Source organism: Antedon bifida, chromosome 1 (assembly GCF_963402885.1).
Source record: "Antedon bifida chromosome 1, ecAntBifi1.1, whole genome shotgun sequence".
NCBI classification, from domain to species: domain Eukaryota; kingdom Metazoa; phylum Echinodermata; class Crinoidea; order Comatulida; family Antedonidae; genus Antedon; species Antedon bifida.
In genome coordinates, this window is record NC_136226.1 from 16,710,718 (window position 1) to 16,771,665 (window position 60,948).

Below are 60,948 nucleotides of genomic sequence, written 5' to 3' on the forward strand. Positions count from 1 at the left end.
TGCATATGTATGTTTCACTTCACGAAGCAGTTGAGATCGTTTTGATGTTAAGCTTTCATGAATAAAATAAGGTGAATCTTTGAAACGTTTCTTTGCCCTGAAGATTGCATTTCTCATTTTGTAGCTGGCAAATTTAATGATAATCGGCCTAGTTTTGGACTTGTTAGTGTTTGCCGCCATGTTTCATCCAAGGCGATGAGACCTGTCAATGTCGATAGAATCTACAGAGACATTTAATTTTTCTTTAAAGATCTTTATCACTTCTTTATCCGTATTTTCTTCTTGTTTTTCTTGTATTCCGTGAATTACTAGACAGTTTCTTCTAGAATACTGTTCAGCTAGATCTAATTCATTTTCAAGTGCAGAGATTTTGTTTTCTAGACTACATAATTTGTCATTCATAACGTTTGTATCGAATTTTAGAGACTCTTTGATAAGGTCAGTTAGTTTCCCGGTTAATTGATCATGTACCACTTTTGATACGGCCTCGGCAATCTTTAGCGTAAAATTTGAGTCAGAAGCTAGACACTTTTGTAACTCAAAGTCAATTAGTTCTTTTACTTCAGCTATGTTAATTTCGTTACCTTGTTTTTTATGATGCAATGCCTCGTCCATATCTGACAAATCGCCATTACTCAAGTAATCCATGCTTTCCTGCAATTTGTGAAATATGCCATAGATACGGGACAATTAAAAACAACAATGTACTAGCCTTAGGAATGTGGTAGTAAATACTGACTCATACACAATTTAAACCCAGACCCTTGGATTGTAAAGTGAACCCAAAGTTAGCTATATTTAAAATTATCTTATTTGGATTTTAACAGAATATCAAAATAAAACTCTTTTGTTTTCTTAAATGTAGTAGGCCATCATCTGAAGAGGAACCACTAACCAGTTCACCCGCAGCCAATCCTGAAGCATCACCACCAGTTTATCGTCTGCCACCACTACCACCAGCAGAAACAAGTTTTATGTAAGAGCAGACTATGTACATGTTTGTGCTTATTAACATTGTGTTGCCTTGTGTGCACGCTCAATCGGCATAATTTGTCGGTGGCATCACAAAGACAAAAGTATTGCAAAAGATTAACACTAAAAAGTTACAAAAACGTGTGTACCTCTTTGTGATGAATTTAAACACCATTCTTCAATCTATGTACCACAAACAGCAAAAAGTGTTATGGCAATGAAATAGTTCATATTATATAACACCTACATAAATTCCTGTCATTTGATTGGACGATTGTGGGTCACATGGCATGCAATAGTACATACTATTTAACTATTGTGTAATAGTACTTGAAAAAAAGTTTTGTGTATGAAAAAAAAAAAATCTTGTGTAAGAAAAAAAATCTGCATGAAATTCAATAGCGGCACCGTCTGTTCTGCAAACGTTGATGCTATTGGATTTCACGCAGATTTTGATGCAATCTCACAACAAGATCAGAGCAATGACAAGAATCTACTTATAAATGTATGAATGAAATAAACTTATGAATGTTTTTATATTCGTGTGATGGGTAGAAATTATTTCATGAGGTGAAATATGAAATCTTTCAACTCATGAAATTATTTGTACTGCACTCATAAACATTTATTATCTCTATATCGGCATTTCATTTACTATTTTAACTATATTTCAAAATCTTCAATAAGCCACTTACTAATGAGAAAGACCTGTATTTTACAAGTTAGTTTTATGCTACTTAAACCCTTACAGTTAGTTTATGTTGACAGTTCTATAACTTCTCATGTTACGCTCTAATATTTCACAAACCAATACCAAATGTTTTTTGTTTCTTACTACATTTGTAACTAATTGTAGAAATTCAAAAGGGAATAAGAACAAGGAATAGATGAATAATGAGGAAATAACCAATGGCAGCGTTCATTCAAAGAATGCCATTATATTAGTATCGGTTTCAAACAGAATACAGAGTTTAAATAGCATTGTTGACAAGTTACATTCATCCAGCATTTCCACTGGAGAATTGTTAGTTAATAATTATGATCCCTTTCCGGAGCATCATTAGCAAATTGCTATTCAAAATTGAATAGTCAATGCTGAATCTAGTTGCTGAAAACTAAATATCTCAATGACCATTTTTACCGGAGATCATAGCAATTGCTAGACTGGATTAACGTAAAAAATTGTATAAAGATTGCTAGACAAATAGTTAATATATGATAATATCTACCATAGCAAATTGGTACACAAAATAGTTTTAACTATTCAAAATATTAAAGAGGTTATGAACCCTCTATCTAGTTGTTGGAATATATTGGTAACCATTCTCACCAGAGTATAGCGTACCAAATTACTACAGGGGAAAAAATCACTACAAGCTAGTCTAGTTAGGCCTGTACAGTATATACCATTACTTCAGCTTGAAACCTCAACAAGTTGCCTTGCCCTTTACCTCTAAAGCTGATTGGTACAATGTATTTTCCAAATCAAAAGAAATGAATAGTATTTAGTTGGTTATAATATAAAGATTTGAGTTTTTAAATCATTAAATTGGATACAAAAAATACATGAAATATACACTTTTTCTGCGGATGTCAAGTACAATGTGTAAATTCCATTTTATTTCTATAAAACCAAGGCAGAGCTTTTACATCGTTTTTACGATATTAAACTCAATGGCTGTACTACAAGTAAAGCAATTTTCTAAATCTGAAACGACAGAATTCATGCATTTATGCTGATTAATTTTGACTTTAATTGATCAAACCTTTAGTTTGCTGAGTTGTTAGCTCAATAAATAATTAGATACGGCTCCAGAATGACTTCAGGCTTATCTACTGTATTTGTCTTGCCGCATAGAAATAATATAAAAACTGTGATTAACTTTGACCAAAACCGTTAAAATGCTTTTTATTGTTATGTTTTCCTAGTGTTAAATGTATCAATTCTAAAGTCTTCCTGATTTGATCTTTGTATGACAGTTTACCAATAACTGTAATTTTCAAGAATTTATCATGTGTAAGACAACCCTAGTACAAACAGTAGGCCAACGATTCAATATTAACATCATTGTTGCTTTTCTAAATATATTAAGTCTTCTTTTTATGTAGCACCACCAGCAGGCATTTTTTTAAAACTACATTCCAGTTTAAATATAGTTAGGGTACATGCCATGTGTACAAAAATATTTTACCTTTTATTAAATAATATTATGCTAAATCGCTGTCTAGAACCTAGACTAAATATACTATAATAAAAATTCCATGACTTGATCTCAATAGAAAGATACAAAATCTATCTCCTCATAAACCACATGATTAAAACGTGCAATCATTCAGTCATTAGTCTGGATATTTTTGGATGTATTGTATATTTTAGACAAATTTGAAAATCAAGTGGCAGAGAGAGCTAGGCATCATAAATTCACTAATTAAACAGTGCCTATCGGGAAACTGCTAGTAATACTAACTTCCACTCATTGTTGCATTTATTCATTTCATTAAAACAAAACAAAATTTAATCAAGATGTGCTATACGCCTACTGTATCACACCTACACTCTCAACAAATACAATTCATTACACCATTTTTAATTTATAAGAGCACTTTTTAGATGGCTGTATACGACTTCCTAAAGCTACATTCACACCTGTTGTTATATTTATATATTATATTCCAACTTCCATACAGTAGCTAGCTTAGACAGTTTCATAAGCAATTTGACCAATCAGAAAGAAACTGTTGTGTTTCGTCCTAGTGGGAACCACGCTTAAAGGCCAATTTACATAGACGAGCATGCTTGTCCCACATAGAATCTGTATCCATCCTAAGGTGGTTTCTGCTCAACCGCCCGTTTTTTCGGAAATGGTCATAAGAAATAACATAGACTCTATATTTTTGTTTACCGCTTACTGTTACCACTCATCTGTGTAAATTGGCCATAAAACTACGAAATACAAATACGAATTTAATACTATTTTATTTTCTTTAAAGTCATTACAATGCTTTATAATAAATTCATTATGCTACTCAGTTAATCATAATGCAAATGTTGTTTGCTTTTCTTGAACATGTTTGTTTTTATGTAGTGAACCGGGGATGACTGCACAACCTTCTGAGCCAGTTTTAAAACCTGGTAAAGTTTAATTTTCATGTTTTCTAAACATATTCTATAGATCTTTTCTATTTCAAACCATTAAATCCATCATTCCCATTTCATATTATAATAATAACTAATTTCATTGCTTCATTCATGTTGCTTTATTAATACTTTATACTAATTCATATATGGTGCAAATAATTTTGCCATTATAGTATAATTAATGTAATGTGTACATTCTTTTTATTTGTTGATTCAATACAAGAAAAAAAAGTATAAAAATATAGTTTTTAATTTTTTACCTCAAAATCGTAGATTTTTTTTTCCAACAGGCATATCTAGAAAGATTTCATCTCCATCAGCTTTCCATAGGAGCCGGGAATCTACAGCTTAAAACCGATGTGTATGAAATGTTTTGAATTAACCCTAATGAATGAAGGGGGAAATCTACAATGTAAATACCAACAATTGTGCCAACTGATTCCAAGAAAACCGGAAATCTACAGCAACACCAACAAGTGTACGAACTGATTCCTGAAACTCAAAGAATAAAACCAGGAATCTATGGCATAATGCCAACAACTGATTCCAAGAAAACCAGAAATCTACAGCAGTACCACTACCAACTCAAACTAGCTTGTCGGTTATAAATATACAGTTTGGTGTGTGGAGCCATCTTCTTGATCACGCCCAAAAAGTACCAAATCCACCCCCACCTTGTATGCTAGATAGTCAGTGGAATGTATAAGTTTTAAAATTGATTGATAGTTATTTTAGATGTATTATTATTTATTGTATTGGTGAACTTTGCTTGAATTTTACAGCAAAAAATATTCAAACCTTGTTTTCCTGTGCAATGGAAGGATTTTAGTATAGCATTTTATAAATATTAGTAAAATTAAAATGGTTAGGTGTCAGTGGTGTAATGGCTATGAGCGCTAAACCCAGGGGCCCCAGTGCATGAGCAGTCCAAATACAACTACCAGTGTTGGAGGGCCCTTAGGAGTATTAGACCAGGGGCCTTTGCCCCATGCATTATGCCACTGTAAGTTGTATCACTACAAACCTATCATCAGGGAGCCATACCATACCATAATACAGAATAAACACATAAGAAAGAATTGAAAGTGTAATATAATATATTTTGATCAAGCTTTTTGAGCAAAATGTAAGTGGTAGCCTAAAAAACAAAACAACTATGTAAATACTGCTCACAAACTGAACAATTTAAACTTGTATTACTGTACTTTAATATCTACTGGTATAGTCATTTTTGTCTTCTTTTTTTATGTGCAGAAGGCTATTAATATGCCTACTGAAAATCAGAGGAAATTAGCAGTAATTTTATAGGTGGCTGATTTCGTGCTACCTCGATATTCTCATGGGACAATGAATAAGCTAATTTTAATTACTTTGTGGTTTGGATAGCACATGTAGATTGATCGAAGGGTATGCTTGCCCTTCAAACTAACCCCAAACTCAACAGCCTATCTAGAGAAGTTGCTGTAGGCCTACTTTATCTATAATACAATGTCACATTTTATGTTATGTATCCATGGACCTATAAATTCATTTATAGGTCCATGATGTATCCATAGCCATAAGCCTAGTAAACATAAATTATAATATTCATTGCTATCCATATAAACAAAGCAAATAAACAAAGCACACAAATAAATAAAGGAAAAAAAAAAGGTGTGACACTGTATTACTAGACAAATGCCATTTAAATGTGAAGATGCAGTACAGAGAATTATGTGAATTTTAAATTAACCTTTTATTTATTATTCCTAACTAAGCACCTTGTACTGTAAGTAGAAATAGGTTTTTGTAATATTTATCACTTTGTGCAATAAAACCGCAAATGGATAGTACGAATTCAGTCTTAACTTTATTTTGAATTACAGTATATATACTAAAAGCACTAGCAAACTTTAGTTTGCACACATGAGCGAACTCCCAGCTTCCTAGTGTAGGCTAGACTTTATCAGACCGTGATGCACTGCAATGTGGCATCATAGCTATTTTGCATGTAACCTACCGTATTTATTCGAATAAAGGCTTTTGGTTGGTGCAATATGGTAAAATGTATAATCAAACTAGATTTGAACTCGTCACTATGGACGCCACAAACGTGACGTGCACGTCATACGTTAGAATATTGCGCACAGTCTACTTGTGTCTAAGTATACAGTATACACTATTATTATACTGTACAGATACTACATACAGTGCACAATAGGTGAAAATAACGGGACCCACCTTTTATTCCAATTTTTAACATGACGTCATCAAAATGAAGCACGTAGATAGCAATTTTGGAAGGGAATTATCTGAGCAACAACATACGTGTCATGAACTATGACGAAAAATATGAAAATATGACGTTTATAATTCAACTGGCCATATGACAACGTCACATCTGATGCGCAAAATTTGTACATGAATTCGTATCTACAATTCAACAGCTTCCAGAAAATATTTTAATCATGAGTATTTCTTTTCATTCCGAGGAGCTATAACATATTGAAATTTATTGGAATGATGAAAATAAGTGACCCAAGTTATTCACGCTTTTGCGCATGATGACGTCATCCAAATTTTACAAATGGTAAATCATGCGAAAGTGGAACACGAATAAGTGGAGCTTTGACGAAAGAGACAAAAATCCTATATTTTATATTCGGTTGGCCATACGATGACGTCACAATATCCGGTTATATGTTATAAAAATAAACTTGACTGTTTAAAAAAAGGCATAATTTTGACAATTTTTTTTACTTTTTCATCAAAAACTCCAGGAATTGTCGACATGCTCGTATGACGTGATTTTAAGTCGAAATTACTTAAAAGTTGGTAAAAATACTAGAAAAGGCTAGAAAATCACACAAAAAAAAGTTTTTAACGTAAAAAAATGAGCACACGTGGAAATTTGTACATGCTTAAAATGAAACCCGTAGAAAGTTGATTAGAAATTGATTTTTCACATTATTAATTTTTAAATGCTCGTAACTTTCTCTGAAACATGCCATTTTTATTAAACAGAAAGTTAGCGCATGATATAAATTACACTTCTGCTAATTTAAAATGTTATTTTGTTCACGAAATTCATAAAATCGTGCCCAAGTCACATTGCGCAATTTTAAACGGTGTGAAAATGTTATACGCGAGACACAACAATTCAACAACGAAAACCCAAAAAATAAAAAATCAGATGATCTTTGACAATCACAAGGGTTATCAGCAACAACTTTGTTGCGGATAACCAGGTTATCAGCAACAACTTTGTTGCGGATAACCAGGTTATCAGCAACAACTTTGTTGCGGATAACCAATAAATACCCTCTGGATATGAAAAAATACAACACAATTAATATCGAGAAGTGATAAAATACAGTAAAAATTCTATCAAAGTGCTTGGTAAATTGTAGATAACTAGATGGCACGCTCGCTTCGCTCGCGTGCCATCTAGGTCGTGCCCACAGATACCTGTAGTAATTTCAGCAGAAAAAAAACTGGCGATTTCAAATGTACGTACCGCATGACTATAAAACATTGTCGTTTACAGAAACAAATAAATAGACACAATGATTTATGTAGTCAACCAAAATTAGCACCCTGGGAATTACTTCCGAAAGAGAAACTTGTCACAAAATGAGAATCTAAAAGTAGGGGCTACCCACACTCACAGTAATAAAGTTTATTAGTATATTTGTTTATATTATATATAACAGTACCAACACACACAATAAGAAATTTGCGATTCAAATGGCGATTAAAAGTGGTTAATATCTATTTACAGTATTGTATAGCATTACAATACTATTTATGTTTATTCTCCAAGGGCCAATAAATTTACCTACTTGTGTTAAACCATGGAGGTATGCAAGCATGGTTAAACCAAATAATTTGGACGTATATTAAATCTATCAAAATAGTATTTTTTAAAGAAAATTGGCCTGTCTTCAACATTATGATGCTGTACTCGAGCTGTTCAACCAGTTTTCATCCATTAAAAACAATTATCGTAGGAGGAGATAGGAAAATGCGAATCATCCTCGTATCATTGTAAGATGGACATGCATTAGACAGTGTATACCACGATCGGAAAACACCCCTATTTGGGGCAAATCGTTGAACCTAAATTCGTTTTAATTGTCAATAACTAATTATAGAACTCAATTTAATTAGTAAACATGGTTACATCAGGTGGTTAAAATCAGTATCGAAAGTACGAACCAACTTTATATACCATCGAGTAAACATTCTAGAAATAACGCGCGATTTACCGAATTTTGCCCTTACGTAAATTTATATATAGATGTCAATCAATGAATTCTACTACAAATAGAAATGTGTTGTAATGCAATATTGTGTAGAGAAAGCATGCAACGGGGCTTTTTATTTAAGCAAATAAATAAATGCCCCAGGGCTATTATTCGAGGGGGGTTTATTCAAAATGATGTTTTTTGAGGGGCGTTTTTTTCAAAGTGGGGTGTTTATTCGAAAAAATAAAACACCTTTATACGTTACAAACTAGGGGATGGGAGAGGGAGTGTGGTCTCTGTTCTATTATGGCTTGCATAACATTAAGACGCGTGAAAAGTCTTGCTCTAGAGTACATACCTTTTATTTTTACTGAAGGCAATACAGTTCTTGTGTGGCCGTGTTGCCTCGACACTCCGTAACAGTATGAGCATGAACATACGAACACTTTCAACAATAGACGTGTTTTAATTGAGTTGTGATGAGTAGACTACAAAATCAATGAATTTCAATTTTAGACTGGTGTACACTAAAGTTTTGCTTTTATTTGTAAGTGTTTTATACAGAATGTCCACAATGATCTAAACATACCTTCACCCCAACATTTTGTTGCGATATCAAACTTCTTTTCAGTTTTTTTGAAAATATACTTTTTTTATATTTTCCCACTATTAGTTGTAAAATATAAATTTATTACCTTTGTAAAATTGATTTTAAAAGAACATTTGTTACGATAATACGTACACTTAAAAACCATTTTAAAATGCGTTTTCTATTGAAATCATTTTTATCTTTTAAAGATATTTAGAACAACTAAATACATTTTCTGTTTCTATATTTAAATTAATTCAAATGCAGTTTTATAATATAAACCAAAATAATTTAAAAAATTAATTCAATTAATGGCTTCTGTAGTATTTTATAGCAAAATTGTTGTAGGAATAAATAAAAAAGTTTGATCTACAACCAAAACTTCACTGTGAACTGTTATCCCAACCACATGCACACTCTAAAAGCAGCGAGTATAGTAGTGAGCCCAACAATTTGGAAGTACAGTACATCCAACTACACAGCTGGGATTCAGGCTAGGCCAAGATGAGGACTGGTTAGCTGGTTACTAGTGTTTCTTCAGCCTTTTAACTCTGTACTAGTTCAGGTGGTTCTGGGTCTTCAGCAGCTTCAGCAGCTTTACTAGCAGCCTAAACAAAAACACAAATATTTTACATATTATTAAGGCAGGCTTATATAGACGCGGAACTCGGCTCAACTGAAAGGAACTTTTTGCGTGAGAGCGCTTATATCAACTGAACGGAACCAGTGTATGAGCTTCTACACTGGTAATGACTGCAACTTGTCATGGCGCATGATGCAATTCATGGTTTTATAGGAACCGGTATGTGCTCAAAGTAGAACATGGGCAACTGAAAGGAAATAAGCTTATAGCAAAATTGTTTGTACACCTATGTCGACACAAAGTTGAGTTCCGTGTCAACATAACCTTTTAGGTTACACAAATTATTTTATGGCTGTTTAAAATTTAGCTTTTAGCTTATTTTATTTGCATCTCCATTGAGATCCAGCCACTGATACAGCATTGTCATTTTTTCAGTAATTTGCCTTTTAAATAATTTATAAAATAGTAATTTATAAAAATCAATTATGGACGTTTTCATGCAAAAAAAAAGTATTTTTTTCGTGATCTTGCATACCTTTTTTTTCTTTTTCTTTGCAGCTTTACGACTGGTTGAGGCTGAAAGAATATTCTGTAAAAAAACAATGGCATTGAAATTATTTAATGTAAATCAAAATGTACAAAGGATTGTGGTACTTTTTTTTTCAATTCCTAGATCTCAAGTTGAAATTTTGGAGCTTTAAGAAGTTTTTATTTTGTTGGACTAAGGACCCATTTACACTATGGCGATAACGATTGATGATAAATAGATAAACACACATTTTTCTTATATAAAACAAAAGAAATTACAAAAAGAAGAAATTTTTTTAAAAAGAGCAAAAATTGATCGGTTTTGTGCTGGAGTTATAAAAGTTCAGCTAAAATGGTTTATTTTCCGTTTTGTTATATTGCATGTTTGAATTTTTAAATAGTCCACAGTTTCTCCTGTAATAAATACATTAATTTCCAAAAATGGACTTAAATTTACTTTTCATTGGCAGTAGAAACAAAATAAGCTATAACTTACTTTTACTTCTTCATCTTTAATGGCATATTCGGAGTTGTACAAATCTAGATTCAGCTTGTCCTCTGTTATACGATGAGGCCCATTTGGCATCAAAAGTGTAGTGAATTTAAACTGTGCAACGAATTCCCCTGTCGGCCAAAACAATGAATATTTTTAAAACTTGATATACTACCTACGCTCACAGTAGTTGGTCTATTTCAACATTAATTAATTTTGTGCTATTTACATTTTGATTTTGTTGATTGTTTAAAGGCGCCTTGTATTTTGCGCTACATAAATTGAAAATTATTGTTATTTCTTCTTCTTCTAATGGGAGACCACTTCAGTACATCACACGACCAACACCCTTGTATACAAATATGAGAAGAGTCTTACCTGGTTTTTCATAAAGTACTGGGTATGGCTGCAACAGATTATGTCGTACACATTCTGATACTCCTAGCCTGGCTTTTGCTTCCTCATAATCTCTGTAATTGAAGAAAAACACTCGTTTTTATCCTATACAAATTCAATTTTTCTTTATTCTCTTACGCCAGGTGTATATGTACATGGAGGAGGCATATTTTAAGATCTTTAAGCTAATATGCACCCATGAAAAAATATTAACAATTAAAAAAAGCAAACCTGGAGGCATTGAACACAAATCTTTGCATAGAAACAAAGGCATGTTATTGTCACACGTCACACTGTACCGTAACTTAAATTGTCATAAACTCTGACCTGCCAGTTAAATCACAGAAAAGTGACTTTCACCAGTCTAGCTGACAGAGCCATATCATACAACACTCTTTGCATTTCTAACCACTACACTGAAAAGAAGCCATTTATATTCATTATCACTAGTGGCCTTACCTTAAGCATGCAGGCATGTGTTTGTCATACTTGGCATACAGCTGCCTGGCTGCTGTGCTTTTCAGTGAGTATTGTTCGCCAGTGGCCTTGTAGATGGAGGTCTTAACGTCTCCCTCTCTAGTCTTGCCTTCACCAGTGCTTATTAAGACGTCAACAGCGTAAACTTCATGTACTTGAAATTCGCACACTTTGTGATCTTTTCTGGAAAAGAAAATAAACATTTTAAATAGAGATGATGTATTAATTAACCAAGAAAAACCATACAGATTTTTTATTTTACGGGAGCTGAAGTAATTCCAAACTTAAATGTATTATTTATGTTTATGTATATTTATATTATGTAAAGTGTACTTATAACCTTTAGGCATACAGACAGTACAGTACCGTACAACACAGCCAGACATCTTGGCTTGTCACGTAGTACAATATTAAACATTATTTATAATTATTATTTATTGACATAAATATTGTCAACCGAAAGAGTATAGTCACCAAGGTGGTCACACAGAGTTTACCTGATGTTTTGAGCCACTTCAGGTTGCTGTCAGGTTACAATGCTGTCCAAGTTGGACTTTTAGCTCAACACAAATACAAAAATACACTAGTACCCCTTTTACACCGGCAGTAAAAATGCGGAGTTGATCCGGAATTGCATAACCTGTGTCGTACCCGGGAAGCAAAAATGCAGAAATGTAGGTCGGTGCAAACGACGTAAAAAGTTACCCCGGTCGCTGAACCACCCGGGTAAGCGATGCGGAATGTATTCAGCGTCAAGTCAACCCGGGATGAACCCGAGTTTGCAGTGTCAAATGCTCAGCGCATTTTTACCCATTTGTTTACTATCCTCGTTCACTGTATTTAATTTACATACAATTAAGCTACTTAAGATTAATTTTGTCTATTCGCTTATTTAATGAATAAAACTTGCGGTTATTTGTTATTCATTTTTATTTCAAGATACTATTCTTCACGAGTAAACTCAATTTTTGTGTGTATTGCCATAAAACAAAATTGTAGGAGGTATAATGAGCACACCGTTACTAGGGTGAGAGGGCGATATTTTGATTGATCTATTTATACTCATAAATGATTACATTTACACAGGTTGGTATTTTGCAGTGTAAATACAAGCAACCTGTGTCATTCCCAGGTTAATGAATCAGGTGTGAAAAGGAAATTTATCCGGACACGACACAGGTTTGTTATAAGCTCAGCGGTGAAAAAGGGGTATAGTTTGATGTTTATGGGCAGTTATTGAATTACAGGGCTTATTCACTTGGATAGTTCAGGTATGGACAGTACCTCCACATCTGAGAAATAATTTATAGATTAATGACAATTTCCAACGTATACCCTGGCAATTTTTCCCGCATTTACTGAAAGTCATCTAGTACCATGTTATTGTTAAAAAATACTCACTTCTGTTGATCAGTAGGGTTAATGATGATGGATTTCTCTCCGTCAATGACGTTCTGCCTTAGCTGATGAGAAAGCATTCCTTCCACTGGCTTGCAGTTAAACTCCTTTGCCACAGTATCAACTATACGAGTAATATCGTTGTTCTACAGAAATAAATCAATTATGAATTCATATGAAAATTGTATTCACATTTTTTTAGTGGGCCTCCAATCACAAGCCCCTGGGGTTACCTGAAGGTTCCTTTCCTCTTCTTTAAAGCTTACAATCTTTTCATTTAGCCTATTTCATAAATAAATTGTGCCCTCACAATTGGCTTCAATGCCTTTGAAAATGAAAAACAACCACGGCCACTACTGCCCTAGAATTTTCACCACAATAAAAACCACCGAATGGCAAAAATATAAATTTTCAACAATATATTTGAGGCATGATGTTCCACCGGCGAACTAGCTACAGTTCTAATAAATAAAGTAAAAACTAGACTGTTGATCGTCTAATAAAAACCGTGTATTTCGCTCTCGACTACACAGTACAGTATCGGCCATTTCCACAGCAGCACTATTTTCTGTGTAAACTCGTGTATTTTTTGCGCTTCCTAGCAGTTTTTTGGGCGTTTCACAGCCCTGTCTTGGGAAGCGCATCATTATTATTTTCTGATCTCGTTTTTGGTACGTTATCATGAAATAGTGGTTATTAAAAATATGTTGTTTAAGGGCTGTGCTGCCGTTGGGCCTATGGATGGAGGGAATCCCCAAAATTTACTATCACACTCGACTTCGTCGGCTGTTTTAACAATGTTGTTTAAAAAACAGAAATACCCTCGATTTCCAAAACATAGCCTACTGTGTATCACATGTATTTCGTTCTCAACCACAGCTCCCGTATGGGAGCAGGGGAATCCCCAAGTTAGCCTGCAAGAAATCGCGTGTAGTGATCAATTGCATTTTATTTTTCCGTAATTCTACACTATTATAATTAGGCTACTACTAGGCCTAGGCTTGACCTATTTTTTTTTTCGGTAATTTTCTTTTAAATAATGGCCTTGGTGCCTTACAAGTTGGCCTTGCTGCTCCTCAAGTTAACGAAAAACCGGAGGCCAACTGGCCTTGCCCCTAAAATCCCCAAATTTGAGGCCTGTTAATTTGTAGGGATTGTACAATTTTGCAAACATTTAAATGTAATATGGACAAACTAATTGCATTTATTTAAACTGCATACCTTATTCCCTGGCTTGACTAAACGTTGAGCTACTTCTGAGCAGTAATACGCCGCTTTGATAACGTCTGCTTTTCGACCGGTTACCTTATTTTCTGCCGATGCGCCGACTACTAATGTGTGCGCTGCGGTGGCAATCATTCCATCTACATGGGCACCTAAATCACTATCAAGTAAAAAAGACATAAAATTACAAGCATTGGAAGCATGTAGAAACAAGGAGGGTATGTCACTTTACATAAACCTACCTTTTTCTGAAGTACCCTTTTCAAAACAGACAAGCAGAGGCCCCGATGCTAGTAAATAGGCCTGGCTAATAACAATCCTGGCTTGATGTTTATCTGCAACAAGAGTACTTGGGTGGTTTTTAAAGGATGTGTTTTAATATCACATTATCAAAGATTTACCTCACAAACAATAATGAATCAATTAACAATAAATTCTTACATTTTGACAACATCGCCATTCTTTAGTGACACAGACCCTTCACTTTTGCTGAGATAGCTCAGCTGTAGGGTTCTGCTTTAACACTGGTTCGAACTGCAATGTTTTTTTTTATTTTTTAACTCATGAACAATGAAGCAATTAACAATAAATTCTTACATTTTGACAACATCGCCATTCTTTAGTGACACAGACCCTTCACTTTTCAGAGGTGAATAATGACAAATGCAGTTATTGACGGACAAACAAACTGGAAATGCTATACCTGCAAAGAAACCAACAAATAAAACATCACTTTATTCCATATTCTTTGAAAATTATTTGTACCAAAATAATTGCTTAAACGCCCGCCACATGGATTTATACACAATATTGTATTACAACACACTTTTTATTTGATAAATCTTATACCATGTTATTACACCCAGAACTAAATTACCTTAGTGGCACTATACATACCTTTCTTCATTTCTTTGTCTTTTTTATAAACTTTGGAGGTTTCACTGAGAAGCATTTTATCCCCTTCTTGGCAGAGTTCTAGAACAATGGCGCCGTCAACACATTTTTCTGTTATGCTTTTAAGAACAACTGAAATGGAAAAAAAACCATAGTTTACATTTTCTTATGCCACTTAAAGAAATACCCGTCCCAGAGGGTGTACCTCTCTAGCCCCACCCTACACCAGTAGTTTAAAACCTTCCAGTATAATTTAGGTCATGTTGATACCACAACCAACATCCTTTCCCCTGCCATGATTTTATAGTTAAATGTGTAGCAAAGTTTAAGATACTGTCCATATCTTCTTTTTTTTATACTACACTTCATTTCATTACATTTAAATACATGTCTCAAATGAGATTTTGATACTTAAAAATAGTAGTTGTACATGTTTTTTTTATGTTAAATTGTTAATAGCTTATGGAGGTTTCATAACACTCTGTAAACTTACCAGCTCTCCTCTCATTTACATAAATAATGATTAATGAATGATACAAACAAAAACATATGGAGCAGTACAGTTAGTAACATTTTTTTCAATTTCGGAAACAAGACCGACAACTGATGTCCTATTAGTATAGATATGAAAGTGGGAGTCAGTTTAAAATTAAATTAAACATTGGACAAAAAAAATGATTAAGTTAAGGTCAGCACAGTTTCATTTTACAATTTTAAATTTAAGACAATGAATTAACAATTACTTTTTCAAAATCATCAATCTGAAATTGTGCAAGATTCAGAGTTTTAGCTTTCAGATTGTTGTGCAATCTGCATATTCATTTATACTTATAGTATTTTAGTATGTCTGGTTTTCTTAGCATTCGCCTAGCCCTAAATTTTAAATTAATGTAATGCGTTTTTAATAGTAGGCCTAGGCCTACTACTATTTTTATTGGTTTCAAATAAATCTACAAAAACACAAACAAATAATGGAATGGTCCACCCTAGGCCTAGACCAAAGAAAGTACTAAAATAGCTCACATATTATCATCAATCAGGCAATGCAGCCTTTGATACGGCGACCCCTGCTCTACTATACCCTGGGTGGGTAGAATTCCTATCTTTTAATTTTATAGCCTAGATTTTGGACGTTAAATTAATGCAAGAGTAACTTGAGATATCCACTATTTCAATAAAACAGAACAACCATATTGGTTTTTTTTAAATATAATTATATTCATTTACATGCTTAGGCTAGTTTTACAATGTGCAACACAGAAGAATACCTTCTTTCTAATGAAAAGCAAACATCGCGAACACGCGGTTTCTGAACAACTTGCATGACAGCAGCTGGCGAAGAAAAGTGACAAGTTAACAGTTTTATGATAATTTTATTTGACCGAAATTTAATATAATTTGTTAGCTTACCCTTCACCATTCCAGCAGCTAAATTATATTTGGTAACAACCAAATCTTCAGCAATTGTGTTCTCCTCTTCTCCACTGCTATCCATTGTTTCTGGGTCCGCCATCTTCGTACTTCGGCGATGAAATGGTAGATTTTGGTTCCCACGTGCTTCCCATAATGCAATGTGCTTAAATAACGCGCGAACCAGTTTGTTTACAAAAATGGGGTTTAAACTGTTCAAAATCAAATCGTAAACGAGTGGCGAGTAGAAAGAAAGAAAGCGATCATGCTCATAAACAGTATTATATAAATAATTTCTTCTTTTTTTTTGTTGAGTAATTCTATTTTAATCCAAAAATTGGATCGAGAAAAAAAATCAGTGTAGTCATTCACCAATGGTGCCGAGACCGATTTTTTAAATTAATTTTTCATGTTTTTGGGGACAATAATTTCATATTAATTGAATACAATAACTGCCCATTTCTTATTTGCAAAAGTAATCACGTAAGAAGTTTGTTTTTTGAAGACAAACCATGGGTTTCCCCTTCCAAACCATGGGTCTTATACAGACTATAGTGTCTTTAACAAACTTGTATTTTACAAACCATTTTGTCTTTTATAAACACCAAAGTGTTTGTATTTTGATGATGAAAAGACAACCCGTCGTTTATTTTTATGCTCTGTGTACACTATCAAACTAGTTTGACAAAAAAAGTGAGATCTGCGTTATTTTAACTCTTCTCAAAATCCAATTCGATATTATTAGTAGGACAAGTTGAGTAACTTTTTGAAATTGTAACAATGTTTAAACATTTAATTTGCGTCTTTTACAAACCATAGTTTTCGATAAAAAGTTAGCCATCCGATACACTTATACCTATTCTGTATTACACACCATAATAAATAAAATGACAAACTGTGGCTTTTTGTAGTCATACCATAAATGACTGTGGTTTGTCTTTTTACGGATAAAATGGTTCAGTGTAAAAAGACAAACCAATGTTGTATGTACAGTATACCACGGCAACAAATTAAACAACCATGGTTAAGGTTTGTCTTAAACTATAGTTTGTCTTTTACACCATGGTTTGTAAGACAAAACGAGTAGTGTGTGGAATGCCAACATAAGGACGGATTAAGTTTTTAACGGGGGTGCGGTAAAATAAATATGAAAGACTCATCATGTAGAATTCAATAAATCAAAGCTCAGTTGTTAAATAACTGACTAAAATTGATAGTAGTGTTTAGCGTACCGAATAATTTAGATGGAGCTGACTACTGACACGTCTGTTCACTCACTCGACATACTTAATTGAAATCGTCTATTTTCCTTTTCCTATTTTTGACATCAGAGGCTAGGTAGAGATGCCCAGTACCGCAACCAGCCTAGGATATGTGTATGCACAGACAGGTTTGCCTACACAGAAGTTTGGTTTGTTAATAATAGCATGATAGAAGTGGAAACTCATGAATATTTATGATTATTTGTTTACCCTAAGTTTTACCCTTAAATTAAGTGTTTTCCTTAGTTAAGCAAGTACGTACTGAATGTGAATGCCCCCCTAGATAGAGTGTTTCCCTAAGTGTGATTTTTTAATACGGCCACAGGATCCACCACCTACGTCGGTCTCAACTTGGACTTTTTAACCATAGTCTGATTTGACGAAGCTAGTCGTAAGATTTTTTAAAAGAATGCGATTTCCATTTCCAGACACCTACTGTAGCTAGAGGTACTGTTATATTGAAACCTTCTCGCCTGAAAACGCATATTTTCAATATTAATCCGCAGCGTGTCATCAAATGGGAATTCTGGGATTGACTAGGCCTACGCGCCGCGTACGTGCGTTTCACTGTTTTTAATTCGAGCATTTTAAAGTGTTACGCCCAAGTTCACCCAGAGCCAGAGAAAAAGCAAACATTTTCTTTTTTAAATAGTTATTTTGATTAAAGCCTGGTTTCCATAAAATCGCTACACCGTGTGGCCGACTGCTGTCGCCGACTGCTGTCGCCGACTGCTGTCGCCGACTGCTGTCGCCGACTGCTGTCGCCGACTGCTGTCGCCGACTGCTGTCGCCGACTGCTGTCGCCGACTGCTGTCGCCGACTGCTGTCGCCGACTGCTGTCGCCGACTGCTGTCGCCGACTGCTGTCGCCGACTGCTGTCGCCGACTGCTGTCGCCGACTGCTGTCGCCGACTGCTGTCGCCGACTGCTGTCGCCGACTGCTGTCGCCGACTGCTGTCGCCGACTGCTGTCGCCGACTGCTGTCGCCGACTGCTGTCGCCGACAGAGCGTAGCGATTCTATGGAAACGCTAGAATTTATCGGGGATCTAGTACGCGAGCGCTAAATATTCTTTGGTACACGCGTATACGATTCATCGCCGACAAAATCGGCAAAGTTGAACATGGTTGAACTTTGCCGATTTGTCTGCGATGAATCGGGGAGACCTCCCCGATGCGCGTCGGCGACATCTGCGCGTGTAGCGATTTCAATGGAAACGGTGTAGCGATTTTATGGAAACCAGGCTTAACTCAACAAAAACGAGAAATGTTTCCCAAATCAATCAAGACAAGATTTCCTTGCGGCATATACATTCAAGGGCGGTGGTTCATTGCGTGCGCGCGCCAAGTGCGTGTTCTATCTACGCATAATAGAAACTTTGTTGTAGCGACGGCGGCGCCATGGAGTTCATACGCTTCATGAACTTCAAAAGGTAAGCATCGTTAATTTGCAACATTTAGGGAGGGGCGGGGCCGACTTGAATTGGTAGGGAGGGGATGGGCGGGTTCGAAGGTGCAAATAACCCCCTTTTCTTGAAGTTCCCAAACAAACCCAAACTAGCCTATATGCCAGCTGCAGTTGATGGCAAATAGACCTAGTCTAGCCCATGAAAATTTTTCCCATTTTGTGGAAAAATACCCGTTTATATTTACATTTTATATTATTTATATTGATTACAGACATTTAAAGTTCAATAAGTTACCAGAAAATTGATTTTGTTAAGAAATTCATTTAATTAAATGTTATTATTTATTTTAACTTTCATATTTATTATCAACCAATATGTTATTCGCCGTGGTTAGGATTCCGGCACCGGAACTCAACTGCCCACCGTTAGGGAATCCGACACGCTATTGCGCATGCCCAGAGCTCTGGGAAGTGAATTATAGCTTGCACTAATAGTGCCACACCACACCATGGAGAGTCGGAGTGTTATAGGGATTTACTGTAGCCTAGATAGTCGTTGCGCGGGGGAGAGAGCGATGGGATGAAACTTGGCCTATGTCATACATGAATTAATAATAATTATAATGATATTAATAAGTATCAGTATCTATCTAAGATTTAAGAATCGTAATGCTGTTTTTAGCGTTGCGACCCTGACTTCCCGAACAGTTTTTTCACATCCACGCGGTGGCTGCCGTCAACAAATCAACTTGTGATTGCATTTTGTTATGTACAGTATAATGCGTTATGAAAAATCATAAAACTAGTCATGTAATTATATAATTCATAATGATATGAAGTTTATATATGAATGAAGCAACCACTTTTTAATTACAAAATAAATACTATAGGCCCACTGGTCACGTCTAACTGGTAGCCCTAGCCTAGATTAGTGGATCCCATATTAGTAGGCATCTAGGCTAGTTAATCATTAATTAATAAAAAAGGGACAGAAATTACAGATCAAGACATGATTTTTATGAGGATTGAAGAATTTTATGAAGAACTCTATCAAAGCAGCCAGTCAGTGGACCTTCAAGTATCCATATACTCGGAAGAAATTCCAGACATCACATATTGGGAGGTGCAGCATGCAGTCAAAAACATGAAACGAGGGAAAGCACCAGGACCAGATAACATTTCAATTGACACAATCAAAGAGGGGGAGGACGTCATTGCTAAGGAGCTGGCGAAGCTATACACAGCTTGCTTACATCAGGGGAAAGTGCCAGAGAAGTGGAAAGAATCTAACATGATCATCCTTTTTAAGAAAGGGGACAAGAGGGATCTCAAAAACTACAGACCTATTAGTCTTCTTTCAAACATATACAAGTTGTTTACAAGAATCCTGACAAATCGAATGGAAAATTTACTTGATAGCCACCAACCCAGAGAACAAGCAGGGTTTAGGAGTGGTTTTTCTACCATGGATCATATTCATACACTGAACCAGCTCAAAGAAAAATGCCAAGAATACAACAAACCACTTTGTATGGCCTTCATAGACTATGAAAAGGCATTTGATTCGGTGGAGACACAGTCAGTTCTAAAAGCTCTGCAAGATCAGGGAATTCATTATAAGTACATTAACCTACTCAAAGACATCTACACCAACTGCACTACCACAGCTACGATGCACAAACCAAGCGAGAAAATCCACATAAAGAAGGGTGTCCGACAAGGCGATACAATTTCACCTAAACTGTTTACAGCTTGTTTGGAAGGCATATTTCGCTCACTGGAATGGGAGGATAAAGGAGTGAATATCAATGGAGAAAAATTTAATCATTTGAGGTTTGCAGATGACATTGTTGTCCTAGGAGAGCAAATCAGTGAAGTGGAGGATATGCTTAAAGACCTTGCAAATGCCAGCAAATGCTGTGGATTGAAAATGAATATGAAGAAAACAAAAGTTATGGCAAATTCCATGGTACCTCATGGTTCTATGACTGTTAATGGCAATAAAATTGATGAAGTAAATGAATATATCTATCTGGGGCAGAGATTTAGCCTGAGAGAAAAGAATCAAGAACAGGAGATAAAGAGGAGAATCAGATTGGGCTGGTGCCAATATGGTAAACTGAGCAACATCATGAGAGGGGAAATACCGTTAAGCCTAAAAAGAAAGGTCTTTAATCAATGCGTGTTACCAACCATGACATATGGAGCTGCGACCTGGGCACTGTCAAATAAAATGGAAAAGTAAATAGCAGCAGCACAGCACAACATGGAAAGAAATATGCTCGGAATCACATATAAAGACAGAAAAACAAATGAATGGGTGAGAAAACAAACACAAGTTCAAGACATTATAAGAACTATCAAATTAAGTAAGTGGAAGTGGGCTGGACATATCAGTAGGAGAAGAGACAATAGATGGACTTCGCTAATGACATCATGGAGACCGATGGATGGGAGTAGAAATAGAGGAAGACAAAGAGTGAGATGGCGAGATGAAATAGACAAGTATTGGGGTACAGTGCAGTGGCAGGGAGAAGCTAGAGATCGTGCACTGTGGCAGAAACATGCTGAGGCTTTCGTCCAGCAGTGGACTGACAACGGCTGATGATGAGGCTAGTTCGCCGTGTGGCGCAGCTATGAAATGATCCATCGCTGTTGATAAGTATAGAGTCGCCGATTACCTCGCTCTGGGCATGCGCAATAGCGTGTCGGATTCCCTAACGCTGGGCAGTTGAGTTCCGGTGCCGGAATCCTAACCACATATCATTTTATGTATCATTTATAAATAATAGATCAAGTATATACATTGTTCTTATAGATTATGCCCGGACGACTAAGAAATAATATATTTAAAAGGAGTGGTAAAAAAAGGTAAATATACTAGTTATTACAAACATAAAGTTATAGCATCTGAACTGAAATTAAAATAAAAGAAACATTTCGTTTTCGTTTCGTTTATTTTTCCACTCACTTATATATATAATTTAAACAAACATGAGTATACATATATTAAATGTGGGTGGATGGAGGTCACAGTAAGTTCACTGAACTTTACGTCGTGACCCCCGTAGGTCTATAAGTATAGTAACAATGCTACGGAGTAGACTAAAATATATATATAAAAGTGAAGGTACAAAATAAAATAAAATTATAGAGGTTATGATAAACCAGGCAGTTATATAATATAATGGTAAAAGGGATAATGATAACAATTAGAGTAAAATATGAAATATAATTAAATATAACAAGTATAACGATACAATGTAGCGGAGATTATTGAATACCAGACACCATTTTGTGTTTGAAATTAGATTTAAAACTAGAAAAGGAAGATTTCTGTTTAAATTCATTTGAGAGTGAAGTCCAAAGTTTGGAACCAAAATAATAAATAGAAGATCGTCGAGCCTTAACATTTAAATTATCAAAGATATAATTGTTTACAGAGGATCGGGTTTTATAGGAATGGCGTTCGTCAATTCTTGTAAATAAAGCACTAAAATGTGAAGGCAGTAAATTGTTAGATAAACGGTACATAAATGAGGCAACTTGTAATTTATTTAAATCATAAATGTTTAAAACGTTAAATCTTTTAAAAAGTAATTTTGTATGGGCTCTAAATGATTCTCCCGCACAAATTTGTAGTTTAAAGAGGCGGTCTATATGAGTTTTCTCTAGACTTGTCCAGGGGCATAACGTATCAAATTGATCTAGAGTAATTGCCCAACATAAATTGGCATAAGAAAGGTAAGGCAAAACTAAAGTATTATAAAGGGTTAATAAGGTTTTTTGAGGGAAGATATGTTTTAATTTGTTCAATATTCCAACATTTCTGGAAACTAGATTACTGATTTTATTTATGTGTAGTTTCCAAGTCAAAGAGGGATCAATATACATTGTTCTTATAGATTATGCCCGGACGACTAAGAAATAATATTTCGAAGAAAACCTGAACGTGTCATCAGTACTGAACCATTCCACTATGGTTGCTTCAGTTTAGATACCAGGTCACACAAGGTACGTACCTGCATGTGGCATTATAATATTAACATTATAAAACATGTATATGTATGTATGTATACATACATTTTTTTTTTTTTTTTAAATAACAGCCTCGTTTTATTTGAATCTCTTTATTACAGCACATGAATACGACACCGTTGGAAAATATGGATAATTCCCTAAATCTAGATTGTCGCCATCGATACTGATAGCACTAAGACCAAAGCATGAACAAGTAAACTTTAAGGTAATGTTCAAAACCACGTCTAATGAAACTTCTCTTTCAAACAATCAATTAATGAACTAACTAGCTTAATTATCTTGCTATAAACATTTGTGTTCTTCCTTTTTATAGGCACTTTATTTATTAGATCAACCATCACTTGACTTTGGAAGCCAATACTATGAACCTCCATGCTATGAATTATGTTATCGATCGTTGTTCCTGCCATCCAGACCCGATACCACTCGTCCATCATACACACCGGCCATCTACTACAACAACAAGCTGGTTATAAGCTTCTTTTTTAATCACTTGCAGTCTTCAGTGCATATCATCTTCGAAAGTGATGCATCTCGTTATTCCCAGCATGAGCCAGCAAACTGCGGTAATGCCTCTCCTAGGTGAAGAGAGTGACACCTCACGAGCTTTGTGCCTATCATATTCCGTCAGACCCCATCATTACGTCATTAGCTTTCAAAATGATGTATATGCCCCAGTTGAATCACATTCTGAATTCACCACCTTACACCTCTTCTTGAAATAGGCAAGCAGTGCACTCATCGTGATGCAGACCGCCGCCCTGCCATTAATGATATCGTTGGCATGTTGAAAAACAAGATCAACACTTTGTAATTCACTCAGCTGTCCCATAAAGAAATTACATTATTTTAATAAAATGCAATCATAATGTAATCTAATAATAATTTTCAATTCAATAATCGTTTTTACGAAATATCACATTCAAATGTATATTATCAGAAATTGGTTAAAGCAAATAAATATATTATTTTTATAACTTCTAATTACATGAATTTAATTTGGCTTCTTCTTTTGTTGATCTCCTACAAGCAATGCTAATCATCTTACTTTATAATTGAAAAAAAGAAAATGGTTAAACAAATAAATAAAAATGTATATTCTAATGATTAAAAACCAAACATGAGCGTTATATAATATTATCTAATAATCTTAAACAGACTAATCCCTTTTTTTCTTTTTTCATGTACTGTAATAAATACAGTTGATTTGATGAAATATATCAATAGGTAAATAATGACAATTAAGTTTTCATGTTGATAGGCCAAACTTTTGCTGAATTTTGTATACATTTTGTGTACATCAATATTGTCCAATTTGTCCCTCTTTAGTTTGCAAAAATAATCTTGAAAGGAAGCCCATCTCGAAAAGAAACTGACCCAAGAGTCTTAAAATAAAAAGCCCATGGGCTTCTTTAAAGGTTTTACGGAATTATGTCTATACCAAAAAATGTAGGTTCTCCTTGGACTTAAAAGTGATTAAAATAAATAATATTATGATTGAATTATGTTATCGAGGTAACATTTCATCCAAAACAGTCCACACGGCTACACACAAGTCCATTTCATACGAACTCTGTACAGACATTGTGTCACCTGTGAAATATATAGATAAAACATATTGTATTAGGTAAAAATATTACAATTAATAACAGGACAAATTTGTGGTAACCGGTTAAAAGGCAGCGCAAAATAACCGGTTAAAAACACCCATTAAATTCGGTGTCAGAATGCCATTTAACCGGTTATCGCTGGGCAACTTTTAGCTGCAACACAAAATAACGGTTATTTGATTGATAGCTGCTGACCCCGAGTCAACTACACGGCAGTAACGTTTGAATTAACCGCCAGGACCAATTGCTTTTTGGGTAATTCTAACTTTCTAAATTTTTGTCAACGACCACCCATTGATTTAACCGGTTATTTCGGAGCACAAATTGAGCAGAAACGTGGTATTGTTATTTTTAATCCATTTTAAAATAAACGGTTAATTTGCGTTATGCAGCAAAAACAGACCCGAATTCTACTACAAATAAAAATGTGTTGTAATATAATATTGTGTATATGCATGTGGCGGGGCGTTTATTCGAAGAAATAAATAAGGCCCTTGGGGCGTTTATTCAAAATGATGTTTCTTCAAAGCGGGGCATTGATTCTATTAAATATGGTAAGTGATAGACTAGATTTAAAAAGAGAAATTCAATATCATACCATCAGAATGATGAAACCAAAAGTATCGTTGATTTTCATTTAAAAGGCTGCCACCTGGGACACCATTTTGAATCCAGAATGATACATCACCACCCTCAGGATCGTCACTTAGCGTTGTTGCATTTATCGATGATAACAAGCTTACAACTTCCTTCATAACTGCTGTTGCATCTTGTGAACCTGTGTTAAAAAGACAACAAAGCCTGATTCAAACTAAGTGAATATGTTAGCGCAAATGCAACGGTTTTGTTTGCAACGAAAAAAACAATGCAAATTTATTCACATGATTTGGAGCATTATTTGAAAACACACATGCATATTTGTGTAGCGGAAAAGCAAAAATAATAAAACTGTCATCTTGTGATGTGCTTAACCAGCCCATGTTAAGACATTGTAATTATACAAATAGAAAATACATAGAAAAATAATATGCTGTTTATAAAATGTCAGTAAAAATATTAAAATCTGAAAAATACAATGCTGAGTGCAGCAATAAAACTGACTTGGTGACAAAAATATATAAAATATGATTTATTTATTTAACCTTGTTTATAGAGGGTGACCCTAAACAGCATATGCTGACAATCAAGGGGCCCTCATGTTAAGTTATGATAATAATAATTATGTGTGTGATATGGAGATCTAACCTTTAAACTGAATGCCATAAGGCTTAAATGTTCCCATATCCGATTCCATTACAAAATCATAGTTGCTTATGTTAACCTACAAGACAAATCAATGCATTCATTAAGATTTAATTTCCTTACAGAGTAATAGCAAAAATGAAAACCTCATTATGGGCTTATGTCAAAAATTATTCTCCTGCAGTTACTGCAGTATTTACAATAACTCGTTTATGCAATTATTTAGCATACTGTTTTATTCATCTGTTATTTTTTTAATCTGGGATTATTGTTTGTTAGGTTGGGGTGGGCATATAACCAAGGGAGATAAGGGCTGTATATGCAAGGTGTTGGAAAGGGAAATAAGAGTGATTGGCTCATTGGCGCCCTAAGTCTACGTTTGCCACTACCGTGAACGATTGAAGAAAAGTGCCACCCCTTCATCCTGATCTTCCTCACTGCCACATTGGTAGAAGCAGTGAGTGCGGACGGGTCGATACTCAAATTCGTTTCTCCCAGCTGGGAGTAAATTTAACGATGACTGCTTATTCAAAACAGAATTTTTTCGAATAAATAAGGTATTTAATTTATTTTAAAGTGCTTTATAAAAATTGATACATGCTCAAACCTCAGTTTTGTTACCTTGTGCCTCTGATAATATTGTTGTGAACCAACTAAGCCAACTTCTTCAGCTGTCCACAGCACTGCTCTTACAGTACGCTTTGGGCGTAAACCAAGCTGCTGCATAATAGACAACGCCTAGCAAACACAAATACATAAGTAAACACATTATTTTATCCCAATGCTTTGCTTAAAATGTCTTTGAAACCTGTTATGAATGAATGTACAAGTATATAGCTAGGTCAAAGTTTTTACAGCGCCTTAAGCTCGGTCTACACTTTAGTCGTAGTTCAACTTCAAAAAGTACTAGTTCGAGCTATTACTTCAAATTCGATTCATAAAAGAAGTAGTCCAAGTTTGCAGTTCGAATTAATGAAGTCAAGCTTTTAGTCGAGTTTCACACGTCTGGATAACAAAGGCTATTAATTGGCCAATGATAAGAGAGTATTTGAAGAGCAGACGAAATTTTGTACATTAATATCACTTTCCATTTTTTGTTACAACAAAACGTTTTACGCATCAGGACTATAAATATTGTTAATCAGTATTAATTTAAAAGTAGAGTATTTTTGATTAACAACAAACAAAAACTTCAAAATGTGTGTAGGAACCATGGCGGTACGGTAACTTTCATATTTTCTAGGCCTCCAAAAAAGTATGATCGCGACGAACCACGTACTTCATAGCATGACAAGAACGCGCTAAGCCCCTAAACATTCTATCGCGTGGTGAATTTCTGTATCTCCCATTATCACTATGGCGTGACGTAGTTCAAGTCGGACTTGCGCAAAGAAAATAATGTAATTTGTATACGGTTGTAAATAAACATGATTTGCATTATTATAACATATACCAATGTGTATTTAATTAAGCTAATATAAAAATAGATATTTCATTCTTCAATATCAGGCCAATATAACAACTCAATGACTGTTACATTTTTTATAAACCTTGTTTAAATGCCATTTAGTCAGCGATTTAGCCTTCCCTTTCGAGGACAAAAAAATAAATCAAAATTTGATTTAGTCGAGGTTGGCCTGATTTAGTCGCCAATTTAGTTGAAGTTCGGTTTATGAATTAAAATAACGTCATTCATCAAGTTTTAGCTCGAACTACGACTAAAGTCCGGTTTAAGAATACGGGCGTTAGTGTCCATATATGGGCAGATCACATTATTTTGTCACATAAAGTTTGATGGTGTAGAGCTTTAACCGAGTTAACAATAGGGAGCATTCGATTTGCGACAACCGAGGACCAACATAGGTCAGGTCAATCGATATGTAGTCTGGACCTAGAAACCATCAAAGCTTTGTTGAGGTGAGGAGTGAGGACACACATCCCAATATCTACGCATGCTTTGTTAAGGTGAGGAGTGAGGACACACGTCCAAATATCTATGCATGCTTTGTTGAGGTGAGGAGTGAGGACACACGTCCCAATATCTACGCATGCTTTGTTGAGGTGAGGAGTGAGGACACACGTCCAAATATCTATGCATGCTTTGTTGAGGTGAGGAGTGAGGACACACGTCCAAATATCTATGCATGCTTTGTTGAGGTGAGGAGTGAGGACACACGTCCCAATATCTATGCATGCTTTGTTGAGGTGAGGAGTGAGGACACACGTCCCAATATCTACGCATGCTTTGTTGAGGTGAGGAGTGAGGACACACGTCCCAATATCTACGCATGTGTTGTTGAGGTGAGGAGTGAGGACACACGTCCCAATATCTACGCATGCTTTGTTGAGGTGAGGAGTGAGGACACACGTCCCAATATCTACGCATGCTTTGTTGAGGTGAGGAGTGAGGACACACGTCCCAATATCTACGCATGCTTTGTTGAGGTGAGGAGTGAGGACACACGTCCCAATATCTACGCATGCTTTGTTGAGGTGAGGAGTGAGGACACACGTCCCAATATCTACGCATGTTTTGTTGAGGTGAAGAGTGAGGACACACGTCCCAATATCTACGCATGTTTTGTTGAGGTGAGGAGTGAGGACACACGTCCCAATATCTACGCATGTTTTGTTGAGGTGAAGAGTGAGGACACACGTCCCAATATCTACGCATGTTTTGTTGAGGTGAGGAGTGAGGACACACGTCCCAATATCTATGCATGCTTTGTTGAGGTGAGGAGTGAGGACACACGTCCCAATATCTACGCATGCTTTGTTGAGGTGAGGAGTGAGGACACACGTCCCAATATCTACGCATGCTTTGTTGAGGTGAAGAGTGAGGACACACGTCCCAATATCTACGCATGCTTTGTTGAGGTGAGGAGTGAGGACACACGTCCCAATATCTACGCATGCTTTGTTGAGGTGAAGAGTGAGGACACACGTCCCAATATCTACGCATGCTTTGTTGAGGTGAGGAGTGAGGACACACATCCCAATATCTACGCATGTTTTGTTGAGGTGAGGAGTGAGGACACACGTCCCAATATCTACGCATGCTTTGTTGAGGTGAGGAGTGAGGACACACGTCCCAATATCTACGCATGCTTTGTTGAGGTGAGGAGTGAGGACACACGTCCCAATATCTACGCATGCTTTGTTGAGGTGAGGAGTGAGGACACACGTCCCAATATCTACGCATGCTTTGTTGAGGTGAAGAGTGAGGACACACGTCGTAATATCTACGCATGCTTTGTTGAGGTGAAGAGTGAGGACACACGTCCCAATATCTACGCATGCTTTGTTGAGGTGAAGAGTGAGGACACACGTCCCAATATCTACGCATGCTTTGTTGAGGTGAGGAGTGAGGACACACATCCCAATATCTACGCATGCTTTGTTGAGGTGAAGAGTGAGGACACACGTCCCAATATCTACGCATGCTTTGTTGAGGTGAGGAGTGAGGACACACGTCCCAATATCTACGCATGTTTTGTTGAGGTGAGGAGTGAGGACACACATCCCAATATCTACGCATGTTTTGTTGAGGTGAGGAGTGAGGACACACGTCCCAATATCTACGCATGCTTTGTTGAGGTGAGGAGTGAGGACACACGCCCCAATATCTACGCATGCTTTGTTGAGGTGAGGAGTGAGGACACACGTCCCAATATCTACGCATGCTTTGTTGAGGTGAGGAGTGAGGACACACGTCCCAATATCTACGCATGCTTTGTTGAGGTGAGGAGTGAGGACACACGTCCCAATATCTACGCATGCTTTGTTGAGGTGAGGAGTGAGGACACACGTCCCAATATCTACGCATGCTCATAATGAAGTGACATGACATAGTTTAGTCGTTGCAAATTGAAAGCTCCGTAAGTATTATAAATTATTAATTCAAATAAACGTGTAAGAAAGAAAAAACGCTCTCTTATAGGTAATGATTTATTAAACCTGCTGGTAAAATTATGAAAAAATATGATTGTGAAGAATTATTAATATTATTTGCAATTTTACATAAGGTTAAATAAATAAATTAAAACCCGAATAACATCACTGTTGATGTTAAATTGAGAAGTAACAAGTTTGTATTGTGAATTTAAATAAAGGTAGTGCAAGCCACAAAAAAAAAAATTTTCTTAAAAAAAACCCAAAAAAACTGAAAATACGAATTCTGAAAAATAATTACCTGCCATGATATGAAAGCGCCACCACCGTCATCCATTGCACCCTGACCCACATCCCAGCTATCAAGATGACCTGATATTAACACAATCTAATTTAAATAAAACAAAACAAATGATTTTGACACTTTGCTGAACTGGATTGATAGGTTTGTTTCACATCTTGCAAGTCAGGTTCTTGCTACTGTGTTTAACGGAAAAAAAAAATAGTACCTCGTCAGGATATTTGCTTCCTCTGATTTCAGCCACTGTGTTCCGAGACGTAACTGGAGGTAGATTTTTAGCATCCATTTTTAAACGAATTACAATCTTTGTTCCTAGAGACAAAAGTTGCACAAGAAAAAACAGAACAAATAAATTATAGGTGATATTTCAAATCAAATTTGTAACATGTATATTAAAGCATACATTTTGATCCAAGATGTATTGGCCTATTTGGTGTTTGGTCTCTAATTAGAGGGAGTCTATCATTAGAGGGAGAAGCTAATGTTAAAAGATAGACGATAACCCAGGGCCGCAGTACAATGGTCTTTAATTGCAGGGAGACCTGTAATTTAATATTACCTTTATTTGCCATTCTATCCAACATCTCAGCATCTTCAACAGTTATACATGCAGTAGGGATCTTTTTGATATTATCATCATAATCCTGTAAAGACCAATGTTACTGCTACATATACAGTACAGTGTGTGAGGAATAAGGAGAATATTATTTATGAAAATATTAAACTTTAATAACCCTTTTCACATAAATTGGCATAAATTGTTAAAAAGTAACAAGTTGTTACTTTTTGCTGATGTGAAAAGGGTATTAATTGGATAAATTTAGATTTGATGCATTGTAATTTTTTACTGTTATATTTTTTATTGTTTAGTTGTATGTACTGTTTAGGCATTCTGAATTATTGTAAACTCTTCATTTCATTTAAGTATTTTGGAATTGATTCTGCCAATCTTTTTTTCACAACCTTTTCTCTGCAATTTACAGGCTGCAAAATAAATACATCTATTTAATTTTTTCTGAAACTGAACCTTCAGAAATACTTAAAACTTTATAAAAAAAAATGTTGCTACATGTTAGCATTGTTCCTCATATTACTGAAAATATGCTGATATCAAGTTTGCAGTACACCACATATATAGTTCTGAAAAGAACTGTTGCGTGTCCTCACTCCTAACAACATATTGATTTCAACAAACATTCAAGCAATACTAATGCTGAAAATCTGCTAAAAAAACTATGTTTACTAATAAAATCTCTTTCTTTAAGTATATCTTACCTGCCAACCTGTGTGAGGACTGTGAATAGAGAAGGATGCAACAGATCGTATTAGGCTTGCTACTCCGCCAACTTTCGCTGTTTCTTTCGCACTATAATCTCGATATGCAACACTAGTCGGGTATCCGTCGTATCCCTGATTAAAAACCACTATTTTGCCTTTAGCCTGTATCAACAGAGATGATCAAGTGAAGTAAAACTAGATTTGAACTCGTCACTACGGACGAGTTAGGTTATCCGCAGCGCAAACGCCACGTGCACGTCATACGTTAGAATATTGCACACAGTATAACGATTATGCCATTGAAAAAATGTTAGTGTGCTCTCTATTTTGTGTCACGTCTAAGTATATACAGTATACACTATATACTGTAAACGTACTACATACAGTGCAGAATAGGTGAAAATAAGTGACCAAAGTTATACAATATATAAAAATGGGGGAAAATGGAATACGGATACGTAGAGATGCGCTCTTTAAAATGTGATGCGCTATGACGAAAGGGACAAAAATCCTATATTTTATATTCGAGTGGCCATACGATGACGTCACAATGTTCGGTTAGCCATATTGATTCATGACCCGATATCTACAACTCATCAACTTCCAGAATATGTAATTTTAAAAAAAGTTCACCACGTAGTTTAGAAATTATGACTGTTTAAAAAAAGGCATAATTTTGATGAATTTTTGAACTTTTTCATCAAAAACGTGCGCGAATTGTCCAATTCGACGTGCTCGTATGACGTGATTTTAAGTTAAAATTGTTTGAAAATTGGAAAAAATTAGTAGAAAAGGCTGGAAAAACATAAATCACGCAAAAAAAGATGTTTTTAGCGCTACGTGCACACGGGCGCATACAAAATTGCGAGCACGTGGGAATTTTTTTAATGCTCAAAATGACATGAAACGCGTAGAAAGTTAATTATAAATTGATTTTTCGCATTCTTAAATTTTAAACGCGTGTGCGCGCGTAACTTTCTTTGAAACATGCCATTTTTTGATCCATAGAAAGTTTGCCCTTGATATGACTTAAATTTTCACCAAGTGTCAATACAAAATGACTTTTGCTTTTTAATCTATGATCAATCATTGAAATTCATAAAATCGCGTGTAAGTCACGTTGCGCAACTCTAAAATCATAAATACAGCTACAGGTCAATCTTATGACAAAGTTATACAATCTTATGCTGGCCAGAATTAGAGATACGCTGCGAACATAAAAAAAAAAAAAGATTGTGACAATAACAACAAATGTTTAGCTTTTTTACTATTACATTGCATTTCAAATTTAAGTTTGGGCACCTTAAAAACATAATACAACAATAATAATATGAAAACAAAATTAAATGTAGCTAAGTAGAACAATCAGTTTGAATAGAATAGACTACTATTCTTTAAATATTATAAATTTGATTAAGTGGTTTATGTCAGCTGCTGCATTTATGTTTTTCCAACTTCCGTATTTTTTTTGATTGACTGATTAACACCGCAAAGTGTTTAAGGTGACAAAATAGTAGAATATGGTAATAAACTTTATGACAAAATGTGCAAACATGTTTTGTTGTTGCATCGACCACGCACCCTAAGCTTTTTGACCCACACGATCGGTTCCATGCACCCTAAACTTTTTGAATGATTTTCTATTGGCTAATTGGCTTCATTAAATGTTTGGTTAATAGACACATATTACAGTACTGTTGGTGTTTGTCACAGCCAAACATAAGGTCAAAGGACTGTTACTAGTTGCTATCTTGGCAAGCGTCCTGTTGTTAGATTGGCATGCTATGTATAAATTTGCTCACCTGGTCTGCTTTCTTTGTTAGCTCATCAAAAGAATGAACAACTAAAACCTCAGCTGTGAGACCTGTTGATATATATTTAATAAAATACGTTTTGTATTACAATCACACTGATTTTAAAATGTTTTGTTCATAACATCCAAAATATATCGTAAAAAAAAAAATGGTAATATGGCCCTCTAGGTCACAGAAAATTGTAAAGCAAATTCATCATAGCCCGGTGTCTCTCCATTATAACGCACACGACATCATGTCACGGTGTCGTGTCAGTCCACTGTAGGATTTTACATTATACATCGCAATAGTGATGCATGTATTGCTTTCAGCCCATCCACATCGTTGACCAAGTTGACTATAACAAGGCGGTTGAAATACTTTTGTTATACTATGTTGTTGTACGTAGGTTTATACACTATATATGACTATGTATACATACATTGTGCCGCTAATGTGGCCGGCAGAAAAAATAATCTGCATATTTATTTTTTAAACAAATTTCTCAAGCAGTCTCACAGCCCACATTTTTGCAGAATGTCGGTATACCCAACAATAAAACAAACTGATTTTTGTTGTCTCTTATGATTTCATTTTGAATGAACGCCCTGGGGCGTTTATTGTTCAGGAGGGTTTTTAGGGGTGTATGTAATGCCGGTGTAATATTATATGGTAACATGCTTGTGTTGTTTAATCAAGGAAATAAATAAACGTGTTTATTCGAGGGGACGTTATTAGAGGCTTATTTATTCGAATAAATACGGTTACCTTGCTCTGGAGTACCAATACTGCTTCCAAGACCCATCATTGCAATTTTGTAATGTCTTGGTTCTAACATAGTTGCTGATTCATTTCCTCTCACCCAATGAGGTACCTGTTTAAATCAAACCCAATAAGCAAACATAAATAAAGTAATCAAAAAAAGAAAGTACATGGATTTATACTGATTTTGATTTTAAAAAAGTTATTGCAAAGTATGAATAAATGGAATACCCAATAAATGATATCACTTTTATTCACACGTTTCTTGTATATAAACTATAAAGTACAATAATGTTAAACTAGGTTAATTATGTTTCTCTATTAGATCATGTTAGGGTATTAAGCTGATCACATATTTGTTCATTTTAGGTACACATAAAATGGCTTGATCATGATCACGATCAGTGCCCAATCATTATCAATGGTGAATGGTCAATTTTTTGAAAGATATTACTCTTTTTCTACTCTACAACAAGTGATATGCAAACAGGGACATTATTAGTATACTGGGAGATAAAAATGGGGTATTTGCTATTAATAATAAATCCTGTTTAAAGCATTCTTACTGTCACATTTTCTCCATGTACATTCTCTAATCCTGCTTTTTTCAATGTGTTTAACATGTAATCTGAAATAAATGTAGTTAACTGCAATATAATTTAAATTATATTTCAAGACATCTGATTAGTTAATAGCTCTGTTGTTTATTTATTGCCAAGCCATCAAACTATACCCAAACAAAAACTCAGTAATAACAGCAATTGGATGTATACATGCGCAACAGTGAGGTTTACGATCCTTGTTGTATAATTCAGTTGACGAATTATCAAATACAGGCTTTGATAATGAAGCACAAAATGATAAAACTGTGTCTCCAACCAGTAGTTTTAAAACAGTAGACTCACCAATAGCATTTTCAAGGTTTTTGGAGCCAGCAATTCTGCTCCCAAACGTATCTACAAAGTCTGCCAGTCGAGTGTACACTTGACCTTTGCCTTTTCCAATTGTTGTAAAATTTATTATTTTGTTGGCAATATCTACAATACAAAGACAATTACTAAATTAAATCTGACAGGCAATTTGACTATTTTGTGGTTTCAATTATAGTTTTTTCAGGTAAACCAATTTTTTTTCTCAATCTAAATTTTGGTCAAAGTGAATTTGTGACTATATATTACTATTATGTGACATTGAAATGGCATATTTATAAAAGTTATACAAAATAATTTTGAAGTTATTGCTTCAGGATGACAATATATCCTAAATATTGCACTTTTTTGTTTACATTTAAATTTTGATTGAACTATCCAGTGGTTTGTTTTTAAAATACTTATACCTCTGGCATGTTAATATACAGGGTTAACATAATTTTGAATAATGATTTTTAAATAACTAATAAAAATTAATACAAATTATGGATATTACCTTGATATTCATAAACTTGTTTGATTTGTTTATTTATTGCAGAAGTATCTTTACAAATTACACCATTCAAAACTAGGTACAAATCTACATAGAAATTTAAAAATACTTTAATTAAATTATTAAAAATGTATTAATATCTATTTATTTATAAATTCAGTAGATAAAACATCATAGTGAGTATAGTGTACTTACAAATAACTGCTGTATTGAATAAAAGACTGCAAAGTGGTGCCATGACTACACAAATCAGATCGAATGAAGATCTCTAAAATATAAAAGCACATTAGAAATTAAATTCTAAAAAATGTAGTTTTTTAATGTCTGCAAAACAAAGCTGGTGAAATGTATTTCTGAGGGTTGTTGAATCATTCATTAATCTAAAAGATACCCTACACAATGCCTAGTTAAAAATAATAAAAAAAAATTTTAAAAACACTTGGGGATGTTGTAGACAACCTGTTGTGAGTGTGAGTATGTTGAATGAAGTACTGAAACAATTAAGAGTAATTTTAAGCGGGTGGGTACGAAACTATCCATGTTACTAGTTAGTCCATGGTTACTCCATGGTTAGTCCAATGGTCCAAATACAACAACACAAAGTTATTCATCTAGAACTGGGCATTGGACCTCACGGTTTAACCATCACCGCCGCGCAGAGTTTGAATGTTTTTAAATTGGGTGAGCTCGAGAGATTGTTTTGCGAAAGTGCAGTAGCACTGTTATTATTTATATATATGTTATAAAAAGCAAAATGCAATTTAGACAATATTATTAAATGGGTCGAATCGTCCACGTCCCGTCCCGTGCCGAAACGTTCCACCAGCGGCAAATCGAATACTACTATTCTAGGCCGAATACAGGTCAACCCGTACCCATGCCAACTCGTACCCAAATTTTGGCTTACTTGTACCCAAAATTTTGGCTGAACCGTACCCATCATTGGCTGACCCATACCCATCATTGGCTGGCCCGTACCCAAGTTTAATGCTATTTAAAGTATATTTATATTACATTTAAACCCAGTTTTATTAAATTTTTAGATACCAATCATATGTTCGATATTATAATGGCAAAAACTATAGACCTAAAAAGTATAATAATATGTACAGACTCGTACGAAAAAAGCACAGCTTTCATCGTATTTGGGTACGTCGTATTTGGTCAAGTTAATACTTGAGGGCGCTGTTTTACATGGAAGATGTCAGTGGTCGGCTGTGCTGCATTCTATTTTTTTCATTTATAAATAGTTATTATTAATCTATTATTTACTACGAATAGTAGTACACGAAAATTGAAATACTCACTAGTTTGTAATGATGAAAACTTGAATTATTAAAAGTAAACATGAATATCTTTTATACATAATTTGTATTTTCATTTTATTTTACAGATAATGAAGTAATGTGCTTTTTGAAAATCGTTTTAAAACTAATGGTTTTTGTTGTTTTGTTTTGCAAGTTTTGGAAAATATTAAACTGTTTTAACATTTCGAAAATATTTAATACATTTTTAAGTAGTCACTCGTATTTTAAAATCACGAAACTATTTAAGTGGATACCAGCCTCATTGCTGCTATGAGCATTTAGTAGTAGATTATCTTTTGCCGTTTATCTAGTATACAATGACGGATGTGAGAATAATAATAAAAGGTAACCTCCAATAATTTAACATTTAATTACAAACGACGACATTTGCTGTTATTACGTTTTCATTTTATAATGATTATTACTGTATTATTATGACTAAAAACCAAAATAAATACTACAAAAACTTTAAAAAAATCATCTTATCGCTGACAGATACGTAAGTACTCAGACACGTGTAGGTAGGCCTTCAGAACGTTTATATTATTTTAGTAAATAAGACGACATCCGTTGCCATGGAAAAACGATCGTAGTTCATTTATTTGTCTTACTTGACACATTATAGAATGCGTATTTTTTTTTAAAAAAGGGAATCCCTCGTCAGCAAAAACACGTAGCTGTAAGTTATTGAGGAAACATCTACCAAAACTGTTTAATTACCGTAAACAAACAGATAATTTTACTGAATTATTTAAGAAAAAAAATAAATAGAAAACGATCATACGCCACATTGCGTTGTCTATTTTTTGACACACTACAAATGGACCCGTACAAAGTTTTTTTTTTATATTAAAGAGGAATCCCCATTCAGCAAAAACACGTAGCTGTTATAGAAGAAAATCTGCCAAAATGTTTAATTGCCTTACAGTACGACAGTACGTGTATATGATCATTTCACTGAATTATTAATAAATAAAATATATGGAAAACGATCATACGTCATTACTGAGTCGTCTCTTTGACGCCCTATAAATGCGTGTTTTTTATAATAAAAGGTTAATCCCGGTCAGCAAAAACATGTAACACGAAATCTACGAGTAATTCGACCCCATATAGCCCTGCAGGCTTTTTGCTTAAAACAGGGCGTTGTTAATTCAACCAATTTTAAATATACGAATACAATAGAAATAATAATTACTTGATCGAATCAGGGAAGATAATTAGAATAAAATAAAAGAATAAAAATTGATAAGTATAAAAGTATACGTTGGTGGTACTTTACCTGGGCTTAATTGAATTGTAATACTAACTATACAACAGTTAAAATATTTTTTTATTAATTAATGTTCTCTTACGTAAATAATAAAGACACATCAAACATACGTTTATAAAACTATAATACTACATTTTAAATAAATGTTACAAATATATGCCTAATTAAACGAAGTTTACAATCAAATCAATGGTCATTTTTATTAAATATAAAAATATTCATACGGCAAAAGCATACCACTAGTTTTGCGCCGATCAAATCATTACAAGTAATTATTCAAATTGGGTACGAGTAGGCCAAATAATGGGTACGAGTAAGATAAAAATGGGTACGGGTAAGCCAAATAATGGGTACGAGTAAGCCAAATACTTGGGTTGGGTACGAGTAAGCCAAATATTTAGTAACAAGTTGGCATGGGTACGGGTTGGTTTGGGTACGGGTTAGCCAAAGTGTGTACGAGTTGACCAATTATTTGGGTACGGTTTAGCCAAGTTGGGTACGAGTTGGCATGGGTACGGGTTGGTTTGGGTACAGGTTGACCAGCACCCTTCTAGGCCTAGGCCTAGATAGAGGCCTAGCTAGGCTTTTATTAGGCCATACATAGACATACATTATACTATAGTGAACAATATCTCTAGGCCTTAGGAAGCAGTAGGTAAATAATTTAATGACAAATCTTACTAACAGAGAAAAAAACCAGGAACCAATTTTGAGTAATTTGTGGGGATGTGGGTACGAAACACAAATGTTAAAGCTTCGTTCTCTCTCCCCTCTCCTCAACAATCAGATGCATCACGTGCACATGGATGCAGAGAGAGAAAAGTTGTCAAGTGAACGCATTCATCCGTGTCATATACGTCCTATACATTAATATGAGGCGCCATCGATGCTTTTTTATGTAGTTACCGTATCATATTATTATTAGGGCCTATACATTGTATACGTAAGGGCAATATTAACTGAATCCGACTAAAAAAGAGAAAGACAATTTACTTCATATGTGTGTGTACTGTAACATGTGCCGTCCTCTATGGATATTTGTTGAAAACCTTATTTTTTAACTAACAGGAAATTTAATTAATCTAAAATGGTGAAATTATTGCAAATTCTTTTATCTTTTTAACAAAATATTATATTTCTGCCTGCAGAATAAAAATTAATGTACCTTATTTTAAACGCCGTGGTTAGGATTCCGGCACCGGAACTCAACTGCCCAGCGTTAGGGAATCCGACACGCTATTGCGCATGCCCAGAGCGAGGTAATCGGCGACTCTATACTTATCAACAGCGATGGATCATTTCATAGCTGCGCCACACGGCGAACTAGCCTCATCATCAGCCGTTGTCAGTCCACTGCTGGACGAAAGCCTCAGCATGTTTCTGCCACAGTGCACGATCTCTAGCTGCTCCCTGCCACTGCACTGTACCCCAATACTTGTCTATTTCATCTCGCCATCTCACTCTTTGTCTTCCTCTATTTCTACTCCCATCCATCGGTCTCCATGATGTCATTAGCGAAGTCCATCTATTGTCTCTTCTCCTACTGATATGTCCAGCCCACTTCCACTTACTTAATTTGATAGTTCTTATAATGTCTTGAACTTGTGTTTGTTTTCTCACCCATTCATTTGTTTTTCTGTCTTTATATGTGATTCCGAGCATATTTCTTTCCATGTTGTGCTGTGCTGCTGCTATTTACTTTTCCATTTTATTTGACAGTGCCCAGGTCGCAGCTCCATATGTCATGGTTGGTAACACGCATTGATTAAAGACCTTTCTTTTTAGGCTTAACGGTATTTCCCCTCTCATGATGTTGCTCAGTTTACCATATTGGTGTAGTGTCGTGTTTGGCACACCATAGTTAGTTGTGTCGCGTTTGGCACACCATAGGTTGTTGTTGCTAGTAATAAAGCAAAGAATAGTAACTCTCCCAAAATCGTGTCCTATTCATTCGTATTTATTACACAACATTACATTGGCGACGAGGATGGCGACGTTCACGATACCCGCACCAATGCCTCTAGACATGGATTCAGGCAACATGGCTGAAAGTTGGCGTCGATTTGCGCAAAGATTTGATAATTTCGAAACAGCGACAGGCGTCAACGCGAAGCCCGAGGCAACACGAGTCGCCACACTCCTGTCGGTAATCGGACAGCGAGCCCTGGAAACATACAACACGTTTACGTGGGACGCCGAAACTGACAAAACAAAGATCGGCCCAGTCTTAGCACAGTTCAAGAAATTCTGTGATGGGAAGCGTAATATCACGTATGAACGATATATTTTCAACTGCAGGGTTCAAAAAGAAGGTGAGAAATTTGATTCCTTTGTTACCTCGCTGAAAAGTCTAGCAGAGACATGCGAGTTTGGTACCTTGAAAGATAGCCTTATTCTTGATAGGATTGTAATAGGAATCAATAAGCCAAGCCTTAAACAACGCCTACTGCGTACAGAAAATCTAACATTAGACACAGCAATATCCAAAATACGAGCAGAAACGGCAGCATCCGAACAGATTGAACAAATGAAACAAAGCAAAGCGAGTGACTTTTCCGACGCAACTCAACACGCGAGAACAGTGCGTTCACACAAAAAAGGTAAACAGAAATACCAAAACACACAACAGGAAAGGGAAAGCAATCCAAGAAAATCACGCACAAGTCCAACAATCTGCATATACTGCGGAGGTGAGTACCCTCACAAAGGCAAAAATACGTGTCCAGCATACGGCAAAAAATGCAACAATTGTGGTAAAATGAATCATTATGCTAAACAATGTAGACAGAAACATAACGCACATGCTGTTGACACCATGTCTAACGACGAAAACGATAGCACAACAAGCGAAGACGAATACTCATTCCATATTACAGGTACTGAGTCTGAAAAACAACCCAAAGTTAATCTGAACATTCAAGGTAGCACTGTCAACGCAATTATCGATACCGGTGCGACTATTAATATAATGAGTATGTCGACATACAAACGCCTACAACACAAACCACAGCTATATACCGAAAAGCTACCAAAGGTGTTCGGTTATGGAAGCCGACAAGCACTGTGCCTAGCTGGAACTTTCACGGCAAACATAACCTATAAAACGAACACAATATCAGCGTCATTCAGCGTAGCCGAAAAAGGAGTCGAAACGCTACTCAGTTTTAACACAGCGAAAGCACTCGACCTAATTCAAGTAACGTATAACCTGAATGAACACGCAGATGCAACGGTATTAAACAAAAGCACAATAACTGAGACATACAAAGACAGGTTTACTGGTATTGGTAAGCTTAACGACACTATGTGCAATCTACACATAAATACTGATATACAACCTGTGGCTCAATCGCATCGCAGGATACCGTTTCATTTAAGGAAGAAGGTTGAAAGCGAACTCAAACGATTACAGGAGTTAGATATCATTGAACCAGTTGACAACGAACCTACTCCATGGATTTCACCAATAACTGTTGTAGCAAAGCCTAAGAAACCTAACGAAATTCGCATTTGCGTGGATATGAGGGCCGCGAACAAAGCTATAAGCAGAGAGAGACACGTGACACCGACAATCGACGACATAATCGGCAAACTAAATGGAGCCGTGATGTTTTCAAAGATCGATATGAACGCAGGCTATCATCAGGTAATGCTAGCGCCAAAGTCGCGATACATTACTGTCTTTTCAACACACGTTGGCCTTTTCAGGTATAAACGACTAAGCTTCGGAGTTTGTTCAGCAGCAGAAAAATTTCAAAACGTCATTCAGTCTGCACTAGGTGGACTAAAAGGAGTCATAAATATAAGTGATGACATACTAGTGTTTGGTAACACTGAAGCCGAACATGCAAACAATCTCAAAGCCTGTATGGAAAGACTGAGAGATAAAAACCTTACCTTAAATAAAGCTAAGTGCGAATTCTTCAAACGCAGCGTTGAATTCTACGGACACATATTTAGTGATACCGGAGTATCACCAGATCCTAAAAAGATTGTCTCACTCCAAAAGGCTGCAGCACCGACTTCTAAAGAACAAACGCGATCGCTCCTAGGCATGACACAATACGTTGCTAGATTCATTCCAAACTATGCTACCATAACAACACCGCTCAGAAAACTCACTCACAAAAACACGCCATGGTTCTGGGGTGAAGAAGAACAGCAGGCATTCGACAAACTAAAGAAAACGCTAACCAGCTCGCACGTCATGGCCTACTTTGATCCAGAAAAGAAATCAACGGTCATAACTGACGCGAGTCCAAGTGGACTCGGGGCCATACTGAGCCAAAACGGTCAACCGCTAGCATACGCGAGTCGCGCGCTTACAAGTGTCGAAACTAGGTACTCTCAAATAGAGCGTGAAGCACTAGGAGTCATATGGGGAATCCAACACTTCCACTTGTACTTATGTGGCAGCGAGTTCGATGTAGTGACCGATCACAAACCGCTTCTTACGCTATTCAATAATCCCGCATCGAAACCACCACCACGTATCGAAAGATGGATATTAAAAATCCAAGCCTACGACTACACCCTGAAGTACCAACCAGGCAATACAAATCCGGCTGACTATATGTCAAGACACAGCCTTACAATGAGCAACAAGACGAAACTGGACATCGCAGCAGAAGAACATGTCAATCTTGTAACAAACAACGCAATCCCTAAATCACTTACTCTGGAACAAGTTCGACGTGAAACGGCAAATGATGGTCTCATACAAACATGCATTAAGGCCATCACTCGCAACAAATGGCACGAGGCTCTAAAAAATCAAGATGACCTCCATTCCGATCTCCAGTGCATGCACAAAGTTCGCAATCAGCTAACATTCGACCAAAAAAACAACATACTCCTACGTGATCACCGCATAGTCATACCCAAGGCACTTAGAAACACAGTAATAGACATCGCCCATGAAGGACATCAGGGCATAGTAAAGACGAAGCAACTCCTCCGAGAAAAAATATGGTTTCCCGGAATAGACCGCATGGTCGAATCAAAAGTAAAACACTGCATACCATGTCAAGCGACGGTGACTGAAAAGAACCACAATGAACCGCTTCAGATGTCGAAACTTCCTAACGGACCATGGGAGGAAATTAGTATTGACTTTAAAGACCTCCCTACTGGCGAGCATCTTCTAGTGATTCTCGATGACTATAGCAGATTCATCACAGTGGAAGTTGTTAAATCAACATCAGCAAAGACAGTTATTCCCAAGATAGACACAGTATTCGCTAATTTTGGAATACCCAGTATAATTCGCACCGACAATGGACCACCATTCAACAGTCACGAGTTTTCTCAATTCACGAAGTACCTTGGCACTCATCACCGCAAAATAACTCCACTATGGCCGCAAGCAAACGGAGAGGTGGAAAGAGTAATGCGTAATCTGAAAAAGGTCTACAAAACCGCAGTGGCCGAAGGTGTTAACTATAAACAATCACTCAATCAATACCTCAGAAATTACAGAGCCACCCCACACAACACCACAGGCAAACCTCCAGCATCTCTGATTTTTAGACATACCTTCAAAGTAAGACTCCCAGAAATAATCAAACAATCAAGCATCAATCAGAATGCAGTCAGAGACAAAGATAACGCTCAAAAATCAAAAATGAAGGACTACGCAGAAAGACGAAAGAAACCTCGAAAGAAACAAATCGAAGTTGGTGGCATGGTCCTCGTAAAAGAAAGCGGCATACTAACATCAACAAAAACACCATATAAAACTAAACCATACAAGGTAACTAAAACAAACGGAACAATGATTACCGCAATGCGAGGACAGCACGGGATCACTCGAAACTCATCATTCTTCAAACTTCTCAACAATCATGTCGCAAACACAAATACAGACAGCGAAGACGACTATCTCACAGATGATGATTCTCCCGGAAAACATCCCATAACAACAAATAATGCAAGGCGCAATCCTCAAAGAGTTCGACAGCCACCAGTTTATCTCAAAGACTATGTTCCATAAGTTAATCGTAACTCTGATAGTATTAATAATGATCAGCACTGATAATTACAAATCTGAACTCATAATAACATTTCTATAACACCGCAGATTGTCAATGCTTGGCAACCGAATTGTTTGAAGTTATTGTTTTTAAAGTTATTGTGTTTAAAGTTTATTTTTCTAGTTTTTATGTAAAAGATGGAGGGATGTAGTGTCGTGTTTGGCACACCATAGTTAGTTGTGTCGCGTTTGGCACACCATAGGTTGTTGTTGCTAGTAATAAAGCAAAGAATAGTAACTCTCCCAAAATCGTGTCCTATTCATTCGTATTTATTACACAACATTACAATTGGCACCAGCCCAATCTGATTCTCCTCTTTATCTCCTGTTCTTGATTCTTTTCTCTCAGGCTAAATCTCTGCCCCAGATAGATATATTCATTTACTTCATCAATTTTATTGCCATTAACAGTCATAGAACCATGAGGTACCATGGAATTTGCCATAACTTTTGTTTTCTTCATATTCATTTTCAATCCACAGCATTTGCTGGCATTTGCAAGGTCTTTAAGCATATCCTCCACTTCACTGATTTGCTCTCCTAGGACAACAATGTCATCTGCAAACCTCAAATGATTAAATTTTTCTCCATTGATATTCACTCCTTTATCCTCCCATTCCAGTGAGCGAAATATGCCTTCCAAACAAGCTGTAAACAGTTTAGGTGAAATTGTATCGCCTTGTCGGACACCCTTCTTTATGTGGATTTTCTCGCTTGGTTTGTGCATCGTAGCTGTGGTAGTGCAGTTGGTGTAGATGTCTTTGAGTAGGTTAATGTACTTATAATGAATTCCCTGATCTTGCAGAGCTTTTAGAACTGACTGTGTCTCCACCGAATCAAATGCCTTTTCATAGTCTATGAAGGCCATACAAAGTGGTTTGTTGTATTCTTGGCATTTTTCTTTGAGCTGGTTCAGTGTATGAATATGATCCATGGTAGAAAAACCACTCCTAAACCCTGCTTGTTCTCTGGGTTGGTGGCTATCAAGTAAATTTTCCATTCGATTTGTCAGGATTCTTGTAAACAACTTGTATATGTTTGAAAGAAGACTAATAGGTCTGTAGTTTTTGAGATCCCTCTTGTCCCCTTTCTTAAAAAGGATGATCATGTTAGATTCTTTCCACTTCTCTGGCACTTTCCCCTGATGTAAGCAAGCTGTGTATAGCTTCGCCAGCTCCTTAGCAATGACGTCCTCCCCCTCTTTGATTGTGTCAATTGAAATGTTATCTGGTCCTGGTGCTTTCCCTCGTTTCATGTTTTTGACTGCATGCTGCACCTCCCAATATGTGATGTCTGGAATTTCTTCCGAGTATATGGATACTTGAAGGTCCACTGACTGGCTGCTTTGATAGAGTTCTTCATAAAATTCTTCAATCCTCATCAAAATCATGTCTTGATCTGTAATTTCTGTCCCTTTTTTTATTAATTAATGATTAACTAGCCTTATAGATGCCTACTAATATGGGATCCACTAATCTAGGCTAGGGCTACCAGTTAGACGTGACCAGTGGGCCTATAGTATTTATTTTGTAATTAAAAAGTGGTTGCTTCATTCATATATAAACTTCATATCATTATGAATTATATAATTACATGACTAGTTTTATGATTTTTCATAACGCATTATACTGTACATAACAAAATGCAATCACAAGTTGATTTGTTGACGGCAGCCACCGCGTGGATGTGAAAAAACTGTTCGGGAAGTCAGGGTCGCAACGCTAAAAACAGCATTACGATTCTTAAATCTTAGATAGATACTGATACTTATTAATATCATTATAATTATTATTAATTCATGTATGACATAGGCCAAGTTTCATCCCATCGCTCTCTCCCCCGCGCAACGACTATCTAGGCTACAGTAAATCCCTATAACACTCCGACTCTCCATGGTGTGGTGTGGCACTATTAGTGCAAGCTATAATTCACTTCCCAGAGCTCGGGGCATGCGCAATAGCGTGTCGGATTCCCTAACGGTGGGCAGTTGAGTTCCGGTGCCGGAATCCTAACCACGGCGTATTTTAAAAGCCTTAAGTTCATATTAAACAGAGTAAAAAAACTTGTAGAGCTTGCTTAAGGGGGTAGTGGGTTATGGGTGCTTTATTATTTTCTTACTTTGCCTTTTTTATTGTAATTTTGCTTTTGTTTAAATGTGTTTTTTTGTATTTATAAAAGATGTGAAAATCAAAAAATCAAAAAAAAAAAATTTTTTTTAAATTGGGTAAATCGCACATTACTTTACTTCACTAATTTTTACTTGATCAAGAAGTGATAGAATACAATAAAATTTGTATCAAAATGTAGATCATGGAAGTCATTGAGTTCTACTATGTGTTAGTAGCCTAATTAATACAATAATATTGTGTGTGTGCATCTCGGTGGGAACTGAAACATTATTATTATTTCAGGGAAACTTTGCGCAGTGCATTCGATAGATCATATTTAAAACAAAAGAAATGTTTATTTAAGTAGTAAGTTTAAGAAATATAAATAAAATATTTAACTTGCGAATGGATAATTTAATAATGCAAGGTGTACAAAATATACCTATTCTGTATCTACTCATAAGGATAAAGAAGGTGAAGCCGTTAATTTAGTTTACTTATTACAGTATATTATATTATTTTTATGGAAAGGAGTTGAAATTGTAGATATGAATTCAATCTATCAATAACAATTACTAATTATAGACCTATACGTTCCACGATGTTCTTGCTCAAGCAGTTATCTTTCGTACGGTATCTGTACCATATTCATTTAATACTCATATCTAAATACCGAATAACCTTCTTGGTAATGTATACTATTTGAATGTTTGGAGAGATATGATCTATACCTGTACAAATCAAACACATTACAATTACATTTCTGTCTCTCTTTTCAAAACAATTATAAATCCTTAAATTGTTGAATTATTTAGGCCTACACCAAAAACATCGATTTCCCCCATGATAATGGTTCTTTAATAACAATAATCAATTATAATCACGTACAAACATCCTCATATACACCATTACAAGAACGGTATATACACAAATTAGGATCTAGTTCATCATCAATAATAGTTTCAAGTTTTTAAAGAATTTCATTGGCACAGACTATATTTTTTGCCACAGGATGTGCAGAGATAGTATGATATTTCTGAGATCTAAATCGAATGCTATCAACAAACAATCCTAATGTCTGGTTAAGTAATTTATCTTAATTATTAAAGCGACTAAAATCAATGCTATAAGAAATATTAATTCTTTATGAAGACAAGACAAAAACATGTTACTAGAGATATAATGCTCATTGATGATGAACCCTAGGTTGTAAACGTTTATTTCGACAACGTTTTCATAATTGTATACCAAAGATGTCTACCATCTTTAAAATCGTAATCGTAGTAATCTTGAGTTTACCATTTTCTTACTGCAGCAGTGTTTGTGGTAAGATTGATTTTGTTATTTGAATTATAAGTACAATAGCTTATTTAATGAAGTAAATTTCCAAACTTAAAATGTTTTATTATAATTATGTAATTATTTCGGGTTACGTTGGCTTAGGTTAGCATATACGATGTCATGTTAAATGAAAAACATTCAGGTCTTTACTGGTAAACATCAGCTTTAGTCCTGTTGTAGCAGCTAGTTTTGCGTCAGATGGATTGGATTGTAGGACTCTTGACGTGTACCAAAAATATAGTGAAATCCCAAGTTGTGCATTATGTACCGACGAAGGAGTGTAGTTAACTTACTTTTGGCGTCATGTCGTTTTTTATGCTTTGACAGAAGCGAAATGTCCAGTCGATTGCGACAATACTTGTGTAAATGGTTCAGGCTCAGTCGTGTGTAGAAATAGCTCTACGTTACTGACAGAATTGGCCGATTATAACGCTACTTGTCCAATAAAACACTTGTAAGTAAAAGTATAAATTAACTCGTTTGCGCAATAGATGTCTGGCCGCCCACTCAACACATTATTATTGTATTTATGACAAAGATTTTATTAACAAATATCCGTAGAGTTGAAATTTCGTGAAAACGATAGTGGTTCTCATAATTATTACTCCATGATCTCATCTATCGGTTATACAAGCGATATTGTAACCGATATATACAGTAATGGACAGCATACGGCGACGCAAACACACATTTTGATTTGAAGTTATAAGAATAAAGTAAAGTTGGCAATATAAATCACTCTCTTTTATAGTATTTTTTTACCTCTTTTTACTTTAAAGGGATTTGAGAACTACCCAAATAGGTACATTTCCATCCAATGTGTTTTCTGAGTTTACGGCATTGCAAGGACTGTAAGTATTTTTCTAAAATACTAATTTACTTCTTTCGTTTATTAAACAATCACATGACTTAAATTCTTCATCCCATCAAAAATAAAAAGTATTGTATTATTGTTTGTTTTTTTTTCGCTTTGAAGGATTTTGAGGGCTAACAAAATAACGGCACTCCCGGACAATGTGTTTTCTGGTTTGAGGGCATTAAAAGAATTGCAAGTATTTTTCTCATTAACCTTAATTTACAGTACAGTCGTTTAACCAATCGCATAATAACTCCGTAATGTACCGTATAGGCTAATGTATCATATCATAACCAGTAATTTGAGATAAGTTAGTCTAGGTTCTAGACGGCATTTCGACTTATTATTGGTAAAAAGAGAAATATTTTGGCACACATGGTGTTTCCTCGACCGTATATTTCAGCTTAATCAAAAATCGACATAAAGATTGTAATTACAGACTTGGGGCAAGTCTAGAAACAACAAAACAACAAATAACCATGTTTTAATTCCATCATCAAATTCCGAGCCATGCACAATACAAAATGAGATAGAGGGCCGTTTTTGATTGTACAGTATTGTTGTAATTTGTAGGAATTTGAGAGTTCAACAAATAAGAACGTTGCCAGTCTGTGTGTTTTTCGGATTGACATCATTGGACAAATTGTAAGTAATTCTATGTAATTGCTTTATTTGATTTAAATATCTTTCTTTACTGTTCACAACAGAAGGCGTTGAGATTTACACACTTATCTCCAACAAATAATTTGGTAAAGTATCAAGCATCAAATTATTCTCCATTTCAAAATAATATAAAGTTCGGTTTGCGGTGTTTCCAATAAGAAATAAAGTACGTTTGAGAATGTCTAGAAGTTTCAGTTGTTATACTACAATATATCATTATATTCTTTTATTGTATTTACTTTCCAGGGTTTTGAAAGCTAATCAACTAAATACATTTCCGGACAAGTTATTTGTTGGTTTGACAGCATTGAAAGAACTGTATGTATTTTTTTCATTTTTTTTTCAATTATAAAGAAAGGCATAGGGATAATACTAAATGTTACACTCTTAGACAATCTCACTGTATAGTATTGTTTGTATTTTAAAGGAATTTGAAGGTTAAAAATATAACTACATTGACGTCCAATATGTTTGACGGTTTGACTGCGCTGGAGACACTGTAAGTATATTTATATTGTATTGGCGGAAAAATTATGTTGCTGAATTGTTTTTATTTTTAATGATATTATAGTTCATAACGACAGGCTAACCGAGTAACATAACTGGCAGAGCTAATTTATTTTAATATTCTTTAATTTTATCTAATCTAAGCATTTACCGTAACCGTGTCTCTGAGAATGAATGAAATAATGTAACTTAATTTCACATGTTTTTTTTTAAATAGAAATTTAGATAAAAACGCTATAACTACCATAGAACCAGGTGCATTTTCTTATTTCTGTTCATCACTTTCAATTTTGTAAGTAACAGTTGCCTTCTTATGTGAAAACTTTATCATACCAAGGAAATCTAACCCTGATTGCCTTAATCGTATACGTTAAAATCGCATAGTACGCTATTTCGAATACTGATCACTCATTTTAATACAGTACTACATTGAAAGTGGTTAAATTGTTATTGTAAATACCATGCTTTCAAAACTAAATTTAGTCTAAATGTAGGCCTAAAGCTGGTTCCATTGCAGTAATAGATTATTAAATTATAAACCAATGTTAAACTAAATTTAAGACAGGTTCACCAAGCTCAGCTTGACTTCATCAGTTGACCTGTTTTTTGTTGTTGTGACGAACAGATGAAGTAAAGACGAAACTGTCATACCAAAAAAAGTATAGTGAGTTGATCAATCACAGGCAACAGTTCGGATGATCCATCGCGTCGTGATTGCTGAAAATGAAACAACTTGTGGCGTGCTTACGTCGTCCATGCGTTGCGTCCAAGCTTAACATAAATATGAAAATATGAGGACAAATGAACAAGCTTAAAAACATCCGAGAAACTATCCTCTAAAAAAATCTCTAAATTCAACGTCCATATGTATTGAATTCTTTACTTCGATTCCTTCCTTCCCTATCATCGTCATATCTCGTCTATGCCGACACATTATTATTATCATTTTTTTTACTATCTTTCTTTCTTATTGTTTTACTTAATGTTCTAGGAGACTAGAAGGAAATCCTTTACAGATTTACAGAGATAACACTTTTGAAGAATTGATAAACTTAAGAAGACTGTAAGTAATTTCACGGATACACTCGTCCATATATTTGAAAAATGCGCATATATTTCGTGTCTTTATGGAATGACATCATTTTAGGCCTTTATATAAAAACATTACCAGTACCAATTTTGTAGACCTATAAACAAAATATAAAGTATTCTTACGTTAAAATTAGTACAGTGTCGACATCTAATTGTCTCGACAGTCATGTATTCTAAATACTTTTTTTTTCATAACAGATAAGTTGGTTTTAAGATGTCAGACATTTTAGTATAACAATATTTGAAGGCATGTTTATTTAAATATCAATTAGTCTTTCTGGTATACAATTGAACAGATTTAAACAGACCGAGGACTTGGCTTTATCGCCATAGCTATTTTCCTTTTCTGATTTGTTTTGTATCACATTTAGTGTTTATCTTTTACAGGTATTCAAATTTTTTTCGCCTCTGTTGCCTTGTTGGTAAGATTGAAATCTGCGAACCAAAAGACGTGTTTTCTTCATGTGAAGACTTATTAAAAAAAGAAGTTCTAGGCATTTTAATGTTGGTTATTGGAATATTATCTGTCATCGGAAATGTAGTGGTTATTGTTGCACGAAGGTTAAGAAAGGATAACAGTAAAAATGAGTTCAATAAAGTACAGAACATACTTATCACTAATCTTGCCGTGTCTGACCTGCTGATGGCAGTGTATTTAATAATTATTTCAAGTGCGGATATACATTACAGAGGAAGATATTCTGAAGTTGCAAGAGATTGGAAAAACAGCTTTGTTTGTAGTTTTGCCGGAGCTATTTCTACTCTCTCTGGTGAATGTTCAGTGTTTACACTGATGATATTGAGCATTGATCGCGCTGTAAACATCACCAATCCATTCACTACCAAACGCCTCAACCGTACAAAATGTAGAATCATTATCGGAATTAGTTGGCTAGTTTGGATTGTTCTCAGTTTTCTTCCAGTACTAAACAGACTAAGTTTCGTCGATATATCGTATTTTGGTGAGAACTATTATGGAAAGGACAGTGTGTGCCTTGCACTACCACTAACAAGAAGTCGATGGCCAGGCTGGGAGTATGCCATCGGAATTAATATTGCATTTAATGGTTTAGGTTTTATTGTTATTGCAGTAAGTTACCTCACAATTTTTTTCTCTGTTAAGAGATTAGGAGCCACTATCAAAAGCATAAAACGAAGGGAAGAACAAATTAGAAGGGCTAGAAAATTTTCTTTAATAGTCTTCACTGATTTCTGTTGCTGGTTTCCTATCATACTAATGGGGATTTGTTCAGAAACAGAGACTTGGAGGATTCCTGATGAAATATATGTTTGGACGGCAACTTTCATCATTACTATTAACTCGACAATCAACCCGTATCTTTACACACTTTTCTATATGTGCACGTGTACAAAATCTAGCATGCAATCGACACTATAATATCGCAGTTATGAAGTAAATAAAAAAATGAAACAATGCTTTTTGCTAAGTTTTAAGTAGGCCTAAGAGATGCGATTTTTGCTCCAGAGTTCCATCTTTACTTGCCTAGCATTTCAGAATGCGGTTTGTAGCATATAGCTAACCATCGAGACATTCTCAACCATACTTTATTTCCTTTTGGAAACACATGGTGTACGACAATCTAACTTTACTATTACATCATTGTTGATCTCTGATCTCTCGCCTGTTTTTGTATATGGTGTTTTTTTTTATAAATATTTTCTGTATTATATAACTTTACTATTCATTGTATTACTATCATGAGCGATTTTATTTGTCACGAGTTACCAAATAAATTCTCCTTTTATCTACAAACTTTCTGTGAAATGTATTTTTATTAACTTGTTTGTTCTGTCACACTGCTGATGCACTATTACTAAGGACGATACCGAATGACGACAAACTAAATATATTTTTTACACAGAAAACAATAAAAATTATATAACTTTCCATCCTAGAATAACAATAGACACAGTCTTGGATTAAAATAAATCAAATGACGTCCTGATTAATAATGAAAATATAATCGTTACGATACAACGATTTTATTGTTCTTGTTGAATTATAATGTCATTTGATAGCACTTGCGATGGAGCACTCACGCCTTTTCAAGAAGAATATTCATCAGACAGTATAGGCACCCGATTCTGTAGTCACTCAGTTAAACCAAGGAAGAGTGAAATTTCACTCTTCCTTGGTTCAACAAACTCGTCATCTTATTATTAGTAATGCATAATGTCTGTTCAGGTAGGATATACTTTGCTGGTCTGTTGATGTAATTGTTCATACATTTTTTAAAAGTACTAAAAGCAATGCTAAAGGTAATACATTATGTATGAGTCCAATATTAACACGTAGGTCTATAATTGCGGTATATTTGTGATGTCATAGGTTGGCTTATAAATCAACTTTGCAAGCATCATAATTTAATACCGGATCCTTAAAATAAGTTCAGAGAAAGGAGCTTTCGATTCGAGAGATCAATCTGCCTAAGTATCTGTTTTATATTATTCATCCTCAATTCGAATGTTCCGTTAAAATTATGACTTCATATCAATTTGATCTACAACGAGATGGTACGAAAAAAAACAGTTTTCTTATCCACACGGGTTACGCTGCCGCTGTGTAGAAACTGTTCCAGAAAGATGTTAGGCCATGACTTAAAGCTAAGAAAAAAATCACATTTATTCATATACAAGAGATATTCGTCAATGAAAAAACGACTTTATGAGCATCAATTTTATATTCCGTTTTGGCATAAAACTCAGATTTTATCTAGATCGGATAGTGTCCCCTAGTTGAATTGTAAGGTCAGATGATTTAATCCTGGAGATAAATCTTAGACATATGTATGATATCATTACAACTCTACCAATGATGTGATGAGATAGTATGTTTAAAGCACCGGTGTTTAAAGACTTTTATGTTTAGATACAATACAGGTCTACTTTATTGTCAACATTTTACAATTTTGAGATATGTTTTGTACCATAGTAGATCATCAAGTAAGACAAAGTGATAAATATTTAAATAAACGAATACAAGTTACTATCTTTTAAAGTTTTGATTAAATAAATGGCATGCCATGTACAGTGTTGAACATCTGAAACGGTTTGTGGAAATTGCTTTCTGTGTCAGTCTAGCCTTTCCTGATCTGCTAATAATAATTATATGAGTTTAATGGGTAGGTTGAGTCTTTTTTAATTTTCAACATAAACATATCATTTAGAGATTTCACTTCGACACCGATAACTTTGCCTTATTTACATTTTTTTTTTTAATTTGACTTTTGCTGTTAACATTGATATGAGAAAACCAAATAACAATACAATACGAAAGGATTTATTGAACGACAGAGGAATAAAACATTTAATTCAAGACACTTTTGTTTAGGTCTACATCAAACTATAATTGATTCAACATATTCATTAAACAAGGATGTGTTATTATTTGAAATTAAATCAATTAGGCAAGTGTTATCTGCAAACTGTAAATTATTTACTTGGATCAATATTACTGTAAAAATCTGAAGAATATAATGAAAAAAGTAATAAGGGTGAAAGAACGCATCCTTGTGGTGCACCCGTATTACAAGTTAACTGCTTTGACACACTACACCTACATTTGACAATCTGTGTTTAATTTGTTTGGTTAAATTGTGGATTTATTCCTAATTGTAATATCAGTAAGTAAACGAGGCTGGATCGTATTGAATGCTGCAGAAAAAATTAAAAATAATATTTGGATATATAAGACGACCATACACCTTTTGCGTGAGCGTCATAGCAGCGTCAACTACTCCCCTTTTTGCTCTAAGCAAATTGATTGCTATTAATCATACCATTCGTCTCATTATTTAATGTATTTTTTATAATTTGCTGAAAACATTTCATGGGGATGGCTGTCCATGCCACTGACCTATAATCGTTACAAACAGTACATTTATCATTTTTTTGGAATCAGTATGATAATGGCAAGTTTCGATACACGGCATACATCAACCGACCACTGAAATAGGTAATGAAAAATATACTTCAATTGAAAATAACAAGTCTTTAGAACTTAAGATTAAATCTGGCCCTGTGCCTTTCTTGGACTTGACCTTTTTAAGGGTTTTCTCCACATCAGTTATGTTAATTTGAATATTGTTATTTCCTTCTTCATCCCATAATATTTTCATTTTGTTTTTTTCCGTATATCTGAGAAGTCACATTGTTCAAACCTGACATAAAAAGTATTCAGATCATCCAGAATCTAAGTTGACTATCTAGATAGTTTAGTTTCTATTCACAGGTACATTTAATTTTTTATTAGTCGCGTGCAACGCGACTCTACAGCTCCCTATGTCGGTCGGTTGGTCGGTAAACACTAACTCGAGCACGCGACTGCATCCATGTATATGGCCTTGTTGAAAATCACGTTGACCGTTTTCTATTTTTTTATCATTCCGAATCGAAAGTTCCCCTTTATAACAAAAACTATTATTTTTAGTGTTTTGAACATCTTTGATGATACTTACAGTAAAACAATAATGCACGACGACGTAAATTATCTAAATTATTAACACACTATAATCAATGCTAAAACGAAATGGTAAATTATTTATAATATGATAATGACAACCAAGTGAATACATTTCTTTTCCTCGTCGTCATTAAGTGAACTTTATCAACAGACGAGAATAGAACTGCGTAACGCGAGGATGACTATCATCTTGAAAATATTAATAGTACTGATCTTGTCTGCAACGTTTGCTTACTACTGCAATAATACTTCAGGTATGATTTAAATTAATGTCTATGTATGCATGTAATTATTCTGGAGTACAATATTTCCATCAAAGCAAAATGTGTATTTACTTTTGTAGGAGGAGCTAATTACTAAATTAGCCCTCAGAGCATGTCATGTCAAACTTTTTGGGTGATTAGAGAATGTAAGATTATTATTTGCTTTTTATTTAAATGTGATGGTACCGAAACGTCGATCTTTGTTTTTGTCATTAACTTTTGTATTTAGATATAATATTCTTCTTCTGTCTTAATCTGTTATAATATTGAGTTACAATACATTTCGTTACATTACGTAAATCTATTTAAATTAGCAATCTATACATTTCTTTCAGCAACTACACTAGGTAAAAATGGAAGTGAAAACATATTAAGTTAAACTTTACTAAACTAAATTTATGTAATCAAATAACCGTTAAAACCTTTTGAGTAATAGGAACTTGTTTCTCAGTTGTCTGCCCTCTTCCTGTACGTCATTTTTATATATTTTGTCATTTTGTGTATTTTGGAGGAAATAAATTATTGTTGCACAAAATAACATCGTATTTTTTATTTATTTTTTGTCTGTCAGGTTATCCCGACTCAAGGGATTATTATTAAGCCCTCTTTCAATTGTTTATCTTAAAAGTAAAACTCATCATTCTTTTTTTCATTTGTTAAATATTAAATGTCATATTTTCATTCCGGTCATCTTTCCCTATTGCCTCATAGACATGAACACAAATATTCCACCAATACCGTGTATTTGTTGTGTAATTTTTTTTCATTGAAATTAACCTTCTGTAAAATTTATTGTTTGAGTTGATATCTATTATATTATTGTTTTTACATAAAGCAACATGCCCAGGCGGTTGTGATTGTGACGATGGTACAGTCACGTTAGGCCTAGGCCTACTGCTTCCGGTAATCCTAAGTCTAACCAAAGATATATTCTTTGTTCTAAACTGCAAGAATTGGAAGAGTACAACGAGCAGTGTCAAATACAACGCTTGTAGGTATAATGTTGTTAACAATTTTTTGGTGAAATTATTAAATAGCCGTCTACGGCTATCATTATTAGGTCAGAAAAATTACGGTATGTTTTAAATAAAATGTCCACCATTACGAAATACCGTTACGATTTACGAGTGTGCGTAATCAATAACAAAATATATAAAACTATTCCCAGCGATTTCGTAAACGATGAGATAACATAAGCCTGTAGTAACAATAGAAAAAAAAACAATTTGAATCATAAGAATAATAAAAGTAAGTCATTTGTTTTTACTTTGAAGGGTGCTCAAATCTAACCAAATACGTAGGTTGCCAGAAAATGCGTTTACTGGATTGGCATCATTAGAAGAGTTGTAAGTATTGTTCTGTAACATTTTTTAAATGATTTTTATACAATCTCATTGAACATTAAATTCTTAAACCAATAGACTGATGGAATGCTTATGTTGTTTACATAACATAGTGTAAAACTTACTTCAAGAGGGAAGTAATGATTCAACGTTTCGATCTTTATTTTAATCATCATTATAATTATCATCTTCGTCGTCATCACCATCATCATCGTCATCCCTGATGGAGTTAGCTTTATACTTACTGTAATGTAATTTAATAATTTTCATAAATAACAAGTATTTTAAAACTATCTAATCTCACTGTTCATGTTTTTTTTTACTTTAAAGAGATTTGAGTGATAACCAAATAAATACACTTTCCGCCAATGTCTTTGATGATTTGACAGCATTGAAAACACTGTAATTATTTTCTATTATACATTTTACTTTCCGTTTAGACAACCTATAATAAAAAATCAAAGCAGTGTTACTATGTATGTTTTTTTGGTTTTTTTTTAATTATGAAGGGATTTGAGTAATAACCAAATAACTACTTTGAAAAATTGTTTATATTTTTATGTAACATTCATTTTACGTTATTATACAATACCATACCGGTAATAAATAAGGATAAATAAATCGTCATTTAATAATTTCAATGAATAACACGTATTTTAAAACAACTTTCGTATGTATTGTTTAAATTTAAAGGGCTTTGAGTGCCAGCCAAATAGGTGTATTGGCAGGAGATGTGCTTTCTAGTTTAAGAGATGCATCTGTTCCTATTTGTAATTTCTTAATTTGATAAATAACAAGTATTATAAGACCATTTAATCATACTGTGCATTTTGTTTTACTTTTAAGGGATTTGAGTAAAAACCATATAAATACATTGCCAGACAATGTATTTGATGATTTGACAGCATTGAAAACATTGTAAGTATTTTTCTGTATTATTACTGACATCTTATAGTATACGTATTACGTAGGCCTATAGTGTACAATTTGTCCAGTATTGTAAAACCATGCCTTGTTACTATGCACTCTCTTTTTACTTAGAAGGAATTTGAGTGGTAATCGCGTCAGTAAATTAGAAGCGTAAGTATTTTATGTAACATTTACCAACGTTTACGCAATTTGACATTTATCACATGCGACTGTATAGAATAGTGTAAAGAGTTGAGAACTTACCCGTTGGATCTAATGCAAACGACATATCGGGGACTGGGTAGGTTAGGGAAAGGCAGTGATGATGGTGTGGACCAAAGACCGTTAAATTCATGTTTCCTGGGGTTTTTTTTAAGGAAAAACCTTCAGCCAGCGTGTAATGTATTTAGTAATTTGACAACATCGCAAACACGGTAAGTATTTTTATGTATTCTTACCGACATCTGTCATTAATGAGTTGTATAATGTATGTCCTGAAATAACAAGTATTGTAAAGCCACTTGTTACTTCATGCACTCTGTTTTTACCAACGTTTACGCAATCTGACATTTATCACATGCGACTGTATAGTGTTGAGTTGAGAACTTACCCGTTGGATCTAATGCAAACGACATATCGAGGAGTGGGTAGGTTAGGGAAAGGCAGTGATGATGGTGTGGACCAAAGACCGATAAATTCATATTTCCTGGTTTTTTTTTATTTTGCTGACATAAGTTTATTTATTTAACTTTAATTAACAGTTTACATTTACAAATTAACAATTATTTATTTAATATGGCGAGCTTTATTTTTTTAAATATTTTATTCTTTGTCAAACACTGTTTTGGTGATTTTTAAGGGAAGACATATGTGAATTCAAAAATTGGAAGTCGGAGGCCGTAGCCACATGTATAGATGTACTGATTAGAACAAACGAACCTTTGAGTGACCACTATTTTAAAATGTTACTTTGGAATGTGTTTGCTTTAACCGGTCCGTAGACCGAAACTAAATATTGAAAGACAACATTGTATTTTGTGGTTTAAAAAAAAATCTTTAATTAACTTCATTTCATAATTTCTATGAATTTTTAAATTACTGTTTACATCGTTTCTGCTTTGAAGGAAGACTGACAAATCACCCCAAAGTTGGCTAAACAGTATGTTTTCTGAATTGACAGGATTGAAACAACTGTACGTATGTTACATATTCATTTATTTACTTACTTATACTACTTGTTTAGACAATCTCATAAAATAAATGTCATGTTCTACCATAATATTAAAACCACATGTACGTTGTTTTTACTTTGAAGGGACTTAAGTGGAAACGAAATGAAGACATTATCAGGCAATGTGTTTTCTGGTTTGAAATTATTAGAAGAACTGTAAGATTTTGACTGTAGTTATTAACATTCATATTATGACAGTTATTTATACGCACTAACGCACGTATCACGTACGATCAATAAAACTACCAATTGATGACAAATATTTGATATTATTTATAATTCTTCTTTATATCGTTACCGTTACAATACTTTATTTAATACGTCTATACAATTTTATTATAATCATTGATCTAAATTGGGTAAAAACATGCGATAGCTTTGTCACTGCAATGTCCGAGAAAGAAAATATTTTATTGACTTCACTTCCATTTATTGATGTTTAATTCAAATTCTATACTTCGAACTATATAACTTCTAAAATATTATACATGATTAGGCCTACTGGTGAAGAGGTAATAATGTACATGATTTTATTGGCAGAGGTCAAAAGATAAGCTTGCTATTTACAATAGAATTCAATGAATCTGAACCGGTTATTGCATGCATTACACTAAATTATTTAATCATTCCAAATATTGAAAATGCCAATATACAAAAGATTTAGAAAATTATGCCACACTATTAGGCCACAGTAAGGCTTTTTATTAATTTGTGTACGTTACGTGTAATCATCATTATTACTATCAATTTGTTAACAGGAATTTAGATGACAATGCTATAAATAGCATAGATCGAAATGCATTTTCTCCTTTTGCTTCGTCACTTTTAAATTTGTAAGTTCTAATGTCCTATTACAACCATGGACCTATTAATTATTTTTATGGTTACAACCAGGGAAGAATGAAATTTGACTCTTCTCTGGTTACAACCATCAATTGAAATTGAGGACTTGCAATTAGCGGTAAGATGAAAAATAAATAAACAGTCTCTTTACAAAACTCAATATTTCTTGCTGCGACAATCTATATGGAATTGTGATTTAACTGGAAATATTGTAATAGCGTCAGTAAGGAAACGTACATATGTATCAATCGTATGCACAGTCTGATTGCTCTTTTTAAATGTGTGCATGACGACTGTAGTTTTCAAATGTTTTAGAATATTATCAAAATATATGTATAATTTTTGAAGTTTAATTATTTATATTTTTCTGCAAAAACTCCTAAAGCAAAAAGTTACTAGGCCCTATATACTGTAGATAATGTTTTGATCATGCTTTCCATTTCGTGTCAGTCATATGTAATGCACTAATTTTGATTTAAATAGATAAATAGGCTATGAGCTTGTTGTTTGTTCCTGGTGATTGGCCTGCGGTTATGTCGTCTACCTCACAGCCAATTCACCGGCCTAATCAAACTCTCCAACCGCGATTCCTGTTCTTAAATAGTCAACTTTACGGCGCATGCGCAGATAAATAGACGTTGCTTACTTATGGAGAAGTATGCGATGTCGGCAAGAGATATTTTACATTTCAAACGAGGCCGATGCAAGTCCTTCTCTCTCATTTGTCCATTATTTTTTAGTTTTCATTTCGCTCAAACTTAAATTGGTTCTTACAACTTAAAAGAATATTTTGTATAAGAATTTTCATTTGCCTATTTAATAAAATCATTTTCTTTTAAGTTTCAAACAAAGCTCTTTGTTTATTGGTAGGGGCCTAGTATTCCATGGAGATATTATTCTAACTTTTACTGTTTTATTTATTTAGGAGCATAAAAGGCAACAGTTTAGAGCATTACAGAGAAAAGACTTTTGAAGAATTGATAAAGTTAAAGAAACTGTAAGTAACCTGATGACAATAGGCTGCCATACTGTTTTTGCTTTTAATGTATTTGAACAGTTGAACGGAGATCCGCGGTCTGGACAATTCCTATAAAGTAAAGTGGTTCAGAATAGAAAGTTACAGTATAAAGGCAGTATACATACTGATGTTGAAAACAAAAATGAAAAATACGTACATAAAATAAATAATAATAGTAATACATGAATACATATAATTATGTATTGTAAGGTAATATATCTTCTATGAATAGTAAATAATAGTATTGTTAACACTTTTAAATCTTATTTGTTTTATGAATCTTTCCAGCTATTCAGATTTATTTCATCTATGTTGTGTTGTGGGTAAGATTGAAATCTGCGAAC

General features: G+C 34.7%; 4 protein-coding genes across 10 annotated transcripts in view; 2 read left to right on the top strand and 2 right to left on the bottom strand.

Annotated features, from left to right (window-relative positions):
- LOC144844817 (epsilon-sarcoglycan-like) overlaps positions 1–5,943 on the top strand; it is a 37,914-nt gene extending 31,971 nt beyond the window's left edge. For 5 of the 6 annotated variants that reach the window (XM_078701915.1, XM_078701909.1, XM_078701937.1 and 2 more), the window contains 3 exons: positions 866–976; positions 4,059–4,105; positions 4,402–5,943. In XM_078701915.1, coding sequence (XP_078558041.1) covers positions 866–976; positions 4,059–4,105; positions 4,402–4,463 — 220 coding nt within the window. In that variant the 3' untranslated portion in view covers positions 4,464–5,943. The remainder of the gene's footprint in view (positions 1–865; positions 977–4,058; positions 4,106–4,401) is intronic. The other variant, XM_078701945.1, reaches the window with a different exon arrangement.
- Positions 5,944–8,860: 2,917 nt separating this feature from the next.
- On the bottom strand, positions 8,861–16,478 carry LOC144844198 (proliferation-associated protein 2G4-like). Its single transcript, XM_078700966.1, has 10 exons — positions 16,330–16,478; positions 14,923–15,051; positions 14,623–14,728; positions 14,023–14,185; positions 12,805–12,947; positions 11,386–11,586; positions 10,909–11,000; positions 10,534–10,661; positions 10,045–10,098; positions 8,861–9,534 (listed from the first exon to the last, which is right to left on the bottom strand). Exons 1-10 carry the CDS (start codon positions 16,430–16,432, stop codon positions 9,472–9,474), a joined length of 1,182 nt encoding a protein of 393 aa, XP_078557092.1. The 5' UTR covers positions 16,433–16,478; the 3' UTR covers positions 8,861–9,471.
- Positions 16,479–21,934: 5,456 nt separating this feature from the next.
- LOC144844803 (carboxypeptidase Q-like) lies at positions 21,935–38,722 on the bottom strand. 2 transcript variants are annotated; one of them, XM_078701872.1, is made up of 15 exons: positions 38,602–38,722; positions 35,532–35,604; positions 35,340–35,423; positions 34,820–34,951; positions 34,481–34,542; positions 33,921–34,026; positions 33,162–33,223; positions 31,357–31,521; positions 30,641–30,725; positions 30,290–30,393; positions 30,082–30,168; positions 26,511–26,627; positions 25,893–25,968; positions 25,246–25,425; positions 21,935–24,630 (listed from the first exon to the last, which is right to left on the bottom strand). In XM_078701872.1, the coding sequence occupies exons 2-15, from the start codon at positions 35,572–35,574 to the stop codon at positions 24,545–24,547; spliced, it is 1,389 nt and encodes a 462-aa protein (XP_078557998.1). In that variant the 5' UTR covers positions 35,575–35,604; positions 38,602–38,722; the 3' UTR covers positions 21,935–24,544. The 2 variants fall into 2 exon arrangements, with proteins under 2 accessions (XP_078557998.1, XP_078558007.1); XM_078701881.1 differs by lacking the exon at positions 38,602–38,722 and having other exon boundaries at positions 35,532–35,705.
- Positions 38,723–47,273: 8,551 nt separating this feature from the next.
- Positions 47,274–52,267, top strand: LOC144835044 (G-protein coupled receptor GRL101-like). The gene is made up of 10 exons (XM_078690059.1): positions 47,274–47,381; positions 47,724–47,850; positions 48,176–48,247; positions 48,373–48,444; positions 48,826–48,897; positions 49,162–49,233; positions 49,343–49,414; positions 49,640–49,714; positions 50,414–50,485; positions 50,902–52,267. Exons 1-10 carry the CDS (start codon positions 47,309–47,311, stop codon positions 51,911–51,913), a joined length of 1,719 nt encoding a protein of 572 aa, XP_078546185.1. The 5' UTR covers positions 47,274–47,308; the 3' UTR covers positions 51,914–52,267.
- The last annotated feature ends 8,681 nt before the right edge of the window (positions 52,268–60,948 follow it).

What these genes read in the sequence shown, in the direction of transcription:
- LOC144835044 (XM_078690059.1), top strand. Translation starts at nt 47,309, where the DNA reads ATGTCTACCATCTTTAAAATCGTAATCGTAGTAATCTTGAGTTTACCA. An exon ending in TTACTGCAGCAGTGTTTGTG is followed by an intron (nt 47,382 to 47,723) that starts GTAAGATTGATT and finishes ATGCTTTGACAG; the next exon opens with AAGCGAAATGTCCAGTCGAT. An exon ending in TTGAGGGCATTAAAAGAATT is followed by an intron (nt 48,445 to 48,825) that starts GCAAGTATTTTT and finishes TGTAATTTGTAG; the next exon opens with GAATTTGAGAGTTCAACAAA.
- LOC144844198 (XM_078700966.1), bottom strand. Translation starts at nt 16,432, where the DNA reads ATGGCGGACCCAGAAACAATGGATAGCAGTGGAGAAGAGGAGAACACA. An exon ending in AATGGCGATGTTGTCAAAAT is followed by an intron (nt 14,186 to 14,622) that starts GTAAGAATTTAT and finishes TTTACTTGATAG; the next exon opens with TGATTTAGGTGCCCATGTAG. An exon ending in AGTACTTTATGAAAAACCAG is followed by an intron (nt 10,662 to 10,908) that starts GTAAGACTCTTC and finishes TTTGGCCGACAG; the next exon opens with GGGAATTCGTTGCACAGTTT.
- LOC144844803 (XM_078701872.1), bottom strand. Translation starts at nt 35,574, where the DNA reads ATGGCACCACTTTGCAGTCTTTTATTCAATACAGCAGTTATTT. An exon ending in TATTGGTACTCCAGAGCAAG is followed by an intron (nt 33,224 to 33,920) that starts GTAACCGTATTT and finishes ATATATCAACAG; the next exon opens with GTCTCACAGCTGAGGTTTTA. An exon ending in TAACAAAGAAAGCAGACCAG is followed by an intron (nt 31,522 to 33,161) that starts GTGAGCAAATTT and finishes CTGTTGATACAG; the next exon opens with GCTAAAGGCAAAATAGTGGT.